Raw genomic sequence first — 70,694 nt, 5'->3', positions numbered from 1 at the left:
TTTTTTGTCCAACGTGATGACTTTTAAAATCTGAATACATAAATGCACAAAATCTGGTCTTTTCTGGTTCTTCATGTCTCTTTTGACAATAACTTTAGACCGTTAGTGGTTGCAGGCATGAAATATAACCATTATCAGTTGTACCAATAGACACACGTTGTGCTTTTGTAGGCTTTATTCTTTGTTTGTGCAAAGAAAGTGAGGGAAAAAAACAAAAAACAACAACCTCTTAACGCCCAGAGACCATATTTCTCAAAGCCACCAAGTTTAATGACCAAGTTATAATTCACACCCACTCCTCTGCCTTCTAAAAATTAAACATCCAGATGGAAGAACTATAACAAGCAATTTTCAGCCAGGAACACCTGAACAATGCACTGGGAAAAAAATAATAATAATAATCGTCCTTTCTTATAAGATCCCATGCTTATGTCTTATGCTTAAAGCTTTAAAGCATAAAATGAACGATGAAGAAACAATGCAGAACCAAAGACACAACGGAAGTGTCCATACAGACTGGTCCATACGGTATAATAGGTCCAGGTCAGGAGGTCGGGACCCCCTAGCGGCCTGGCGCTTTTCCGTTGAGTGGACTCTTCCGTTATGTCGACACTTACGTTGTGTTGACTATATATGTAGCAATATGTAGCATTTCTCTATTGCATTTGTTTTGGGGGTTTGTGTCATTTTGGTTCTGCATCGTTTCTTTGTATGCAGCATTTTTCCGTTGCAGCATTTTGTTGTTGCATGTGTTTTGTGTGTCTTTGGTTCTGCATCGTTTATGTGTTTGCAGCATTTTGCCGTTGCTGCGCGTTGACCCTTGTCGGCCACTGTAGGTAAGACAACTAAAACAAGTTGACAGCAGGGATTCACAGCCATAAACAATTCATCCGAGTGCAGTTCAATTTTGGTTTCAAAGTCAGTCGGCATATATCACTTCCATAATATTTTAAACATGCCCTGTGGATTGAGAAGACTACCTCAGCCTGAGACGATAGAGGAGGCAGAACAGAGACATGAAGATTGAGTAAAATATGTTTTTGTTATTCCTTTCATGTCTAATCAGCCAGGCTGTCTGTCTGCACTGACGCACTTTAGACTAGCTGCAGGACTGACAAACACAGGGCGTGTTATTAATAGCTATGTGCTAGTTTGTACGAATGCAACATTAAGCAGCTACCCTCGCGGTTCAGCCAAGTGTCATCAATAAGTGAGTGGTAAGCTGAGGCTTTACACATCAGGTCTGGTGCATGTTTACAGAAGTCACCCTCAGTAGACTTTATAACCCGTCTTTGATTCAGGTTGTTTCACCGGCCTGAAGAAAAAACACACCAGCACGCATTAATGTTGATGCAGTCGAGGCGCATCTGCACAGCTGCCCAATTAGTATTGACAAACCGGCGAAACACACCGCCTCAATTTACACTCAAATTCAAGGTTATGAAGATTTAATCCCACCACAGATTCAGCCGGCCTGGTGAAAGATAGAGTGAGACAGACTTATAACTAACTACGGACTGATTTCCATAATGGCGTGTCAGTCAGATATCAGGCGATTCACCACCTGCCCCTCAGGTTAATATCCAACTGGATCTCATCAATCTGTGTAAAAATATCACAGCTTTACCTTACTTTCAAATTGCATACAGTACATACACCGGAGTCCAATCTCGTGTGCGGGTGATAGGCCAATCCCATCCATTAGCATCTGTTGGGAAGCAGATTCCAGTGTCAGGGAGAAGAAAAGTAAGCATGTGGTTTGTGTTGTAAACGTTTGCTTTGTGAGCTTTAGGCAACATAACTTCTTGGTTTAGGACATGATGCGGTTGTGTACTTGAGTTAAAGATGTGTCATCCATTATTGACCAAAGTAGAAACAAGTCAACACTGACTTTTGGTTTCCCGCAGGACATCCTGGGTGAAAGTCTTGTGTTGTTTGTTAGCTACCTTCGCTCTCTGTTAGCGAAGTGGATGGACACTGTCGCGGAGGAATCAACCCGAGTCCCTCACAAACAATTTCCATGGCCCAGCAGCATTAAACAACTTAAACAAATCGTCCACAGCCTTGTATAGGAAACTGAGATAGAGATTTTTTTCTGTTGCTTCAAAGCTCTTCATATCAGTTCCTTCACTTCCGGATTCCCACGTTACAATTTATATGAGTGCTCCTCCACTCCGTTTCGGGTCTCGTTTGTATTGTTTCAGTGTTAGCAGGGATTGGCTGATATATTTGTTGTTCAGTTGGTTGATTTCAGACTCCACGTCCTACGAGACTAAGTGCGTTTAAGTCTATTTTCTATTTTGATGTGTCCAGCCACAAGCACACTGTTGCGTAAGTGTACCACATTGCTCTCGGTCTCGTCCATCATTGGTGTATTACGTTCTTTTTCGTTGACATGGTTTTGTTGACTTTGTGTTTCAACTCAAGCTGACACGCCAGATGGTTTGTTTCAGAAATGTACTTGGGAAGGTGACTGGCAACATTCAACCAATTCAATCAACAGCTGGAGAGCTCTACAAGCTGTGCTACTTGCTAGATCGTGGCCGTAGTTGCTGCCTCTATTTCCTCAAAGGAGGCCGATAGATTTCATACCTTGGGACTCTAACTCCACTTGCCTTGCAAGGTAACATTCAACTCCCCAATTACACTTCAAATTCATCAAGTATATTGATTACGTTATGAGTTATGGGAAGTTGTTTTTAAGCTAGCCATTGGGAAGCAAGTTCACACGGCCATCCTCTTCACGTGTCTAGTCACAGGTTTCATGCGCAAATCGAAGCAACTTGACTATCAGATATATTACTGTATTTAGGCGGTGAATCCAATCCCTTTATTTGATGTAACCACTGTGGTGAAGTTTCATTTTGGTTCAGTATCACTTCTAGGCTGAGTATTAACTAACAAAGCAGGAAGCAGTGTTCAGTTGAATTTATAGACAAACTAAGACGACGGACTGAACATATCTTTGAGTGTTTTTCTTTGAGTGTTTTTCTTTGTGCCTTTCGTGATAATCCTTTGTTCAGCCATTTAATTAGGTGTTTTGTGCACAATCCAGCCCAAAGATCATCAACATTTCAACACACCCTGTTGCATGACAGGTGGTGGTAGCAGGGCACACCGTTGCATTGGCAAAGTGTCTTGTGCCTTATCTCAGTACATGCAAAACCTAGGAGTTCAGTTTCTTCCGCCGTCACTCAGATTATGGCCACACAGATGACGAAAATTTTCCCCGCACTGTTCAGAGTGAGTCAGAGGTTTGGCAGGAGAGTGAGAGGGCTTAGAGACCTCAGCGTTTGTAGAAGGATCGGCAAAGACTCACCAGACGTCACAGTGTGATGTAGATGATGTTCATTCTTTACACTAATGATGCCGACTGCCTAAGCTCTCTCTTGACTATGGCAAGAATCTTACAATAATCTTTCATCCTCTTAAGAGACGGGAAAAAAAACTTTGCCTCAGAGAGTTCCTGAGATAGATCACCATTCACATGATGTGAGATTATCCAGCACAACTGCGAGGCAAGTTTGTTAAAAAAAAAAAAAGAAGGAAAAGAGAAAATGAAGGAGGCACACAGGTCCTCAGTTCACCCTTCATGCGATGTCAGTTGACTCACCGTGGACAAAGAGACGGAAAAAAAGCGTTAAATAAAATGAGGAGTTGATGTAAAACCCATGGGAGTATAATCTCTGTAGCAAAATGCTTTTCTTAAATTTTTTTTATATTTGGTCTTTTGTCATATTTCAAGGTCTTTAACTCCAATTTGTGTCAGTGAAGAGTGTGATCGTTTCTGCGAGGGCTTCAACAGCGAGAGCACATGTTCTCAGCAGTAAGGCCGAGCCAATTGTGCCAATGTAAACTCTCTCATTTCCTACGGCTGACAGGACTGTTGATCACAGATGCCATTCACTTTATCCTCAGCTCTACGTTTGCTGCTCATCAGACGCACTGCAGAGGTGTTCAGGAGCAGTCCGAACTACATCTTAATGACTTAATGACCATCTCAGTTCCATAAATCAGTGGCTCCCAATCTTTGTTTGTCTGATATCTATATATATATATATATATATATATATATATATATATATATATATATACACATTCATCCATTACCTTTAGCTAACTGCTCGTCCATTAATCCTTTAGCTAATTATTCGTCAACTGTTTCCCTTCTTTCTGGCATTTCAACCACTTATCCGCTAGTTTTAGCACATTATTTGTCACTTATCCATTATTTTAAGCTATTTAGCCATTATTGCATCAGCTCAAGCTATTTTTAATCGCTTAAGCACTACTTTAAGCTTCATCACCATTTACCCAACATCTTAGCTATTACAGCTGTTTAGCATTTAATTGTTTTCGCTTGCTTCAATCTGGGAGATTGTTTGTATTTTGGTACAACAGCGACAGTTTAACTGATATTACACCAAGCCTTTTATCGGATCCACAACCAATAAATTATTGACCAGCAACTTTTATCGACTCCCCGAATGCCTTGATTTGAATTTTACCTGGAGGTAATGTTTCTCATCATAGCCTAGCTTTTATTAAGTGGGATTACTGCTAACCAAGCTTGTCACTTGACCGTGCTGGCTGTCTGAGGCTGAAGAGATGCCCCTACATCGTCCTAAATACTTTTCTGTTGTGCATTTTACTCTTTTTTTGCTTTTACCATTGTGGATAAGAGGACTGTGCTGTTCCTCCTATAAGAACATAGCTCTTGCCCCAGGGACTTAATGTTTAGCCCGTCACTTCTGATACTTTGTTAATTCCTTTGTTTATTCCTATCACCAATTCATTTTTACAATCCCTTTTTGTTCATAACCCTTACAGAATACAGTTTTTAGATTTCGAATCACAATCACTAGATCAAAAAAAAAGTGAAGGCAAAAGAAAGCTACTGAAAGATATTTAAATTATCATTATCTTCTATACTTTCTTACTGTCAGTGCTACCCAGCAACTGAGTGGATTTTGAATTGCACGCCAGTGATTCAAATTGAATGGCCTCATACTGACAAAGTAGTATATACCTTCATAGATGAAAAACCGAGCTGAAGCAATATGTTTCAAGGCTGTTTAAGTTGGACCTTCATGCTGTATGGAACTAAGTAAATATAAACTGATGCCTTGTCAATGAGAAAGACACGCTCAATAACCTAAAGCAGCAACTGTATGCTTTGAAAAATGTTTGAAAAGCAGAGCGCTCGATGCAGTGTGTTTCATAAAGGTTGAAGCACGTCAGCTCAAGTGTGGTGTTTATAGAAACGTAAAGTTATTATCAGTGAATATAACTTACGGGATGTTTTTCCTCGTGTGCTTCTACATCAACCTATACTATATCTAACGAAAAATGCAACCCATGCTTGTACAAAGTATATCATTCATGTTTTACAAAATGTAATAAATTCAGGAACCTCCCTTTGACTTTGATGACTCTTGTCCAACCCAATCGCCAGTGTTTCTGCAAACCCCAGTAAACCGAATTTATGTGCATTTATGTTCAGTTTGCAATTTTATGTTGCGATCGTGCTCGTGGTCTGGTTAAGTTTTGGCACAAAAACCACTTGGAAATTGACCCAACGTCTCATTGAAAATATCCAGTGGCTCCGCGCTTTTACAAACTTCAAAACGCTGTCTTGAACAGTGGTCTCCAGCTTGGAGCCACCTTGCCTAGCTGTCACACCACCGCCAATCCTATAGTCCTCCTGACATGATATACAGCTCATGTATCGAAACGTGATATGACGTGTACCGTCAAAATGTTGATATGATCAGATGAAATTCACAAATCTAACGTGTCTTTAGTTTGTAGAAACACACTGTGGTGGGACAGAGATGTCATTCGCCCTATTACAAGAGACTGTACTGTCTGTACTGTATGTACTGGCTGTACTGTAATAATGATTTTGAAGCTGTTAACTTAAGCTAAAAAAGTCGCATTATGTTGCTTTAAATCACACATAAAACGAGCATTGACCTGATTTTAATGTGACGGATGTCCATCAAGGATATCTTCAACACTAGTCATTTTAAATTCAAATTTGCACTTGGAAGAGTTGAGTCTTATACCCAAATTAACATTGAAGACTTTCAGGCTTGACTCGCCTCGGCTGTAACACCAGGGTGCACGCTGCACAAAAACACACACATGGGGAAACAATATAACTTACTTTGATTCATTCTGCCGCCACTGAAAGTGTAATGAACTCTTAAACAGTGTGTGCTTGGGTTCTGTTTTTCTGTGGTAGGAAGCGGAGCAGTTCATTAGGCTTATCTCTGTTAAATTTGCCCACCATGGAACAGCGTGGGGAAATCAAGCCGGGAATCCGTCTGAGTTGGGCTTGGCAGGAATTGGTTGTTCATTAATTACATTTCGTAATGAGGACTTCTGTTGAACGTGATTATTACACTGGTGGGATAACATCTGCTTATGTGATGGCCAACAGAAACATGTCCAACCAGGTCCTTTCCTAATGTCATCAGCTGGAACATTTAATCAGGCTTTCAGGGCCTGGAAAATAAGTTTTCTTTCTCCTTGAAACATAGCGGCCCGGGGAATATCTATTAGGCCGTTAATAGATTGCAAACTCACGGTCCGAGTCACATCTCAATCTTTCCAGCTCTCCCTTTCACTTCGCTCTCCTCCATCCTGGCTCGTTGGTGTGTACGGCGGGTCATAACATGCATGGCTGTGTGGCTGGTTTCGTGGAGGGTGAAGAGCAATAATTTCATCATCAGACTGAGGAGGTTTGGGGAATAAGACCAGCAGGTTCACAAGGGCGCACTCAAAAGATAGGGAGGTGTGGACGCAAATGTTTCCTGGAGTAAGATAAACTGATGTCATACTAGCATTATCAGAGAGGTATTAAAAAATGAATAAAAGCAGGGAGATAAAGCTGTATAGTCAATTCAGGCTGGAGAAAAAAAAGGGTTGGATATCTGCAGTGTGAAAAACTGTTTTAATCCTGACTGCAATATTTTCTGTTGTGTTGGCAAGCGCAGCCCTGTCGCTAGAATACAATGACGGCACTGTATATTCCTGCAAACTGTCGACATATATGTACATTTTTAACATTTCATACACATCATATCATAGTATCCACAGATGACATACATATGAGTGGACTTTCTAATTGGGATGAGGAGTAGATGGGACGATTGTAGTGATCAGAGATCAGAGTTCAGCCGATCAAACCAGCCCGTCCTCATCAGACAAAAACATTCTACAGGGTGACTGTGGAAGCAGCTAGTTGCAAACCATACTCTGCTCCTTGTTAGACATCGACCTCTACTGGCCGTGGGAATTACTACATCAGCAAAGGAGGAAGTCAGGTAAAGTGGCATTAAGAGTTACAAAGACCACAAAAGGGCTTTCAACCTTGCACTTGGCAAATCCAAGTAATTACGGCGATAGGAAGGAATAGCAAAGTAAGTTTAAGTATTTAAGTGTGCAGAAAAAAAGCCATTTCAAAACTTATTCCAGCGAATGAGTTGGCGCAGTGAGCGTTTTAGTGACGAGCTACTGAAAAGTGAGTCAGGAGGCATCATGGGAGGGGGTGATCGAGGGAAGGGTAGAAGGGAAAGGGGACAGTGTGAATGTGATGGGGGAGAGAAAGTTGGACTGAGATAGGAGATTCACAAGGAGAGAGAAATAAAGCTGCAAATAATAATTTATTATATTAGTCACCGGTCTCTGCCACATGCATATATTTTCCTCAGAGGGCTCTTTTATAATGTTTGGTTCACTTAATATTCATTGGAGAGTTTAATTGTTTGGCATTGCATTTATAGCAGGTCTCATATTAACTAAAGCATGAAGATGTATTTAAATAATGGGATAAAGAATGCATTAATTGATGTAAATGAGCAGCAATGACCTGATTTGCCTAATTAATGCAAACCTTTGTTTACAGCTAGCGTTCTGATTTGTAGTTTTTCGGTAATATTTTCTTTTTCGAAGTACAGACGACATTACTTTTCACACTTGCATTTTACATTTCATGTAAAAATACGTGTACCCCAGAGCAAATGTTCTTAGACAAAACAGTATCAAACAAACAACCAATGCATCACTATTGTCACTGTGATGTTCTTTCTTCCCTGGTCCAGCCGGGGAAACAAAGACATTTTAAATCATCAATAAACCGAAAAGACATTAAGGAAGTCTCAGGCATGCAGACAGGAAAAAAGTCAGCAATCTATATGCAGTTGCAAAACTCAACACGCTCTGTCATTTTCGGTCTGGGAAGGCAGAGTGCTGATCTTTAAGTGGGTCGGCGACGGAATAAACTCGGACTCAGTGGCGTCAGTGAAGTCTTTATTTCCAGAACGACGGCCCGCTCGTCTGCCGCCTCATTCTTCCATTCATCAAAGCGTGAAAAGACATGATTTTGTGTTTTTCGCTCAGACACACCCCGGTCATGTTGTTGCTGTCAGTGTTTGTCTGGTGTGAGCACGAGCTGACGCGCCGCCACGAATTGTGTGTAAACATCTGGAAATGCGTATGAATCGTAATGAAATATTGATGGAGGATGAATCTCGTTTTGTTTTGTTATGTTTTTGTAGAAACATGTTTTGTTCAGTTGATGTTTTTTTTTTCCTGTTTCCAAGTTGATGTTTTATGGTGTGAGGAGGCTTATTTTTCTGTTACTTTACTTAATCCTTCTCAGGGAGCATCGACTTATTCCAGCGTACAAGACCGGGGAACATTGTGCCTGTCTAGACTGGTACTCAATATAAAGAGACAGTTCACCCCCAAATTTGAGCTATTTATCCATCAAGACTGTTTTGGTGTGAGGAGCTGAGTTTTGGAGACAACTGCCAGCATCCTTCTCGACTGAGCTGCAGCGGTTGCTAGCTTAGGTAGCCTCTCGTCCACGAGTTGATGCACGCCCCTAAAACGAAAACATGTTCGTCCATGACCCTGCTTGCAAACAAGGTCCATGGATCATCTTGTGCATGTCATGTTTTGTCAGAATTGCTTGAGTTTTTAAACTTTTCAAACTTTCTTTGAGTTCCATTTTATTTACAGACAGTTTATTGAGTACTCGCATTACTCTTCTGCTGTAATAAGTAACGCAATGCTCTAGTTGTGCAATTCAAGTAATCTTTTCCTTTCCTTTTGTATTATTTCCATTGAAACAGCTGTGCCTTATACTGTATTCCCCGGTTTGCCGTCAAATTGTTGGAAAATAAAGACCTTTAATTGTGATATTGCTTCTGTCATTCCTGTTTTTGGGCCGCAGAGTTACCGATTGTGGGTCGTTAAGAAGGCTACAAAATGACAGTTGAGTCAATACATTCAAAGGCACGTGTCGCAAAGGGGTTTTTCCATAATTTTTGGTACTCTAACGCGTTACCATTCTCAGTGGATAACGCCGTGATGTAACAAGTTACTTTTTAAGAGAAGTAATCTTGTGGCCGAACACTGTTTACAGAATACAGACGTCCCTTCATCTGGTACTTCCAAATCTTGGCAGGAATAGCACTACGGGTAAGATAATTACTATGTATGTTTGATTAGGGGGTGAATCGTCCGTTTAATACCAATGAACTATTTAGAATCTCCAGCCCTTGTGAGCTCTGTGCATCTGTCTGTAAATAAATCATAGGAACACAGGAGAACATGACAATAACCTCTGTTTACCAACTGCAGTCCAATTTCATTAAAATTTCATCTGCTGTGATCCAATCTAGGTGATTTGGTTAAAGCATTATGGCTCCGTGCGGAGCAAAAAGTCTCTTGCGCTGATAGATTGAGTTCTTTTCCAGAACAGTGCAGTGCTAATGTCAGCCATGACAGAAGTGTGCCTCTTACAGGTCAGCAACCCGGCTCCAGGCGAAGGCAAGCGCAGCCCGTCGGCGGTGCAGGTCAGCATGAGGTCTGCTGCAAAGTGGCAGAGCTGCTTGTGCTCTGCTGATGATGCCGACATGGCTCACCAGGAGACTGATGCATGAGCCAAGCTCCACCCGGACCCTGGTGAGAAAACCCCTGGAGGGCCAGGATGAGAGTCTGGCAGCTCTGTGAATCAACTCAGAGACATTTTTTAACGCTATACTGTCCGGATAAATTACAGTCTTCCTATAGGAGTCATAATTCATTTCAATTGGCGACATGCATCTTATTGTGCTGTTGTCTCCCTGCAGTCTTTAATTAGTTGGCCGGAAAAACTTGATGGGAAGAGTTTTTTCAGCTTTAGCATGTGCGGGGGCTGAAGATGTCTTCATCTGTCGGCCTCTCTGCAGGGAGCAGAGTTATAGATACCTTGCTTTGATGGAGCAGGAACAAGAAGCATCTTGGGGATAACCCTTCACCACAGCAGGCCATTACTGGCTCAGCCACGAGGAGGTGTCATACTGATCCATGCTGTTCCTCAACTGGGAGCCAACCCGGTTGACTAGAATTGAATAATATGAATGGACGGCGGTCCTAAGGCTCAAAACACACCAATATTTTAGCAAACACAGCAACATTTTGGAAAGCAGGTAGAAAAACACTTCAATATATCCTGTAGAACCCTTATTTTCTGGTGTTATGTTGTTGTATTTTGTGGAATGTTGTGTTTTCTGAGGTGTGGTTGTGTTTTTCATGAGGGCGTGTTTTGTGTTTTTGACTCCCGGGGGTAGCTATATGAATGTACTGATTTTTGATTCATTCATTCACTCAATCATTTTCCAGATAAAAAACAAGTGGTGTAAAACCACTGAAAATAAAGGCGATGTTTGTGACCTTTGTGAATAAACACAATAGCTGGGGGAAGTTTTACCTCTGCAATCATGGAACATATTGACAGATCCAACAGCCATAAAATGAGATTGGGTACAAAGCAGCTTCACATATTGTATAAATATACACTCTGTTGCTTGTGCATTTTGCCATTTAATTAAATGCATTTAACTAAACGGATATTTTTTTTCCCAACGAATTTATGAGACTCCCATGCATAGTCCCCAGCTTCTTGCAGTTGGGCCTATTTATTCAGCTAAATGTAAAATTGGTGTGCACAAATCAAATTTCCAGTGTATTACAGCAACCTGAAGCAGACTTTCACTTTTTCAATGAATTACAATTCTGAATAAAATGACATTTGGGATTCTTCAGTTCCCACAGTTCAACAGTTGTCTAGCACTATTTACACCAAGGCCGATGACAGCAATACTCTATGTACCCCGAGCAGAAATCACCTAAGGCATGTCAAATATGCTCTGCTTCTTTGCCGGCTTAACAGAACGAAAAGAGATTGTTCCTCTGCTGACGTTGTTGAGGCAAGGTCAGAAGAACTTAAAATCAAGTTTCCAACGAGGGGGTTACTTTGGTACAGTGGCTTGTGTTTACATCAAAGTCTGAAAGAGAGTCTGGAGAACAAAATGCAGCCGGTGAGCAAGTCAAATAAAAATCATTTGTGGGTATTTACTTTTCACCTTCGCCTGATCAAATAAAATCCATATTATTGAATCGCTAGCACATTTTGCCCTCCGATGACAGCGAGGACGATATTTTCCAAACCCAAACCTCTGTCTTTATGCACGGACAACCTTAAAGGACTTTTTAGATTTATACGATTTGTACAGATTCTCCAGATCCCATAAAAGCCCAGCGCAATCATATTTTCAACATAAGGAATTTTCAAGTTTTGCACTCAGAACTGGCATTTGGTTGGAAATGCAATATTCGCCACAAATGCACAGGCATCACTCGGGGTACAGGCAGACCTTACCCTCTTAGGGACCACACAAATGGCAGCCTGCGGCAGCAGAAGATATGAAGAAGGGAATGACTTCCCCCTCCTCTAATCTGCTGATTAACATTTGTGCTGTGCACGGAGCAAATCACCGCCTACAGCATCCTGACACTATGTGAGGAACTGTAATATAGTTAACCATTGTTGGCTTCGTCAAAGTGTATTGTTGCCTAATGCAAAGGAAGCAAGACGTGATTTAATATGTTGGATCGTCTGAGGCTCATTACTGACAGCCTCTTTGGACCTGACTTTAGGTAGCACAAACTGAAAGTATGGCAATGTGTAGTCATTGCGTGCATGTTTTTTCACAGTCTGATCTATGCGCAATATGCACTCACTCAGGCCTATTTCTCTATGAGAAGAAAACAGACCTCGGATAGGTCCATAATATGCCTCTCAGTGAATATGAGTCTAAGTATTTGAACTTGTTTTTGCTCCTACTGATTTTTGACCGTGTGTGTTGCCCAACAGCTGGTACAAACGATGTCCATCAGTGTATGCAGGGCTCCAGACTCATTTTTTTCACTGGTTGCACTGGTGTGCCTAACGTTAACTTTTAGATGCACAAGCGCATCATTTAGGTGCACCCAGTAATGCACTTTAATTTCTTAACACACTATGTAAATGATTGTGGACAGGGATAAAGGTGCAGATAAGATATGTTTCATCCATTTAAATCATTTCACAAACAACAAGATATTGCAATAACCTCAATTGGTGAAACAAATTATAATAATAATAAAGTCAGAAAGTGCTAATGTTTAAACTGCTTGACAAAGTAAAATAAATAAATCAACCTCAAATATTATTGGGGTATTGTGAAATCATACATTGATGAAAAAGTTAACAATTGAATCTACAGAAAATATGATTATAAGCTAAAATCTCTTCATAGGCAATTGTTGTGATATCGTCTTCAATTTTGGATATCATTACATCGTGTTATGAGGTGTTCTTTCTTTTTCCAGAAATGTGAGTTTCTGGAGTAGAAACCCACATTTTCAAGGCAGAGAGTACATTCCCGAAGGTAAGGTGACAAAATGGAACGTTTTTGGGGATGAATTCGGGATTTTACTCTCACTGACACACCGACTTTTGAGTTTCATTAGTACGAGCAAGAGGTGTAAGGAATTAAACAAAGACAGCTGAGAGGTAATATTGATTTATTTATTGAGTTTTCTTGGCTTCCACTCTGCTCTTACATTAAATGCGCTGAAGTCCACTTTATTCTATTATCTATCTACTGCAAAGTACACAGCACACAACGTGTCATTGCTATGCTGTACAGAAAACGCTCAATACGTCAAGGCCGTGTCCTGAAGTGATTCTGCATTTTTCAGATTTCGTTTAGGAAGGGAATGGTCATTGGTTTCTCAGGTGTGAGAAATAATCAGACTCCCATGCCTGAACTCCAGTTCTTTCATGTTCAGCATTATTCAAAAGTGAGCTCGGTGTAGCGCATGCAAAGTATTTGCATCCTCAAATTCATCATAATTAGCCCGCATTATCATTCTACGCAATGAGAAAGAGCACACCTCAGTCTCCATGCTCTTGCAGCTACTGAGCATCTTCACCTCTGTGTGTTTAGGTGTTACGCACCTGGGAGAAGATCTGTGATTTATGGTGGCTGTTGCACAAATAGAGCCGGCGTCGAAAAGCACATTGCTAGAGCCACAGGGAATGTTAGTGCTCAGTGCTTAGTGTACACTTTCACATTCGCTGCCACTACTCAAACAGAGCAGAGCTTACAGATAGTCATCTAAATAGTCCGACTGCTTGATACATATTCTGAATATGCACATCGGTTTCAGGCATTAATATTGCAAAAGGTTCCAAGGTAGCCAACTCTCTCTTGTAGTCCTTGCAGTATTACCCCAGCTGAAATCTCCAATGATGTACCTTGACTCAGTGGCGGTTCTAGACCAGTTTTAAAAGGGGGGCCAGGTTGGGGCCGGCTTTTTTGTTAGGGGGCACATACAACCCGGAAAAAAGGATAAATCCCTCATTCAGACAAAGCAGTGTTTACAATTTCAGCAATTTTGATTGGGTAGTAAACTGCTGAGACACTTTATTTCTGCCTTTCCCTTCAGAACAAAATCATTGCAAGAAATCTGTCATTGTATTATTAATGCAGACTCCCTGTCAGGGGGGCCACAGGGGGGTCCAGACTCAGAGGTACGGGAGCACTGGCCCCTGTTGGCCCCCCCCTAGAACCCCCCCTTCCTTGACTATAGGTTTCAGTGCTATTATCAAATACAGCAAAGGCAATATGGACAGAGGATGTTTTTCACTGTACAGATTGTAAAGCCCATTGGGGCAATGTGAGTGTGATTTTGGGCTATATAAATAAAATTGAACTGATCTGATTAGAATACACTTGCACTGAATTAACCTAAGATGGTCATGCAACGTGATGATGTGTGTGATAATGTTGCATTTGAAAGAGTCAACCACAGACACATGTCAAACCAGTAAGGGTGGGCAATCCAGCCCTCCTTCGTCTGTTCGCTTCATCCACCGCAACGGGCAGTCCGGCGCAACAGCACCATCAATTGCTGAGGACCGGAAAAGCTGTGAAGAAATCAACCTCCTTGCAAATAAAAGCTGTGGTAAGTAAAATCAGATAATATATAATGATGGTGTTTTACATAACCTCAGCAGAGAGCTTTGAAAATCGCTACATTTTCGCCCGCACCGCAGCGCACCGCCTTTGTGTCATGTTTCCAGACTCCCCGGGTGACGTAAACGTGCGCACCGCGACAACGTTACGGACATGACGTCAGCGCGCCGCAATTCAAACTTCAGGAAACGAAAGCGTTGGGTTAGAAAAACGGTCTTGTTGTCACAAACAGACAAGTTCAAACGGATATCTGCAGTTCGCCTTATCTGTAAGTGTCAAATGTGTCGTTTTTATCTGCTAGTCATCTTTGTTTTCAATGGTATGTCCAAAATGGTCAATTAAGATGACGTAAAGTTCTTTTTTTTAAGGCTATCAACAAATTCAACGTTGGCTAAAGACAGGTGCAAGAGTGTATGTGACGTTAGTTAAGTGACTCAGTTATACTTCTAGCATCTGTTTAATAGATCATTCTTAAAAGTTAGCTTTGAATAGCCTCGACAAATAAACATATATGACGGCGAAATGCGCGAATAAATACATGTGAAAGAGAAACATTATTTTAAGCTACAAACTAACGTTAACTTAACACTGGTTAAAGACAGGAATAATGTTATGGGTTTGTGTGACGTTCAAGAAACTGTCAGTTTTGTTGCTAATTGCTTTGATTTAGCATTAACGTTAAATAGCCTCGAAAAAGTAGAAAATATGATGGTGAATTGTGCGAATAAATCCATGTAACGTTAATGTATAGGTGAAAGATTACAGTGACTGGAAAGATTGAAATTGGCACGTAGGGACGAATATGTGTATTGTTTCCATTACCTTAACGCTTATGACCTGCTGCATTATTCATGTTAATTTCAACAGCATGTCTGTATGCCAGCATCTTTGTATTTCCTTTGAGATTATCCATAAGTGTGTTAAATTTCCCCCCTTAATTTGATCATGTTTTACCCAAATGAATTTAAATGGTTACATTTACATTGAATAATCAGTCTTTGAAATGTCTTGTTTCCCCATAGAAGTCAAGGTTACTTCCTCGACCACCGACAAAGGAGCCATGACGTCCAAAGGTGCAAAGGAGACCATCGTCACCAGGTTGGGTTTCAAGTCCAGCAGCTCCGGCTCCAAGGCTGAGGCAGAGCTGGACAAAGTCAGGAAGGAGAACGCTCACCTGAGGAAGAAGATTGATGAACTGGCCAAACGGCATGTCAAACCACCCGACTCTGACAAAAGCAAGCTGCTGGAGGTAAAGGACGTGTTTTTATTCCGTCTGTGGTGTTCAGGGATGTCGGGGTTAACCTCTAGAATTTCATGCGTGTCTGCCTGATTTATCACTGTTGTTGTATTTTCATGTGTATACTGTGTCTTATGTTTATTTTAGAGGATTCTGTCCCTTGAGACGCTGCGAGAGAGAAACAATCAGCAGCTGCTTGTTAAAGAGCAGGAACTAGAAACACTGAGACAGCAGCTGACAGCCAGAGGAGGAGAGGTATGTAACCACGACATGTCTCTGCAGAGATATATGGCAAAAAAAATCACATATACAGTCAACCCGTGTGGACATATCCATCTCGAAGTCCTCTGTATACACACAGAACAGATTTGGACAACCTGAGGCTGCTCTTTCCTGTCCAGGATGTGTAGATATACCTACAGCTGTAGGTTTTTCTGAGTGTACTCTTCAAGTTGTGAACATTTGTTGCACTTTTGGCATTGTATTGGTGGCATATATGTATTGCGGGCAGCAGCTGCTGTCAGAAAGGGGAGAAAAAAAATCATACGAGACTTCCTCTGAGCTGCCACAAAAACAGTTGGGGGGAAATAGCTTCTATCCCACTTTGACAGCAGCTCAACTTAGTGACGTTTAGACAACCAGCAAAAGCTGCATACCAACACATGGTGTGTATGCTGTTCGCTTGATATTTATAAACCAACCATCTCCCGCTGCAGTGGGTCTGTGTACGTATTAGCATTCATGCCCTTTGGCTGTGTATCACACTGCAGGAGAAATTGATGCCATCTATTTGAGGTTTGTCTGCTTGGGAAATCTCTATTTCTTTTTCTATTGTTGCAGAAATCGTTTTCTAATTTAGGCTCGTTGGAATGGAATCAGGCTAAAACTTGAAAATGGCAGCTATTTGACATTGTGAGAGCGTAATGTGATTTAATCACACTTGCCTCTTCCTCATTAACTTTCATCAGCAAAAGTGCTAAAACCAGAGCTGCTCAGCAGGCAAAGCCAGCAAACTATGTAGTGTCATTTGTGTGAAGCAGATGATTAGCAATCTGTCTCTGCTTAAACAAAGGTTCAAAAAAATAAGTGACATGGTTGGTCCTCTTCATATGAAGGCCGCACATTATTTTGGTTTTCTACAATATATATACTGTTTATATATTGAGATATGAAAAATACCCGAGCCTGACTGATACTGGATTTTTGAAGCCCATTCCAATAATCAGAAGCAAAAATAATATAATGGCCATTGTTTTTATATTCAGAGGATATATACATAAACACAGATTGTTTTGCTGGGATCCCTCATATGTTGTAATTTCTGTAACACAGGTACATAATGGAGGCAGGATATTTAACTTGATACACTAATCTGTGACAGAATTTTCATCAGATAACTTTAATAGCTTTATTAGGAAATAACTATTCATTCTAAAGTGATTGGGTTGACTTTATAGGGGAGTATATTTTTTTAAAAGTCCACTCCACAATGCTTCCAAGAACATTTGTTACCTTTACGTGTGACATTTCAAGCATAAGCCCTTCTTCAGGCATAAGCCAAGTGCAGAGACACACCATACAAGTACTCATACAAAGGGGAATACAAGGAATACATTACAAATATAATCACTGTGCACAATACAGTCTTTCAGTGTGAATGATCAAGTATGGCATATAGAGTAGGGGAAAATTACTAAGCTAGTTATTTGAACATAATGCATAGTAACAAAAGCATATACAAGGCCCCAGATGAAACATCATATAAATTATTTATTTTCTTCATCAGTTTATTTGACAGTGACAATACACATAGGCATTGTTACATCTTATTAAAATGCCACTGATGCAACGTATATAGGACTTCTAGTTGTCACTAACTTGCAGTCCTTGTCCTGTCGTTGGCTTTTGAGAAATAAAACGCACAATACAACACCGACAAGCAGCCACTAGAGACACAAGCTAACAATTAAACAAGAAGTAGTCACCACCGACAGTGATGGACCAGCAGTTGAGAACGGGAACTGAAAATAACAACTAAGAACCAACGAAAATGTAATTTAATTATCAATACTGAGTGTTTGAAGTGGTTAAATACATATTTTTTCTGTATTGATACTCCAGTCTTAACTGTGTTTCTTTGTACAAATTTTATGCCATGAATGTTGTGGAAGTTTTTCCCACTTTGTATCGCATATTGATAATTTTTCAAGGCATTATATGTATCCAAATTAGAAATTCCAGTATAATCACAACATTGATATATCTACACAGCTCACAGATGTATACATATACATGGAGTGATTGTGTGTACAAAGTTTCATAATCTCAGTATCTACCAATCTGCTATGTCAAAGGCCTTTTACAGTACCAGGTGCCTTTATCCTGCTTTGGTCGATAAATTAATCATCTCCTTTTGTATTAGGAAGCAAAAACTGCCACACAACGCATTTCAGTTGATTATACTAACATGACATTGCATGTCCTGCGAAGCTCAAATTTTGATGGCCTTGTTAAATTTGATATATTGTGCTGCCCTATTTTGTACTGTTGTGTATCTCAGGTGGTAGCATCGCTGCAGGCCCAGCTGGAGCAGAGGAGGAGGGAGGCCGAGCAGAGAGACGTGTTGTTCCAGAACTTGTCACAGGAGACGCAGAACCTGAAAAACCAGCTGGTCACTGTTTCAAGCCGGTGTCAGTCCTTGGAAACACAGGCGGTGGTAGGTTGACGAATTTACAGCTTCCAGCTACACCTCCCCAGATGCTCCTAGTAGTTAACATTTGTCTACTCTTCTGCCGACCAATTATCTAAAATCTGTCTGTTAATAATGCAGTTGGCTGTAAAATGTGCCAGACTACTCTTTCTTGCATGGTTCCTAAAAAATTTTAATAGTGTGATGCTGATAATTAAAGTGCTTTATCAGTAACCCATCTTTAGTTATTGATGACTTGCCCTAGGATGTTGTAAATAATTTTATTCTTGGCAGTTAGTAACAAAATTGTCAAGAAATGGGAAAAAAAGTAGACATTTATTAGAATTCCTGCATAAAAAGTTACCATTTTGTTATCAGAAATTACTGAGCAAAGTTTGTCAAGTTGGTTTATCCTTTTCTCTGACAGCATATTTTTCTCCCTTGGCCTAGGATTAATTCCTGCAACAGCTTTGTGTCGCCTGCCCACTGAAACTGGGTGGACCTTTTTCTTTTTTTCCTTTTTTAATCCTTATCTATAGTGCTGATGTGGCAGAACATATTTTTGTTGGATTATGATATTTATGACGGATCAAATTCAAATTTCAGTGATTATCTGACTCGAGGTCCAGCAACGGACCTATAGATATATACTTTAAAGGAAGAAACAAATGTTTAACTTCCAGAATTGGTGTGACATTTTCCTCTTGACCTGCAGCTGGCACTCCCTGAGGTTTCCATCATGTTTAATTCAAACGGTTTATTGTATGTGTTAACCAGAAGTGTTCTTCAGTGACGAGTGCATGACAGGAGCCCTGCAGTTACTCCTCTGTCCACTGGGTGGCATTATGTGACCTCTGATTGTCATCCTCAGCTGCTGACAATAATCTCTTTGGAGCAGCCTTACTAATTTTGTTGTAATGAGGCACAAGTGATACATATCTCAAGTGAAAGAGCCTTTAGTAAGTCCTTCGCCGCTCGCAGTTCCTTACAATCGTCAGCTCTCACTCCTTTTTAAAAGGCAGCTCTGAATCCTGGTCAGCCCTTTGATGCTTTGAGCACAGCAGGCCCTCGCTACACCCTTAGAGAGCGGTCATCAGAATTCTCCTTGGCTTCTGGCAAAGCTTAGGTGGCAAAAATCGCAATTTGTAGTCAGGACCTTGAGATTTGGGATGGGTGAAGGTCCTGATAATCCACCAAATGTTCCTGATAATCACCCAGGTCTCCCAGGAGCTCTCCTTCAGGATCACATCTCCTGATTTTCTTCTATCTTAATCAAACTTCAAAATCAGTTAGGGTGAAGGAATTTCTTTGCATCAGCCAACGTAAAGCATGTCTTGTTTACAAGTTTGAAAGCTTGTTTTATGTAGAAATGTTAGATGCTGTTCTTGTTAATTGCTCTTATTATAACTCCAGGGAATCGTATCTTTCCATGACCTTCAAAATCATATAATCAGCTGTTTGCAAAAAATGTCAAAAGAAGAGGAAAGTTTCAGAAAAGAAAAGTGGGGATATTTCTTTTTATAAGAAACCTACAGATGCAATATCTTTAAGTTTCTTTATTTCTTTGTTCCTCACAAAGGTCACAGCAAAGCTAGAAATACTGTCTTTGAATCTGAATGTTCTCAAGTTAATTGCATAAACTCTACTTTGGTTTTAAAGTCAGTACTTTGAGACTCAAGGTTGGAAGGTATTAAAATGTATGTGTAAATAAAGTATGTATACCAATAAATAGGAATATTTGTGGACATATGGTCCTCTTTGAAATCAGTGTCTTTCAGCAGCCACTGCAAGTAGATTTTCTTATCTTTATGCCCTAATGGTAATTTCCCAGGAATGCTCTCTTCTTTCCAGGCCCTTGGCTTACCTTCTTTTGCGTTCCTAGAAATAATCTGAACAACAGACCCTTACCCAGCCTTTCCCTCATTCCTGGGCTCACAAATGCTATTAGTAGGCTTAGCCCATTGAAATCCATCGGGAAAAAGCTGACGAGCTCACAGCGCTCATTTGGTAGTTTAAGAGAGCTCACAGCTTTGCGCAAAGATGATCGGTAACATGTCTACTCTTGGCGTTAGATGGGATCAGACGTGTAGACCACAGGGTCAGGGTGTCAGTATTATGAGTTAAGATGAATTACTGTCTGAGGATGGATATTGAGGCATTAGACCCGAGAGATGGTGCCCTCAGTCATAAGGTCAAGTCTCTGAACAAGAAGCGCGTATTTTTCTTGTTTTTTTTTCTTGGATAATTATAAATGAGAAAGATGAATTATTCAAAAACCAGGAAAGCCTTCGAGTTATTTTAAGCCTACTCGTTTTAGTGTCTGAGATTTTTTTTCTCCAACAAACAATAGACACTAACAACAACAACAGGACGCTCATCATTTTCCTTCAAAAGCATCTATATTTTCTTTGGATTAATGTCAAGCAAGTCTTGAATTTGGTTGTGGAATATTGGCCCAAAAGTCTTCAGTTCCTTGAATTTCACTTGGACTTAATTAGACTATAAAATAACAATAGTTTGCAAAAGGTCAAAACAAGTGACAGACGCAATTCACCCTATTACAAGTCACTCTACCATCAAAATGATTTTGAAGCTGGTACAGAAGTTACAAAATGTTTCTTCAATGTAGAAACTAGCATAACTTTCTGCTGTGATGGAAGTGTTGATGCTATACCGTATATTTATCAGACTAAGGTTTATTTAAAATGATTTGTGTTTCTGTCTCTACAGAATGGACAGGTTCCTCCTGCTGACTTGGCTTTAGTACAAGATCAACTGAGAGATGTGAGTCCAGTCAATGATTTACTGTGTGTGTTTCTCTAATTTAAGTACATAGTGTCTAACTACTAAAATACTTTTTGTGTACAGATTTATAGATGAAAACCTTATCCACCAACCATGTATCTGAAGCTTTTCATTCCGTTTAACTCTGTTCTGGGCCAGAGGAATGAAATTCTTAAGTTCCAAAATATCTAGGCCCCGTTTTTTTGTCAATATCAATAAAGAACACACTAGGTAATTTTTTGGTTGGAACAAAAACCTTTTTAAAGTCAAAAAAGCCAAGCTTCTGTTAAAACAAGACACACATTTTTTTCCCTTTTTTTTAATGTTCAAATACCTGAAATACAGTTTGTCAGTGTGAGGCTTATTCCACCACCAGGCTCTTGAGAAGAACCAGCAGTGGCTGTCGTACGACCAGCAGAGAGAGGCCTACGTGCAGTCCGTCGTCGCCCGCTCCGTTGAGCTGGAGCAGCAGCTGGCCCAGGCCAAGCAGCAGCAAACCAAACAAGAAGCCGCTTCAGATGGTGAGCAAACGAAATGTTAAAGTAATTTAAGAATGAGGTCACCAAACAATTCAAATCAATGCCAAAACTTTATTACAACATAGATTTTCTTCTGAATTTGCCTCCTAACATTTCGCATCTCAGCCTCTGCAGTTCCGAATAAGGACGCTCAGCTGAAGAGCCACTATGACCAGCTGCTGATAGGGGTGCAGAAAGACCTGGAGAGCCAGAAAGATCAGGTCACCAGAACCCAACAGGAGCTCAGTGTGCAGAGGCAACAGGTAAAGGCTGTAGGAGTTTCTTTTCCAGGTCCGATTGTGTCTAAAGCTCAACTCTCTAATTAAATGTTATATTCTACATTGTGTAGAGTATCATTGACATTCTCTCTGAATCTGCCTCCAGTTGGAACAACCCCATTGAATAAATGTATTAAATATATTCCTTGGATTTGGGCACCTTTCTAATTAATTTGTCAACATTATCGGATTGACAAAAAATATCATTTTTTCCACGTGGCTCCGCAGACCTTGAACGCTCAGGCAGAGCTGCAGTCTCAGAAGGAGCAGGTCAGCAGGCTCCAGGAGGAGATGTCGGTGCTGCAGAGGAGCTATGACGACAAGTGTGGCGAGCTGTCATCCTTTCTGAGGAAGTACAAAGAGAAGGGCAAAGAGCTGGAGGAGGCCAAGATGCAGCTGCAGGCAGAGCGATTCAGCAACAGGTCTGTTCTTGGAGTAGAAATCGAATCGAGTAGGCTCTGTGTTCGATTGATCTTTATATCTGACTGGTGCAAAGAAACTACATAGGCGTATGGTTGGAAAAGGCCAGACTGCACATTGATTGGGGCACAGCTCGTGCTGAAAAATTGTGAAATGGTTCCCTGAGTTTGGTTAACAAATGATTGATGAATGGAGGTTGTCTGCAGATTTTTAAAAATGTATAAATATAAAAAAAAATAGACCTCAAAGTCATTAAATTGTCTTAAATTTGAATTTGGAGGCCTTAATAGCAACATTTTTCTGATTTTCTGATACTTTATTCTTTTTTTCTTTGTACTTGCACTTACCTGTTGGCAATATGTAGCTTCTCCTAACACACTCCCATAAAACACTTAAAAAACCTACCTCTGCACAAGATTTACTATTACCTTTTTATACTTACCTGCAATGCTTGAATGAGAAAAAGATGATTTGTCTTAACTTTGGTTACAAATTTGTCTTGAAAAGGTCTCAAAAAGCATCAAATTAAGTGTCTGAAACCTGTTGGCAACCTGCAACCTGACAATGACAGCAGTTGATTGATTACTGATGATTAATTTCCAAATAAATAAACCGTTTAATTCTTACTATTTTTGTGGATTATACAACATTGCATCCAGGCATGAAGCCTGTGAGGAGAGAAAGGTGTCGTCCGAGCGGGCAGACAGGATGAGAGCCGAACTGGAGAGTGTGGACATCAGGCTGGAGGAGGAGAGGAAGAGATCTGCCGAGCTTCTGCTGCAGGTGACACACATTCACTGTCATTTGACATGAGGTTGCTCTTCACTAGTTTTCTGTATCACTTGAATATAGCATTGTATTTTACTGCCAATTTCCTAGGTAAATATGCTGCAGAAGTCTCTTCTGAGCCAAAACGAAGAACAGAGGAGAATCGCAGCGCTGGAGCAGCAGGTAACACTACAAATACGTTCGACTGAAAGACAACAAGTAACAATTTATTTTACAGAAGGTGGTTATTTACTTCAATTACTGACCTGCAGAAGAGGAAAACTAGTTGGGAATTAAGCTGCAACAACCTCACTTCAATATAGTCATCTGCTGAGGGGGAATTGGACAGAAACTAGTTTGAAATTAAAACAGCATGATCAGCTGAAAGTTTCCTGTGAATGTATTAAAAGAATGACCAGCTACCAACAAGTATTTGAATTAAATCATGCTGGTGTAATTTTCAAAACATTTAGAGGTAAATATTGTGGTAATTGGGTTCATTTCAAATATGGTTCCTGTAAATTAGCACCTACTTACTAGGAAATATGCAGACTTGTAAAACTACATGGTGGCTACAATGGTGAACAGTGGGTACATTAAGAAAAAAAAACATCCTCAAAACCAACTGAGGTTTGTTGATTGTTTATCAGTGCGTCCTTTTTTGTGTGTGAAGCGAGAAAGAAAATCCTCTGGTTCAGCCCTGTGTTATGTAGCATAGAGCAGATAGAGTTGTCACTATTCTGAGTGGAATCCATACAGATCCCACTTGTGCATTGTAAGCACAGTGTATTCTTGGCTGCTTCCCTCTCATATATTTCTCCCCTGCCGAAGATCCAGCTCTCTGCCAAGGACTTTGAGAATGAAAAGATTGATTGCCAGAGCATGCAGCACCAGTTACATAAGGTGCTGAAGGAACTCCGCAAGGCCCGAGATCAGATTGCTAAACTGGAGTCTGCTGTAAGTGTTACTGCACAAGAGAACCGCGCATTCATTGTTGAGTCGGCCATAAACAACAGCTCTGACTGGGTTACATCTCCTGAGCGCCTTGTGATGATTTCAGTAGTGATCTAGTGATTCTGATGCTAAGAGTATTTGTTCTGTGTTCCAGAAGCAGCCAAACACCCGTTTCTCCGAGCCCAGCTCCTACAACAGCCTGGAGTTTGAGCGTCTAACTATCACCGATCCTCACGGTCCCACGTCCCCCTCTAAAGTCACCAGCCTCCTGGATGAGAGTTTCCTGGAGTGCCCAAAGTGCCGGGCACCCTATCCCACCAGCCGCCATAGGGAGCTCCTCTCGCACATCGACTACTGCTTAGCCTAAGCTAAAAGAGAGCCTAGATCAGTGGTTCCCACCCGAAGTGTTTCTCTTTCTTTCTGTACTTTTCCAGGCTTCTTAACTGTTTTTGCATAAAAAGGGAGAGAGAGAAAAAATCTATTTGGTTAACCTGGTCATATTGACATGCACTGTGTGATACTGGGGTATGGGTCACACACACACCACAAAGGTTGGGAACCACTGGATTAGAGCTTATTTTTACAATCTGAAAGCCACGACAAAGCAGTTTTAGACTATTGAGTATGTTCCCATCATTAAACAATACAGATTCTCACAAAACAGGTGAGTAAAAGATATTTTTCAACCCTTCTGGAAAGCTTCCAACCAATTATTTTATTTCGGAGAGCTGATCAAAGCTTCAGCTGGCTGAGATCTCCTGCAAGATGATTAGTTTGAAATACTGCTCCTGCTGCCATAATGATCACACAATGCAAATACTGTTCATTTCATCACGGTAATGGGCTGTGGCGAATCATCGTTTTGTCTTCACTTTGAAAGTTATTGAAATTGTTGTTTTGCTTTGTAGCGTTCTCCAGAACTACTGAAGTAGATGTGGGACTGGGTTTAGGGAAAGAAAGCTGTTTGGCTATGAAGCTCCTGAAATGTTTTGCGGACTACAAAACTTCACCCATCTTTCCACCTGATTAGGTGATGACTGAATTTCATTTTGGGTTGAACTTCTCCTTAAAGATCCAAACCAGCTGGCACAATTTCATTCTCAGAAGATAGGCAAGTAGAATTTTAACTTTTGTATATGAATGCGAATCAAGGGACATTCTTAAAATGCTGCATATTTTTGTCCAAATCTGCATCAAACTATTTTAGTTTAGTTTAAATGTTTCATGCTAAATGGGCATGACAATTTAAAAATTAATCTGCTCTGGTTCTTTTTGCCCAAAGATTGATCTGATCATTTATTCAAAAAGGACCCAGTCGATCTGTCCTCCTGCTTAATTTTTATTTTAGATAAATTGTCTTGTGTCAGTTTTTCTTCTGATGAAGCTCTTTGAGAATTTAAACTTTTGTCTTTGTGTGCATTTGATGAAATTATTTATTCTTGGGTGGCTGTCTTGTTTCTTTTTTGTTTTTAAAATGAGCTACTGTCTTTTGAATGAAAGCTTTTATTTCCACTCACTGTAAGCAATTATAATTATGTATTACTGTAAATGTTGTTATTGTATCATCATGGGAGGTGCCTTTTTTTTATTGTATTTTGTTTAAGTTTACAAACCTGCCTCATATGTTCGACACTGTTCCTCCACTCCAGTCTCTTTAGCAATTGATACCTTTGGTGGTTTTTTAACATTGTCCTCAGCATGTGTAATATTGAAGGCGTCGCTGCATTGCTCTTACCCTTAAGCAGTAATGATTATTTGTTATTTGACAGTATTGAAGTGAATGACAGCACAATAGGGGAATATGTGTATCTTTCAGCTTTTTGTGTTCTTGACTACAGTAATAGTCACCATCATTTTGTACAGAATATCTTACTATCCATCCAGGGTTCACGTATTAAATTCCTAGTGTTTCTGTACCATTACAACATATAACAGTGTTTCTCTGTCTGGTATTTTGCGAACAGCGGGATAAATCATGTGACTGTAACCGTGACCAAGATCCTCCTCTAACCTTAACCACGTAGTTTGAATTTGCTAAACTTAACCAAGCCATACGTCCAGCTGGAGCTCAGTCGGTCACATGGTGCCCGCTTCTCTGTGTATTTTTCCCTGTTCAAGCTCCCTTCCATCCCCACCTTGACTTTTCAAGCCTGCAGGCCTGTGAGGCTGCAATGAGATTGCATCAGCTAATTCCTTGTACTAAACTATTTAAGGCAGGGGATTAGCGAAGGTCCTGTTGGTCGAGGAAAGAGGTTAAGATTCCTTTATTCCTGCAGCCTTGGCAATGTGACTAGATATACTTGAGACAGACAGACACTGCTATACTGTCATCTTTTTTAGATATTTTTTGGTTTTAACATGCAACTTTTATTAAATTCGAGCCGAGAATTATGTCTATTTGACTGACTTTTGTCTAGTTTGCTGGGTTTTTTAAAAAGGGATTTTTTTTTTTTTTTATTCGAATCATGTGCTCCAAAGTTGTTTCTTCGTGCACTGAACTGTACAAAATGTGCAATAAAGATGTAAATCTCCTTCCAACGCAACATTCCTCTGAACTTTTTTCTGTATCTCGAGTCTGATAGTGTACTGCATGAAAATATACTGAATTGATTGGAAATCTTTTTTTATTATTGCCCCCATGATTTAATTTAGCTTAATACAATGTGGACGTATGTATTGTTTAAAAGTATAGTTTTATTAGCAAGTTTGTTACTAATGATCCATTGCGGAAAAGGGACGGCTGAGAGTAATAATGTTAAGCTTGGCTTTGTTCACTGAGATGTGCTTAAACACTTAAAGTACTAGGTATCCATTTAACATCCAGCTGATGTCACAGTCTGATGTTTCACTCTATTATTGATTTTTTTAGTTTGATCTACAAAGTAATAAGGTATTCTTGTAGAAAACATTTAGCCACTCTCTGTAATCCCCTATGCCCCATGCATTCTGCAATGCTATAAAAGATCAGCTATGAAAAGTAAAAGTCTGCAGCTGAGTTACTGACTCTGTGAGGCTTAATTAGGCACAGCGACCCTTTGAGTTAAACGCTAATGTGGGTGTTCTCACATGCTGTTATTCAGCAGGTATAATGCTCACAGTGTTTGTCCTCTTAGGGTGCTAAGTGCAGACCATTTCTGAAGACATTGCAGTGTGAAAAGCTAGCGCTGAACTGCATTGAATCGCTGGCTTCAAATGTTGAATAATACCAATCATGCATGAAAAATGGGAATATTTTTTAAGATCTGTTGAAAAGTAGATGCTTAACTGTATTGCTGTTGCAAGTTAAAGTAGCATCTGATGGAGTATGAATAGTTATAAAAGTGGGGTGACGTTGAAGGATGCAAAATATACATCAGGGTTTGGCGCTAAACTGCATTTCTTGAATTTAAGCTGGGCGCTAAACTGAATCGCTGGCTTTGATTTGTTTGAAGTGTTAGGGTTAGGTGAAAACTCTATTCTCACAGACTAATGTGCACATGTATGTAATGTATATCACGAAGTCGTTGTTGATGTTAGGCACTCCACTACAGTACAGGAAGCTGTTGCTAAAAACTCACTTTATACCCTTATTTTTTGTTTGACGTTGTTTATTTGCACAATGATAGACATACAAGGCAAAAAAAATCTGCACATACTTGCATTTTGATTGACTGAATCCAAAAGCAAACAACATGAATTCATCATTCGCAATCCAGGAATACAGATAAATATTTCATTGCAATCAAAAATTTAGCGGAAGCCGACGCGGTACGAATGTTTATTTTTCCAAAAAAACTGGATCAAGGAGTACACATCATACAAGAGGCAAACCAGACTAACATGCCTGTAGAGCAAATGACTTAATATGAGTGTATGACAGTTTATTAACAAAAATCTGCTTTTGTGCTACAAGATACTGTATACCCTTCAGTGTAAAAAGCAAAGCCAGTGGCTTCTGAACCTGTTTTTTTTTTTTTTCTTTTTTAAGTAAACATGGTGGTTGTTTTCTCCGGAGCTGCAGTTATGCTGAGACTTCAGCTTCAGTGATTTTTTCAACTGATTATTTCTCATGTAGGCCAGACTTTTTTCAAAAAGCCTTGGTGATCTGATATATGTAGTTTTCTCACTGAACCGGAGAGTTCCACTGATGTCCATGAAGAAAGTGGTTTCACACACACAAAAAAACACGTGACGGATGTTAAAAGGCCCAGCATCTTCTTTACTAATGAGCTAATTTTAGGGAAGTGACAACAGGCTGGCATCAACGGTCATCTTTCCTTTCTAATCACAGTGTAGTCATGTGAACGTGACAGTTTATAGTTCGTCATGGTTTTAGTTTATTTTCAATGAAGAGTGAGCTTCTTTCTCTGTTAAAGAAAGGCTGCAGAGGAGAGAGGACTCTGGTGGCGTTCAGTCCGCACCAGCAGAGGGGTGCGTAGTCCCAGAGGAGGGTGCTTCGAAAAGGGGTACCCTGATCACACAACGCATTAGCTGCTGTCGCAGAAGCCTGCAGTGGAGGAAGAAGACCAAACATTTCGCTTACTGAAATATAACACACTAGCATGAAGAAACACAAACATGTCATTATTTTGCACATGCAACATTTTAATGTAACAGCTCCAATAAATCCGGAGATATTAGGTGTTACTACTGATCGAGGGATTTCTGAATAACCTGTATTTTCAGTCAGTCATTCACCTGAATCGATAAATCACCGCCCTAGCAAACGCTCAACTCACCGGTGTGTGCGACGCGTCTGTATTTGTGCAGCAGGCAGAGCTCCGTCTTCTTCTGGACGATGATTTCGACGTCCTCCTGCCTCAGACCAGTGGCATGACGAGAGAACACGAAGGAGTAGCTGTCCAGGCAGGTGCCGTCGCTGTCTACCACCCTGCAGGAGTAGTGGATGGCGTAGTTGTCGTAGTCGGTGGCGATCACCCAGTGGTCGTCATCTGGGAGGGGGGAGAGGGGGAGTTGTTTGATTTTTAACCAAAATGTTAAGTAATCAAAAGGTGTCACAACCAATCTAATGTCTAAAGACTTGCTTCGATATTTTCATACGCCTGGAAAAAAGATGAATAAGAGATTTTCTCATGCAACCATATGGATATCTGGGTTCATCTTTTGAAGAAACGTGTGCGGAAGTACCCAGAAATGAGCTAATCCAGCTAACTCACACACTATCCCACCATCACTGGCTGGTGAGACTCTGTATGCTTGTGAAGGATTCGATTATCTCTCTTTCATATTGATTATTTTCTGCTGTTGACCACCATTTATACAAACAAGGCTCCTGAGTCCCTTGATAGCATGACTGAGTAAACAAGCTGATGCAATCGGGTGGAGAAGTGCTCAAAAACACAGCGGTTTGGTTCAGGGTCACAGAGAACCAATCGCTGATTAATGATGATTAAATCAAATCAGTTGTCTAAGTGCGCTAATTGCCCTCACTCACTTCCAGTCTGCAGGTAGGATGCGGCTCCCCAGTAGCGCATCCTGAACTTGGCGGGGTCAGGCGTTGTCTCGAAGGTGGCCATCATGTCGGCACACATTTCCCAGTTGCTGAGGGACAAAGAGAGAGGGGTGAGACGAAACGGAGGGAAAGTGCACCGATTTAAGCATTTACAGCGAGGGAAGAGAACTCACTTCAGGATGATGACTCTGCCCTTTGCTGTCGCCGTCATTGCGCCATCTTCGTGGATGGTAAACTGGGCCACGATGTTGTCAATTAAGAACAAACCCTCCGGGTCCTTCTTTCCTACAGCATACCATGTGCCTGCATACTAAGAGAAAGAAAAACCCACGTGTGAGTCCACTGCACACCTCAGCACGACATCTTCCAGGGTGAGAGCACGGATACAGAGATTGGTAATACACATACATGATCTCGCCCAAAAACTCTGAGGATAAAACCACTGAGCAGATGTGGATATGATCATAGAACTTAGAACGTCGAGCTACAGTTCCAACTCACCCTTGTCTTGTCAAAGTTCTGCATGACCTGGATGTTGGCCACCTGGCAGTCCTGTGCCCAGGACACAGCCAGGAGGCAGAGGGCCACAACGTACCGCAGCATTCTACTTCAAGAGAAGGGGGGGAAAAAAGACAGAAACAGGGACGGGAGGAAAGTGTTTGGATGAGAGAAGGAGGCACAGCGGGAAACAGCGAGAGCATTTTTGTCAGTCAGATCATTTCCACTCAAGTCCTCAAGTCAAGAGCAGTAAGAATCCACAAAGTATCTCCCTATGTCGTGCAAACTGTCTGTCAAAAAAAACATGAATCCATCGTCAAATGCGTACCTGGTCATCAAAATGTGGACAGCTCACAGAGATCCTGTGGTTTTCTGTCAGGTTGGGCTCTTATATACAGTTGGCTGGTGTTGCATAATGAGTTCTGGAGATCCGACCCTCCCCTGCTCTCCTCACTGCTAGCTTGCCTTCCATTGGACAAACATTTACATAACTGCAAGCCCCCGGTCCTATTGATTTGTGTGTTCTGCACATTTGGTGCACCACCCCTTCATACCCCCCCCCAAAAAAAAGTGCTTTCTTATGAAAGCAACCACCAGCAAACCCAAGAGGAACATCTGGAATAAGCAATGCCATGTATGTGAAGACACAAACACTGGACTTTATTGCCATAAGATATAAGTGAAATGTTTTTGTGCGCTTGAACTGATTTCCCTTTTTACATGGAAAAAAAAAATGTGTTTTCCCGGCAGCATCCATAGTATCTCGTCAGGTTTTGACTTGATAACGCTGCCAAGGGACTCATCTGTAACTCCCACCAGTGTGTTTGCATAAATGGCGGACGGAGTGCTCGAGTCCACTGACAACAGAGGGTAATCAATGTGGAAGAGAGATAATCACGTTCCATCTCAGCACAAAGTCTAGAGTTTCAAGCGGCAGTCGATGATTGAATGTGATCGCGTCAGTGGAATCCAATCCTAGGCCGCTTTGTTTTCCAGTCGCTGCTGTTGTGTAAGAGATCGATCGCAGATCGCTGTGCATTTTTCTGTGGAAATGTTTACGGCGCTAGAGAAACTTAAAGGGGCTATATGTAAGGAGAAAAAGTTTAGACTCAGAATTGTTATATTTTACATTAATGAGGTAGTGATACAAACGCGGGGATATTTATCTTTTACATAACTGAATAAACAAGCCGTTACCAGAGGAAAGTAAGGCCTCCAGAACACTGTTTGAAGCCAGAAAGGTGGCAGGATCCGCCACATATAAACAAAGTAAAACAGTATGAAATTGTGTTGTCCTTTAAGGTCAGTTTGTCTATTGAGTCGTGAAAACAAAGAGGTTTTTTGTTTGTTTGTTTGTTTATGGTTTGTTTCAGCAAGATTAAGATTCTCCTCTGATTCAGATTTATTCCACAGAACTACGTAGTGCACCTTTAAGTAGTTTTATTACATGTACGTACATGTTTCATCTAATTCTGGTACTGATGAACACTAATCTAAAGGACATGGCTCCCATACTGATGTAATCTAACACAAAACAACCTCTTTATTCCCTATTTAGAAAGAAAAATGCTGCTTTCAAAGACTTGCGTGTAAAAAAACCCCCAAAACAAGCAGGTTAAGAGAAATAACCAAACCACTGCCCGACTCCGGTCTGCGTTTCATCGTACTCAAATGTGCTGTGGCGGAATTTTATAAGTGGTTTGCTGTTGTTTTGCACCGAGATCATGTAACCGTCCTCTCCGAGGGACTTGAGGTTGAATGAAAGAGCACAGCGCTGCCAAACATCTGCAGCTTGCATAACTGCAGCTCCAGCCAGTCGGAGAAAAAAGAAAAAAACAGCACGATCACTCATTTTTCAGCGGGAGTAATAGCAGCTGGAATTTGGCCAGAGGCAGGGCAACGTTTTCGTAATCGTGAACATTGGCAAAGAAGCGACATACGTTTCAGTGCCGCGTTTGTGTGTGTGTGTGTGTGTACTTAACATTTTTTTAGGGGGGAGGGGGGTTGCTTTCTTTTATTTGATGGGATGTGAAACTTGTGTAACTCAAAAGGAGGTTGGGGAAAAAAAAAAAAAGAAAAACACCCCGTGACTGAATTCACTTATATTGCAATCCTGTCAGACATCAACGCTCCAGCCCGAAGCACCATAGTATCGACGGTATTGTTGCTGGGCAATGGAGTCGGATTTAAGCAAATAGCACTGGTGTGGTTCATAAAGAGGTAATTACTTGATTAAGATAACACAGTGTGAAGTCTGCACCGAGTTGGTTCCATCACTTGAGGCGAACTCCTTTGGCTAATTAGTTTAGCCTTGAGTAACGGGAGAAGTGTAAACAAGGTTTGGTTGGGGAGCTTTTCATCTGTTGTTTTATTGTCATTTGTTCCTCTTACCATTTCAATTCGCGAGCAATAAAACAAAATGCTCACCTCAGTGCGCCTCGAGTGTTTTGAGTGACACAGCTTTGTGTGGCCTTGGGAGGACCAGTAGCCCTACGGCGGCTAACAATAGCTGGTTCTGTAAATGAGAACCATGACGGCGGCTAGCGGAACAAGCTACTGCTGAGGTGAGTTGTTCAAAAACTCTCTTTTTAGGAAACTCTGTGTACACAAACAATGTTCTCAATGCTTGTGTTCATGTGTAGAGACCCTGGTGATATGACAAGCAAAGTTTCATGTTGCCTTCTTAGTGTTTTAAAAATAGATGTTGATGCTATCGCTAAAGTGCCCGTAGCACTCCCATTTAAAATGAGTTTGACCCGAAAACGAAAATACGGTAAATCTCAAAAGTGCCTCTTTCGTTGTAATTATGCTTTTACACGAAGGTTTGACTCATATAGATTCACAAAAAAAAGCCTAGGTTTCATTTTGGCGAGAGTTTCACTTTAAGACATTCGATCTAATACATACTGGTTATTTTTAGCGTAGTGCACCTTTAATAGGTAACCCAAAACACACAAAAGAAGTAACAAACCCTTTATTTCATGTCATACATTTGTTTAAAAAAAAAAAAAACACAAAAAAAGGAAAACAATACTTAATATATAAATATATATATATTTATAAAAGACGTCTTCTTATCTATATAGCTGGAAAAGAAAATGCTGGAATCATCTGATCATTGCATTTGGGTGCCTCGCCTGTTTTTTCCTCTGTCACACACTCACAACAGCAGTTTTTCTCTCACTGTGAAATGGGCTGCTCTGACACCTCGCGCCCACACACCCACATCTTTTGTAGTTCTCCTTTGATGAGCTTGCCTCAATCCCCAGAGGCAAAAAATAGTGGGAAATTCCTTGTCTTGCCAGCCTGCCAGCAGCTAACCAGATAGCGCGCTCGGTTAATAATAGCCAGCCATCTTTGTTTAGGGCCTTGTTCTCAGACGTTTGAGTCTCAACTAATTGGCCAATTTCCAGTTCCAGGACTGATACCTCCATGATGATGTTGATTCAATTAGGTGTGCACAGGTAGGCCCACACACACACAATTAGAGCACTGGATAGGCTTCCTCCATTACGGCTCTAAATACTCTCATTGCGGTGGCTATTTAGGTACTTCCTCTGCCGCAGCAACACCGAGGATGGACCAGTGGTAATGCGGGGTCAGTTGGCTTGCTTGGTGGTTATTTCAGGAAAGGAGAGCTGATATCATGTGGCCCCCGCTTGCTCAAATAAGATTAATTAATAGGTAAACACAGACAACACAAGGAACAGGAGGCTGCCGGTGTGAGAGCAGCGACTGGCGGACAGAGACTTGGACTTGGAATCAGAGTGTATCGGTTCTCTCGACAAAGAGCTGATGGAGTTTGGGATCATTGCAGAAGATAAGCTCCACTTGGATCCCAATTGTGCGACAAGCCGAACGTGTGATGTTTGTCAATATAAAAGATAAATTCCCAAGTCAAGAAAGTCCCAGTTTGTCAGACTTTATGTAAAAGGGATCAGAAAATGATTCATCTCCCTCCATTCACCACCATAAAAAAAACTGACAATTTTGTCTCTCTGGCCTGAGTTCCGATCCGATGAGTGTGTTAAAATATTGATATTACATTTATCTTTTTAACAGCTGTAATAATCCTGTATAGATTGCATGTAATGGAGGAGCCAAACATTTACAGGAGTCTCTTAGTTTTCGTGGGTGAGCTACAGGTGTCTGGGATGCTGCTGAATGTTAACCTTAATGTTATTTTCAGCAAGGCGGTCAGAGAGTCGACCATTAGAGGGGGGCTTCTGGGGTCAAGAGGGTCAAGACAGGTCGTAGCCTGCTTTAGGCAGAGTTGGCAGGACTTGTCCAGCGAGTTTGGATGTTGCAATGTAGTGCAAGTTGAACAGATGTCTTGGATTGGGAATTATTCCGATGAAGCCTTGACATGCTTACAGCGAGATTGCTGCTTGTGCGCTGGTGTGTACCTGCTCCATCTTGTTTGTGTAGCATCTGAGGTGTTTTTCTACATTGGCACAGCCCCTCATGAGTGTCCGTCTTCTGGCCATTCCACCACTGTCCTCCTGATCAGATCTTTTCCCCCTCACGTGACTCGATGAATCCCACCTGGCCTTTCACCTGACAGGTCACACTCTCTCCCGCTCCCCCTCCCCCTCCCCTCGTCCAGGGGATGACTGCCCGATATAAAATGATCAACTCCGGGATTTGCGGGTTAAGGACGCTTAGAGCTGGGGTTTTAATGTCGTGACGTCACATTAATTAGCGGCCACTTTGATCCTTTCAGCCCCTAAGCCGCACCTTGTCCTGTTCCGTCCCTCGAGCCCGGGTAGAGACTCCCTCGAGGACCGCGGAGGAGGATGCACGTCGTCGGTGCGAGCGGATGCTGCTGATCCACCCGACCCTGTCAAGGCCCAGCGCACGGCTCCCGTCTCCGACACCATCTCCATCACCGCTGCAGGTGATGCTTTTGTGAGGAAAAAAATAAAATTCAGTTAATATAAAAAATAAATTAATAAAACAGAGCGAGAGAGCGCGGGGAATACGAAACCAGCACCAAAATGGCAGACAAGGACAGCGTGGAGAAGTACCTGGAGAACAACCCGCAGTTCGCCAAAGAGTACTTCGACAAGAAGATTCGAGCCGAGGCCCTGTCGGCCGCCTTCAGCGCGCCCGTCGACGCCAAGGACGGCGCCTCCTTCAAGGACATGAACTCGGTCCAGGAGGCCGCCGTCATCTTCGAGATGATCCAGGAGCTGCAGAAGCAGGTGCCCATGGAGCAGGCCCTGCACAAGGTGCTGCAGAGGGTCGCCCAAATCACGCAGGCCGACAGGCTCAGCTACTACGCGTGCCGCGGCAGGAACGGAACACCCGAACTCGCCACCTGCCTCTTCGACGTGACGCCGACCTCCAGCTACCAGAAGAACCTGGTCGACCCGCAGACGGAAATTGTGTTCCCTCTGGACATGGGCATCGTGGGGTTCACCGCGAACACCAAAAAGCCGCAAAACGTCCCCGACGTGGCAGCGGTGAGAAGTAGTGGAGTGGAAAGTCCTTAGAAAGTTGTGTGTCTGTCTGTTCGTGTGATGCAGGTGTGAGAAATAAGGCTGTGTAGAAACTTTCACCCTTTTGTAAGAAAGTATAAGTGAAAACAAACATTTGTTAAATCAATGTTTCTGAAGTTTCCAGATGTGCAAAACATCAAAAATAGGTCCATTGTTAGATTCCCCTTTATTTATCTTCTCTACTCAAAATTAGTTAGGGATGTTGGTGGTATGGGTGCATGTGCCACATTACTTTTGGGGTCTGAAAATATTCCTAAAACACTAAATGAAAACGCTGATATGTCACAGAATAAAAAGTCAAGAGTAACATTAAAATATCCCCAGTGTCCCTGAACAAATCCAGAGTAGTTGTACAGTCCAACATAACATGTTCCTGATATTGTTGCCTTGAAAATGTTTTGTCTTTTAACGGCACAGAACTTGTAATAGCTTTCAATATTGATATTGGAAAAAATGGTTCAGAATCAGTGATAAAACATATCAGCTGATATGCATTCATTTCTAAAGATACACTCAAAATGGCCTAATATGCCTAAAATAGTAACTTAAAGGGGCACTGGGTAGTTTTTGTTGTTTTTTCAAAAGAGTTTCAAACTTGGAATTTATGAAAGAGGTGATAATACAAACTCAGAAATATATATCTTTTCCATAACTGAATAGACAAGCTGTTCTCAGAGGAAAATAAGGTCCCCAGAACACTGTCTAAGGCTAGAAAAGTTCCAAGGTCTGCCACATATGAACAAAAGGAAAACAGGATGAAGCTGTGTCAGTTGTGTCAAGGTCAGTTTGTTTATTCAGTCATGAAAATGAGGTTTGTTTGTTTAGTTCTCCTGATTAAAATTCCTGACCCAAAACTGCATAGTGCACCTTTAAAATACATTTTCAGATGAGTCAGTGTGAAATTAGTTGGATTAAAGCTATTAATGCAGAGTTTTACATCAAACTTGTGTGTTCGTTTGATTATTTTCTACAAAGCCTGGCTACGAGCCTGAGTGTGCAGTATGGAGTATCAAACATCCAAAGATCATATGGAGTATGACTCTTCGCATTGAACCTATGTTAAAGAATTACAGTACATAGTTTATTTATTTAAAAGAACAGGCAGCAGGCACCAGACCCCCTCCCCCCAAAAAAATCAGTGTTAGATACACTGTGAATTCAAAGCTCTTAGTCTGACAAGCAGTTAAATAGGATATATAGAAACATCACTGAAATGTGTAGAGGGAGAGTGAATGTGAATGCATTGCAATGTGAGTGATGTGCCGTGTCTTCTGTTTTCTCTCCGTGCAGAACAAAAAGTTCTCCGACTTCGTGGACAAACAGACCGGGTACAAGACAAAATGCATGATGACGTTCCCCATGATGGCCGAAAAAGAGTGCCTTGGAGTCATCATGGTACTAAACAAAATAGGAGCTGATTCTTTCAGTGCAGAAGATGAGAAGGTGAGAAACACATTTATCCACAGTGATATGGTGAGTGTTCTTTGTCCCGGGCAGCCCTAAATGCACCGTATTCTGCATATCCGTAATTGCTTGTCGTGATACTTTAATGCTCCTGCGTGCCGCCGTTTGAAATTTGCAACTAAATAAAGATTATTGCTGTAATTACATCTCATCAGCAGGGTGCACAACACTCCCATTATGTCGGTGGGAGCCAATCAGACCTGACTCGATGTGTATGCTTCTGAAAAAAAGGCGTAATGATTAAACTGGGAATATGTTGTCCCTCTGTAGTCTTTACAGGAAACATTCACACACACCGTCTTTTATTATTCAGTAAAGTTATAGATCTGTTCACACTGCAGCAGAGCTCCATAAAGATTGAACTGGGTCAGATGGTAATGATGTTTCTTTTTGGCAGACTACTGAGGTTGACTCTGAAAAAAATGTGAGGGTAAAGAGATCTAAGGAGCGGATTGATGGGGCTTGGGGCGAAGTCTTTAACTGCTAACATGCATTTTAATGTCTGAGATTTTTCTGCATTCTTTGTTTTAACTATATAGATAGAGAGATACTGTTTGTTTACTTCTCTCCAAAGGGTAAAAAATCTTGCATATACAAGATATTAACATTTGTATTTAAAGTCAGATACACTCATGTTTACTTGATCTGTCTTCAACAGGTTTGGCAATTTAACCATGTAAAGATCAGCCTTAAAGGTGCAATATGTAAAATTTGGCCTATTCGTATATATATATATATATATATATATATAAAAAGAAAAAGCATGTTTAACATTATAATGTCTATGTCCTGTGCTGCATATGTGTATATATATATATATCTATATATATATATATATATATATATATATATATATATATATATCTATACACACACACACACACATATATATATATATGTATACATATATATATTCTGTTGATAATTTTAGTGCGTTTTTGTATGTTTTCAACTAAGATTTATTACATACTGCCCCTTTAAACGCAACTAATATTCTTACACACTTCCCCTTTAAAATCAACTAAACAGGTAACATTCACATGAAATTCACCAGACTGGCCCTTTAAAGTCAACTGAAATTCTTACATATTTCCACGTTTAATTTATATTTTCTCATTGTCAAATCCATATGTGAGCAATATTCTGACACTACCCTATACGCCAATCATATTATTCCTATACAGTTCACTTCACAAGGTAAATAACATCTCTGCTGGGGGAAATTGTACCATAGATTAAATAGGTACATCTGCTGTATTAACGAAACCTCTTATCTGACTTGGTCCTCAGCTCTTCCACAAGTACATGAACTTTGCCCAAGTCATCGTCCTGCAGCATCACACAGCCTACATGTACAATGTGGAGTCCAGGCGGAGTCAGGTAAGCCTCACCTGTTGGTGTTTTTTAATGCACAGAACAAGGCTTGCGCTTCTTACGCCATCGCTTAACATTTTTATTGTTCACAGGTGCTGCTCTGGTCGGCCAGCAAAGTGTTTGAGGAGTTGACAGACATTGAGAGACAGTTCCACAAAGCACTCTATACTGTAAGGATATATCTGAACTGCGAGCGATACTCAGTGGGCCTGTTGGACATGACCAAAGAGAAGGTTGGTCTAATTTTTTACAGTAAGGATTGAATAGTTTGCATTCTTGGCTACAGGGATAAATAACTTAAAACTGTTGTTCGCTGTGTTTTTCCCCCCTTGCAGGAATTCTATGATGAATGGCCGGTGAAACTGGGAGATGTGGAGCCCTATAAAGGACCAAAAACACCAGACGGCAGGGTAATAAACTCGTTTTCCCTCCTCATTTATTCAGTTTTATAGTAATTTCCACTTTCCACTCTCTTCTTCTCTTCTTTTCTATTGTCTGACACGGTTTTAGGATGATCGATCATTTTCTAACAGGCTTCTGATTTTCATACAGGAAATCGTCTTTTACAAGATCATTGACTACCTCCTGGAAGGCAAAGAAGAAATCAAAGTCATACCGTGAGTAGCATTAGCCACAGATCCCCTCATACTAACATAGTACATTTAAAAAGACAATATAAAAAATCAGGCCCAAGTCCAGGCCAGTGGGAGCTCCTCTCTCCCACACAAAACATTGCCCCTGAATCGTCTCGTCAGTCGTCCCGCCTTTAATTCCTTGGCATTGTGACATCACACTATGTCACCATGTCACACATTTGCATAATGTATGCCTATATTTAGGGTAGAAATGAAGCTAACTGGAAGCTGAAGACATGACAGAGACGCTAAGAGACAAGGAGCTAGTCCCAGGTTTTCTGATGAGTTGCTGTCTGTATATGTTTTCTGCAGAGAGGCAACATAATGCATGCGAGTCAGCACTGTTAAACTTGCTTCTCCAGGAATAATTTGCTCACTCCGGCTCACACAAACTCGATGTTTCTCTCTTTCTTTCAGTGGTCCGCCTGCAGACCACTGGGCTCTGGTCAGCGGACTGCCGACATACGTGGCTGAGAACGGCTTTGTAAGTCTGTCACAGTCACCGCAGGGCAATTCATTATCAGAATCATTATTTATTTATGACAAATCAGTCAACATCAGTGTATGTGAAGACAGTATTAAGTGGCTTGGTTCAGTTATGTGTCTCTTTACTGCCCTGACAAGTTTCAGATAAGGTTTTGACATCATAATCAGTTTCATGTATTAAATCCCAATAAATGTCTTGCAGTAAACTTAATAAAATTCTATTGAGTTAATTAAACAGTCAGAGTTAGTGTTAGATGAAGGCTATGCTGCACAGGTTGTAGAGAGTAAAATGTACAAAATAAAGTGCCACATTTAACATTTTTTTCATGTGACTTCCTGCAGATTTGCAACATGATGAACGTGGCTGCGGATGATTACTTCACTTTCCAGGTGAGGAGATGCTTTCTGTCCATCCGGCAGTCTTGTAAAAAGTACTTGAGTCATACTTGGGTTTCCCTTAGGAATAGAACAGTGTAAAAGTCTTACAGTATGAGATATTGAATTGACTTAAAGGGTTACTCCACCTCTTTCAAGTGAATTAAGCCTTTTGTGGCTCCAGAGGAAGCAGCATAGAGGATGATGCAATGCCTCAAGCGATGGCCCAGTTGCATTGTGGGTAATGTAGGCACCAAGATTTGAAAAGGAAGAAGAATAAAGCTAGTATCGATTTTGATCGCTTGTTTTCAAACTGCCCATTATACAGTATTACAGGAGTGCAATGAGTGACATCACTGACATCACTGGAGGCAATTTATCTGACTGCATGCAACGCTTTATGCCACTTTCTTCAAGTACTGTATGCAGTAGTACTCACCAAGACCTGTTAACACACTTTAATGTATAAAATGGTAATAAATGTAGTATCAAAAGTACAAGTAATTTTTGTACTTAACGTTTATTTGAAAACATAGCAATTACATTGGACAAACCAGATAGTACATTTATGCACATATTTATTGTATGTATGTATATACTGATACTATGAGTCGACCGATTATTCGCCTGGCCGATTATCAGAATCAGTGTGGGTTTTTTTTAAATCAGATTTTACATGCATGCATGTTTTGTATCATAGTCTTCCTATGCCTTTATACAGGTGCTTTAAAACTGATCTCTCTGTTTTCTCCCCTTTCAATGTCTTTCAGAAAGAGGCTGTGGACGAGTCGGGCTTTATCATCAAGAACGTCTTGTCGCTTCCCATCGTCAACAAGAAGGAAGAAATCGTGGGCATTGCCACTTTCTTCAACAGGAAAGATGGCAAGCCGTTCGACGAACACGACGAGCAGATCACTGAGGTTGGCAGCAAGCTGTCTTTTTATCTCCCGCTACCATCGTAAACACACTCTGCACTGCAGGTTTCCCCCATAGAGGAAAAACATTTTGGAGCTTGTTGCAGCATGAATGTGTATGTTAATGAGGAAAAGACCTTAAAACAACAGTGACTTCATAATGCTATGAGTTATAGATGTTGCGGTAGTACCACACAGAGAGAAATATATGCCTCTCATTGCATTCATTAGCTTAATTAATGAGTTAATAACAAGAATGTGACATACATGAGGGTGATTCAGGGGGCGGCTCGGTCACTTCTTGTTTCCATGTGTCTTCTCTTTCTCATTCTGACTCTCATGGTCTGTACCAGGCCCTGACACAGTTCCTGGGTTGGTCGGTGCTGAACTGCGACACCTACGACAGGCTGAACCGCATGGAGTGGAGAAAAGAAATCGCCCAGGAGATGCTCATGTACCAGGCCAAGTGCACAAAAGATGAGCTGCAGTCCATCCTGGTTAGTGAGGATTTCACTTTCCCCCACGTTTTTTCTCTTCCCTTTGATCCCTCTCAGTGTTTGATCACTGACTTATGCAGGAATGTGAAGTACTTAGAGGTTAATAGCGTTCTGAGTAGCAGTCCTCCAATAGCAACTATTAGAGGACTAATAAAAGGTCTAGTGGATCATTTTATGGTTCGGCAGCCACGAACATTTGAGCCGACGACACAAATATTTACAAGGTTACAGCCTGGAGCACCTGTCTCGAGATTTGGGAAAATATTCCGTTTGATCAGGAGATGGATGTAAATGTCGGTCTAAATGATTGATCTCTCCTTTATAACCAGAACACCCAAGAGAAGTTTGACGCTGAGCCTGAGGACTGCGACCAGAAAGAGATGTACAAACTATTGGTAAGTTTTGTCCGAACCCTCCGGAAAAAAAAAAAACAAAGCGACATGAAACAACAAGATTATTACATGACTAACTTATCGAAATAAATGTGTGATCACTTTTATGTTACTGTTAACTACCCTGAGACTGACATTGTCGTCATCTTCCTCACTTCTTGAGTACTGTATGAGTCATAGGCGTTGTGTGTGTTGCTGTGTATTTGTTCAGAAAGCGACATGCCCCGTTGCTGACAATGTCGACGGAGAGAGTCTGTACCTGTTCTCCTTCAGCGACTTCCCCGTCTCAGAGCACGGCCTCATCAAAGCCGGCATTCGCATGTTTTTTGAGCTCGGAGTCGTCGAGAAATTCAAAGTTCCAGCAGAGGTGAGTCACCCGAATGTAACGGATCTGTGTCTTTTGATGCTCGGTATGTTTCCTGAGTATTTTGAGGATTATCCAAAGTCTGTGTCTTCTGATGCTGCCATCGTCCACCTGGAATATAATTATTTTTGTCTTTGATTCTGTGACTGTGTGACATCACACTTCGTCACCACGTCACACATTTGCATAATTTATGCCCATCAGCTAGTTTGGAACGTAAGAATTGATTTAGCACAGTTGCTCTAATGCGGTGCTGGCTCAGGCGTGTGTGAGTTAACCAATCAGAGCAGGATGGGTGTGTAGGAGGCGGGCCTTAAAAAGACAGGAGTGTTTCAGACAGAGGGGACGTACAGTGCTGCAGCTCCAGACAGCATGAGAAAACTGATGTTTACCCAAAATAAGGAGAGGAGTAGATGTGATCTACACGTCATGCTGTGGCTACAAATCTGAACAATACTCAGTGGTGTAGCTGTGAAGGCAGAGATTTATTTTCTTTTGCATTGTTTTTGCTCCTCTTTTCTTTTTTTTAACACTGGTAAATCAGACAAATTGGTACCCATGGCTCACCTTCTTTTCTTTCCTCTGAAACCACCCTCTCAAATCTCTCCATCCCAGGCACTGACCAGATGGATGTACACAGTGAGGAAGGGTTACCGCTCTATCACTTACCACAACTGGAGGCATGGATTCAACGTGGGCCACACCATGTTCTGCCTACTGCAGGTAACACCCACACAGCATCTGCTGCATCCACAGTAAACCCTGAGGCTGAAACTCTAAGTTGTCTCATCTTAATCACTTTGACTCAAATCTCCGCTTCGCTGCAGACTGCTTGGTCTGTTTCTATGACTATATGCACATATATCAGATCGTAACGTGTTATTTCCGCATAAAGCCTATTGAGAAATGCAATGAGAATAACATTATCGTCAATGATCTTCACATAATAACCTATGATTTGTCTTGTCTCTTCCCACAGACAGGGAAGCTGAGGAAATACTACTCTGATCTAGATGCCTTTGCCATGGTGGCTGCTGCTTTCTGCCACGATATCGACCACAGAGGGACCAACAACCTCTACCAGACAAAGCAAGTCAAGATATTTTCATACTTTTTGTGCGTGGTGGAAGTTTTGTATATCCTCCCCCGTCAATTTATTTCTCAATTGTTGCCCTGTAGGAGCATGCATCCCCTGGCTAAACTTCACGGCTCCTCCATCATGGAGAGGCACCATTTGGAGTTCAGCAAGACGCTCATGGGCGAGGAGGTACGACAAATGATTGCACAAAGTTAAAAAAATATTTGTGTATAAGACTTGAATGGCACATTTTGACCCTCTTTGCGCTGTCTCTTGCAGAGCCTGAACATCTTCTGCAACCTCCAGAAGCGCCAGTTTGAGCACGTGCAGCACTTGTTTGACGTCTGCATCATCGCCACTGACCTGGCCCTTTACTTCAAGTGGGTTCTCACAAATACTGCACTCAGACTGTTAGTGTGCTTCAGGAAAATGTAGGCACTGACTATAGACTTTTGTGTGTTGATGTGTATTTCACTTCTGGTCTGATCTGTTTCTCCTCGTGCAGAAAGAGAACCATGTTCCAAAACATTGTGAACGCCACAGAGCCAATGACAGATGAGAAGGAGGCCATCGGCTACATCTCCAACAATCCCACCAGAAAGGAAATCGTCATGTATGTAACCGATTGGAGTAGAGGATACTACAGCTGTTGAAGAAACTCTGTCCTGTTTTCTTTTTAAAATATATATTTGTGAGAAGTCTCTGCAGCAGCAGGGTGTCATCTCCTCTCCCCCCTGACTGTCTGTCTCTCACCTCCAGGGCCATGATGATGACAGGTTGTGACTTGTCTGCTATCACCAAACCCTGGGAGGTACAAAGCAAGGTGGGTGGCCTTCATCGCCTTCACACAGACAGATATATCATAGGAGAAAATACACAGACGCAGGTGTATTTGAAATAATCAGGTCTTCTGTTCCGCTAAGATCAACTTATTGAGTTTTATCCAACCTCTCCTCAGTAGTTAAGGTCACCTGTATAACAACTAGGGCTGCATTAACGATTATTTTGATAGTCGAATGATCTTCTGATAATCTAACGACTATTAAAGTAATGGTTTAGCCCAAAATGACATCTCCAAATTGCTTCTTTTGTCCAACCCACCATCCAAAACCCAAAGACTTCTCACTTGCTGTCATAACTGAGCGAGAAAAGCAGCAAATCCTTGAATTTAAGGAGCTGGAACCAGCAAACGTTTTAAAGTTCTTGCTCGAAATATGAGTGAAATGAAATCGAAAGTTGGCAACACATTTTTTAATCAGTTAATCAAATAATCGTTGAGAGCTTTACGGAAAGTCAAAAAATAAACTTTATATTTATGGCTTGAAGAAGAGAAACTGTCCATCCCTCATGCATGTAAACACTCTTAAGAAAAGGACTGAAAATTATGAATCCATTTAAACAATGCATTTCAATCTTTTTCTCTCTATATTTGTCTGTTCTTTCCCTGTAACATTCTTTGTCTTTGTCTGTCTCTTCTTCTCCAGGTGGCTCTGATGGTCGCTGCTGAATTCTGGGAACAGGGAGATTTGGAGAGAACTGTTTTGGACCAACAACCAATTGTAAGGATCTCGCACATTCTCGGTTTTGTCTTCTCTTCATTTCCCATGGAGTATTTTTTTGGGTCTGTTTTCTCTCCATTGTTTTTGCATCATGACCATCTGAAACTCTCTCCTCTGCCTCCTCTCAGCCCATGATGGACAGAAACTGTGCCGAACAGCTACCCAAGATGCAGTGTGGTTTCATCGACTTTGTGTGCGCCTTTGTATACAAGGTAATAAAGAGCTTTTCTGCACCGCACAGCTGTGCCATTTTTCCAGAGAAAAAAAGGCACGATTGTTATAAACAATGAAGTAGGAGGGAGATGGTTTGAAGAAAAAAAGACAGACATGGATTTTGCAAACAATAAGGGAGTCTGGCGATAATTCTTCTTTAACAGCTGGAATTTAAACACAGCGAGAGTCTAAGAGGGGGTGTAACGATTGAATCCAGCTCTTGTTTGGTTTTGATTATCAGCAAAGCGCCGTGAAAACAGATTTTGTCCACGAGTTGTTTGATTCAGTTCAATTTAAGCAACTCTCAAGGAGTTCCAGCTCCACAGATTCGTACTGTAGAAGTAACTAAGCAGAGTCATTATGCTGCAGATTCAAGTGTGACTTCTGTTTTCAAGGATACAACATTTATTTTCGTGCCTTAGTTACTTATTTGTAAAGCCTGCCGTGTGTGTATGCTCAATTTCGGATGAGAACGTCACAAAGGTGTTGCTTCGACCAGTAGTCAGTTTTGGGGGGAGGTGAGGGGAGGATGCCAGGGACACAGACATAAACAAAACAGTATTTTATGACCAAACACTTAAAAATGATTGATTCACTTGTTTTTAAGGAAAAGAGATCTACAAACTCTGAAAATGTATTACAGAATGTTATCAATGTGACCTTTAAATCATCTGTCAGTCTAATTATAGGCTTTATGGACATGTTTTTGTTGCCTCAACAGTCTTAGATAAGTTGAATCTGTTGAACCTAGCTGGCCCCAGGAGGAATGTCAGATAGCTCTTTGTCACTTTGTCAGGATGGTGTTTGGGCGAAAACCCAACATGTCCGTTAACTGCGAACATATGTCGGTCGTCGCCATGTGCCTCTTGTCTAAGAGGCCTACCATGTATTTGCGATGCTGATGTTCTTCCTCTTCACTTTCCGCTGTTGATGTGAATGACATGTGCTCATACAGTGTGTGCCGTCTTTTATTTCAGGAGTTCTCCCGGTTCCACAAAGAGATCACGCCCATGTTCGATGGCCTAAACAACAACAGGGCACACTGGAATGAGCTGGCCGAGGTCTACAACGCAAAGATGAAGGCCATTGAGGATGAGAAGAAAAAATTGGAAGAAGAAGAAGCTAAGAAAGGTAAAAAATAATGATAATAATAACATCTGTTTCTAAAACTCAATAATCATGAATATATGGTACGTTTATCATCGATTACACATCAGTTGCACCTTACATTAAACAACTGCTTAATAAATTATTTTTAAGCATTTCATTGTTTGTTAAATGTGGAAATTCATGAGAATTTAAGTTGAAAACATTAGAAAAATAAACAAAAATTACCAACAGAACATGAGAATTGACGTTATGACATCTATGTAATGTGTTGACAGAGCTATCTACTGAAGTTAGCATGCTATCAACCAGCTAGCCTCATCCCTTCCTGGTCCGAAGCTACTCTGCTACCAGTGTAAACACCAGCAAGCTCCCAGTTTGCACCGCTAGCTGCACAGCTACCTGAGCTAACTAGCTCTCAGCAGCTACAATTAGCAGCAGTTAACTGTTAATTTGGTGTTGCCCACTACTTCGATTAAACCTAGATTTACTGTTTATTAATAATGGTTATTTAAAAAGGTCCACTATGTAAGACTTGAAGTCAAATTCAGGCTTAAAAAAGAAAAGAAGAAAGGAAGCATGACACCAGACTAACCGCTACCTGCTGCTATCTGTTGCTGCTGTTAGCTAGTAAGCTCAATTAGCTCAGTTAATATTTGATTGTTTCCAACTAAAATTCTTACATATTGCACCTGTAAAGTGCTAGCGATCCGTGTACATTGGACCAACTGAAGTGCAGAAGTGTAGAAGTGCCTGTATCAATGCATCTTTCCCTTATTTTTGTGTGTTTAACTAGCTGGAGGCGGCGACGGAGGGAAGTCAAAGACCTGCACCATCTGTTAAGCTCCTCTGGTGCTTCTGATTCTGGACTGATCTGGTTAAGGCTAATCTCGGCTACGCTAGCCTATGCTGCTCTGAGCACTAGTCTAGTTGGAGCTCGACCAGGCTAGCGTGGTCTGGTCTGATCTACACCAGCGTAGTTCTCTCTGGTTAGGTGCTGTCCGCTCTGGTGCAGTCCAGTCCGGCACTAACTCTTTAGTCTAGCTTAGTCAGGTCTGGTCCGCATTGACGGCCTAACTATCCTCCGAGGAGGGAAGAGTCAGACACATCACCGAGAAGAAAACGTCGGGACACTGACTGGAAGAGAAGCCGGAAGATTGTGATGAAACTTCCTCTGCCATAAACGTTTGAGAACCAACATGGACGACATCTATTTTTCCCTTCAGCACAGCAATAATCCACACATTTCTGACACGTATTGTTTGAAACCAATGTATGCACCCAGAGGCTGACAGCAATAGTTCCAAACAGCTCAGATAGGGTGCTGAGTTAGGGGTGAATTCAAGCCAAAGCAATAATTTTCACACAATGTTTCCAATTGGCAGTCAGTTAACCACACATTTTTAGCAGTACTGTAGATTGCACAATGCACTTAGCTGCTGCTCTTTTAGCAGCAGCAGGCCAAGAATGGAGGGCGGGAGGGTTCAGGCAGGCACAACAAGCATTTATACTTACTGGGTTGTAATTCAGTTAAAGTAGTTGTGGTGGGAATTTTTCCTCGAACGCTGTGTAGCAAACCTACAGTGAGACACAACGCTCGATCACACAAGGGCTGATTGTTCTCTTACCTCGATGAGACGCGTGAGAGTATATTTATTTTAATATGCAATCTTATCTTATATATGTTTTTGGGTTTCTTTGTCAGAGAATTTTGTACTTGAATTTTCTTCACGGATTGGAGAGTTTGAGATTCGAAAAAAAAGAGGGCGTCGTGAAATCTAGAAAAACGTGTTGTTGTTTTTTTTGTGCCAGCTTTGGGAATCACCTGTAAGCTGTTATCTTAATGTCCAGCCACCTGAAATAAATAAAAAAAAAAACGTAAAGAAGGTTAACTGACATAATATTTACGCAAGTGTTAGCGCAAAAAAAAGTCCTTATCGATTCAAATGAGAACGATCTCGCATGTATATAGTTTATTACATAGAAATTGTCAAATGTAAATGGTGTGAACTTAAGAAAAAATCTGAAGTGTGAAGCTGATTTTAAGGATGTCCGGTGAAATGAATTTTTTTGCTCCTTTCCGAAAAAAGATACAAGTTGGGAGTAAGTCGAACAGGGCAAAGTAGATCTACCTCTCCTGTAAGAAGATTTGACGGATTTTGATTTGATTGCCAGCCAAAGTTCGGGACAACGTGCGAGACGGCTTATGTATTTAAAAAAAATAAATACAAAATTTTAAATGTGGGAATGATTGAATGATGATACAGGCTTCTTTCTTTTTCGCTGATGCAACAGTGTGATGAGTCACGCAATAACTGACTGTTTGGTGTCAACTCAGCGTGAAGATGAATTGATCGAGTTAGGCATCTGAGTTGACAGCGCACCTCCTCCTCCTCCTCCTCCTCCCCAGTGAACTTTCTGAAACACTTTTAGCAAATGTCCCTCCCGGGGGGGTCAGAGGCAAGCTCTCAACTTCCTGTTACACAACGGTATCTCCTCTAATCAACGGGGCATCAATCAAAGGCACTTAATCCTATCAGAAAGGCTTTGGGACTACCTGGAAACTCCTTTTCTGCTGCTTAAGGTGAAGCGAGGGAGCTGTTGTGATTACCGGAGTCGTAAAAAAAGAAAAGAAAAAAAATTTGCTGAATGAATCACCGATAAGTTTGAATGATTTTACCATTAACCTCGTTATTACAGTTTAATTTTACGTGGACCGTTGCGCCTCCAGTGATCAAAAATAGCCCCCTTGCTTCTGCCTCCCATTGTGAGATACCAAATAAAAGCAGTGTACTTTCTCCCCACCCAGCCAGCTGTCGTTCAGACAGTAGAGATCTATCATATGACGTGCGAAATGACCTCTGCTGTATGTGTGTCATGAGATGTATTATGTGTTATCAAATAAAGGCATTTGTGGGGGTCTAAGAATAGAAAGAATCCCTTGTTTTTTTTTTTTTAACCTCACGCACAAAAGGTGTTACTCTACCTCTTATCCACACTTAACTAATGCGCATGAAGGTTAGACGGAGACAAGAAAACGAGTTCTTGAAATGAGACCTTGGGCGTAGCCGCGAAAGCGCTCGTTCTTAGTCATATATCGTGCAGGGATCTTAGAGGCCACAAAGCTGGATGAGCCTCTGGGGAAAGAGGATCAATGGATTGCTTCTGATCCCTCCCCGATACAGTGTGTTGTCTGGCCGTGTTGTTCGGCATCCTGTCTTCTGCCTGTATGAGGCATGCAGAAACACCAGAGAGCGACTTGTCTATTGTCATTTTAACTCTTAAGTGTACATTGTGTCATTTGGAAGACGATGAACTACACTCTACAGAGAACAATGCAATGGCAATGCAGCCGCTGAGGCCTCCAACTCGTTTCAAAGCCAAACTTGGTTGATTATGCAGAAGAACTGCAGTGTATTTACATATGTACAAAACCTCAATTTTTTTATGTGATGTAGAGAGCAGAACTTATAAAATCATGGTGGACAAGGGGAACTTTAAAGGGGCACTAGTTTTGGAGATGTAAAGTCATATTTACAATATTAATGAGGTAGTTATAAGTCAGATTTTTGTTTTTACATAACTGAATAAACAAGCTGTTCTTTAAGGACAATAAGGTCGCCGGATCACTGTTTGAAGGTGGAAAGGTGGCAGGGTCTGCCACATATCAACAAAGCAAAACAGTAGGAAATTGTGCTGTCCTTTAAGGTCAGTTTAAGTCATTTAGGTGTAACAAAGTCAAAATGTCTTTCCCCGAAACTTCAAAGTGCACCTTTAAATAAAAAAAATTAAAATGTTATTTGGGATTCATACATTCCTCCCAGGTGATTTGCGATGGCAAGAAAACAACACAATTGATCAACTGTTGGCACGTCCAGGTGTGCAAGTATAGCCAGAGGACAAATCATGTCCCGCCGCCACTCAAAAACAGCAGGCTGTTATTTTCTCAAAGCACCTTTCACTAAACTTAACCACCTGTTAGCCTGCATTGTGCGAGTTGAAGTAAATGACTGCCCCCCGAGAAAGCAGAGGAAAAAAGTCACAACGAGACGGACAGTGGAGCAGTAAGTGGTCGAGTAATTGTCTTTATTTAAGCCAGGCTCTGTAATCTCCAGGCAACCTCATGCAGCTTCCTGCTCTGGAAATTGAAGTGAAGGCAGCGCCTCAATCTACCCTTGGCCAGAGGGACACCTCAAACTAATCCTTGTGGGGGTTTTTTTTCAAAGAGCAGAGTGCTCGACTCTTTTTTATTACACTTCACTGAGTTTCTACCACACAGGAAAGACTAGTAGTCTGGGAAATCTAAAGATAAAGAGAAAATTTAATTCAAACATACTAAAACAAGATTAAGGGAGTCTAAAGCCATGCTAACAGTTTTTGGGGGCTGTACTGTGTGTTGCTACTGAGCTGGCTGTCAACATTAGCATGCTACAATTCTGATGTGAAACAGGTAGCTATAATATTAACCGAGTTCGTATCAGTATGTTAACAAAACATATTAAATATTTTTTCACTAACAAAAGGACACACTTGTTGGAAGTTAGCTATTGGCTAAAATTATCAAGTGTTTATTCATTGGTTTGTTTATGTGACAGGGACAGTGCATAGCTTCTTAGCTGTCGAAAAATTGGCTATAAGCTAATTTACACCGAATAAAGACAGCCTCTCTGGTAAGAAATAACATCTCACCAATGATAGTAGCTAATGAAAATTAGCTAGCAGCTTAATCTGCAACACAGCCTCTTCTCTCGTTCTTGCTTATGTGTTTTGCACATGGTAGCTGAAACCAAATTATTTAAAGGGATATTCCGGTGTAAATTTAATCCATGGTCTAAATCACCGTGAAACTGTTAGACTCCATCTCGAGAGATCAAGTTAGCAGACCGCTAATTTATCAACCTCAGAAACGACCGCACGACAACAATACACTGCAGTAAATGGATCAAAATATAAACCGTCACCAAAAAGCCACAAATAATGCTCAGAATAGCACCAAACCTCAGCAACAGAACAAATAGGGTCTCAGCACATAGTCTGGGGCATCTAACCTCCGCTAGTTTAGCTGGATTTCTATTGTGAAGCTAAAAACAGATTTCAACTCTCCTCCATCAGCTTCCGGGTCGGAGAAGTCCCGACGCGACGATTACCGAGTGCAGTTAGAAATGCTCAATTCCGTTCTTTTCCCTGTCCGCTCTCGATAATAACTGTTATAAACTGGCAGGTAAGACACATATGAACTTTGATTGCTTTTCCATGGAGTCATAATCATCGATTTCATCCATGAGCCGCGGAACTCTACTGCACTCGGTAATCGAGTCGTCGGGACTTCCCGTCAACAGGAAGCTGCTGCAGAAGAGTGGTAAATTTTGTCAGCTTTTCAGAAGAAATCCAGCTAAACTAGTGGAGTTTTAATGCCCCGGACTATGTGCTGAGACCTGTTGCTGAAGTTTGGTGCTGTTCTGAGCATTATTTGTGGCGTTTTGGTGGCGGTTTATATTTGGATCCATTTACTGCAGTGTATTGTTGTCGTGCGGTCGTTTCGGAGGTTGATAAAACTCCGTAAATTAGCGGTCTGCTAACTTGATCTCTCGAGAGGGAGTCTAACACAGTTTCACAGTGTGTTAGACCATGGATTAAACTTACACTGGAATATCCCTTTAATAAACTTAATTTAATGAACTACATTAGATTAACCAAAGTATTGGACAAATCGAAAACTTTGATACTGGCTCAAGATGAATTGCTTAATGGTGCAATATATAATAATTTTGGATTAAGACGTTCAAAAATGTTAGAATTGATTTCTTCTTTTGCAGAGATTTTTCTGGTTTAGTTGGCATGCTAACCAGCTAGCTCCAGCCCCATTACATGTCTCACTGACTGAGACATAGACTAACACACTTTAACATGGAAAATTGGTGAAGTTACCCTTTAAAGTGATTACAATTAATCCCAAAATTGTGGCTTGACCGACAGATGGATTGCTATCCCTCGAGGCAGGCTTCTACCATTTATTCACCTCAGGGATAGTGATGGGACTGAAACAGTGCGATGGCAGAAATCACACAATCAAAGACATCCCTGACAGTTATATTATGTTTATTTCCGCAGCAGCGCTGAAACATACAGTCAAAGAGACCTACATGCGCACAAGGCTCAAACTGAACATGCTTAATGTCACAGTGCGCAGGAGGAAGTGTAGTCACAGCAGGGTTGCCGCCGGCACCAGCCGAGTCAAAGGAACATGTCTTCAAAGTAGTCATCAAACTCCTCCTCCCTAGACAGATGAAACAAACAGAACCACAGAAGTGTTAGTTCCTGTCATGGCCGATGCAAACACTTACTGTGAGATGCTTTGTATGGGTGGCCTCTGACTAACTCCGGCAGTGTCAGTGGTACACCATTTATTTCATCTCACTTTTTTATTCAAGCACAAGAGGATATGATATGAAGTGGAGTACCAGCAGTGGCACAGAACAGAATTAAATGGCGACAGCAAAAAGACTTCAACAAAGGCAAACATACCTCAGAGAGGAACCTGTACCCACTAAATGAGAGGTGTTTCTTTATGTTCTCCATGGTGGTTCTGTCATTACGCTTAAATAAAAAACTGTTCACTTCATACTAAATTACCTTTAAAGGGGCACAATGTAGTCAAAACAATGAAGTGTTTGTTGTGGAGTTCAAAAAAAAAGAATCAGTCGATGAAGATTATTCTCTTTTGATTCTTATTTTTTCTTCAAACCCTCACAGTGCTGAAGCATTATGTACCCAATGCAATAGGTCAGAGGCACCATTACATGTTAATGAAAGTGTTTTGTCTCGAGGTCAGAGTTGTGCTCATGTGTGCTTGAATAAACACTGCCTCTTACTGTTGACCTTTTAAGGAATATGACGTCTTTCTGAGAGTAGAAAAATCCGACGAAGGCAGAAAAAAGTGTCGCACTCTCTGCCTCTACGTGCATTCGATCATCTTGGAGCAGGCCTGAGGGGCCGAAACGTCATCCAATGCATGTGGAGCCAACACGTTTTTTTCTCCCTTGTATAAGTCTATTTCAAGCGATCAGCACCTCACGGCAGCCCTCGGTGTGCATGGCTTTTCTATGGCGCAAAATTGAATGTCAGGAGAAGCGTGACAGGAGCAGGTTAAGGGTTTACTGACTTTCCTGGAGTTGAGAGCAGCTTTGTGTGGGGTATCCACAGTGCTCCTCATGCTGTGCTATGTAGTGATCTGTAACTTATGTAGGCTAAGTGGTAAAGACCGCATCTGATGGCCTTATGGTAGCTTACTTGGTTTGGTTTAACATGACCACGAGCTGTTAACCTCACCTTGACTTTTCCTCCACAGCAGGGGCGGGTCCTCGCCAGTGGTCGGCTTCTGATTGGCCCTCTGGCTCGTCTCCAGCTTCGGAGTCTGGGGAGAGAATTGCAGAGAGTAGTCAGTAACACTTGCAGGAAGTAGGAACTAGGTCAACCAATAATCCTTGTTCATCAGTGTTAATGTCAGCGCAATTTATCTGATCATCCTAATTTTTGCGGGTAATTCTTCGGTAAGTATCAATTTAGGTGCGTCCTGGATTACGACTTAATCATGTGGCTCTGTGCTGGCACCCCTGGTTGTGGCCCTACTATAAAGTTCACCTCAATTTCTGGGAGACAAATTGCTTCTATAACCTTAAAGTCTCAACCTTCACTGAGCGCATCGCTCACAAATGAACATGACGTTCCAGGTCTTACAATTAATCAAATTCAGCCTTCAACCACTGCTCCAAACATGTGCGACTGACGGCTGAAACAAAGTTCAGCATGCAGTGGAATCCACTCGAGAAGAGTTTGTCACTCGAGAAGAGTTTGTCACCCGACCCCCCCCCCCCCCCCCCCCCCCCCCCCCCCCCCCCCCCCCCAAAAAACCATCCACGCTGTCAGAACCTGGAATAAACAGAACACGGACATGGGGGGGGGGGGGGGGGGGGGGCAAAGACATATTTCATTTCACACTGCTTACAGCGAAAGGCAGAAAGAAAGGGAATGGGGAGAGGGGCGCGTTGAGAAAAAGCAGACCTGCCACGGTCTATTACTATTCACTACAGGGCTAATGGATGAGTTTCCAGAAAGGACTGTCAGTGGAGTGAAAAAACACCCTGACAGAGGTCTGGGGGAGTGGACCATAAACTGTCCAATGTGTGTGATTTTTTAAATGGGGGAGGTACTTCTGCGCCCACGGGGAGAGAGAGAGTCATGAACGCTACCTTTGTCTGAGTCCTTCGACTCCTCTGAGCCGCTGGAGGAGGCGGAGCGATCTGCAGAGAAACAGAGAGTTATAAAGTTGAATATGTTTTAATCAAAAGGGGAGTTGTCTGTGTGAAATACAAGAGCAAAAAAAAAAAAAACAGGGATTAGATCACTTCCAAGAACAAACTATAAACAAGTCGGCTCCCCCAGGCGGTTCCCATCTGATGAGATTACTGCCCTAATTAATGGGACAGTTTGTGAGGAGAGAGGAGAGAAGAGGAGAGGAGAGGAGAGGGGAGGGGAGGGGAGGGGAGGGAAGGGGGGCAGCCTCACCTCTGTGCCTCCTTCGTTTGTGCTTCTTGGAGTGTGAAGACGACCTCCTCCTCGTCTTCTTCTTCTTCTTCTCTGGTGGCTCCTGGTTCTCCTCCGATAACCTTTTGGCCTTTTTAATGACTTTCACTTCTTTCCTCCTACAAACAGAATCACACTGTGAACGAGCAGTACTTCACCTTATAAAGCAGCTAATTACAGCCCTATTTGGAAGACATGGCCAAAGGCGCTTCCAGTGGAGCATGAGTGAATCTTGGCTGGAGTTTTAAATGAATGAAAGTCTGCTGGAGCCAAACAGAGGCTTTCAAAATCCTAACCAACTGCGAAAAAAACCTTCGAAAAGCACGCATACAGTATCAGTATAGTATTACTTACTTTCCATCCGTAATCATTTCAAGCTACAATTCACATCACATCCAGTGGTCTCATTCAAATGACTGATATATAATCATGGCTGGTAGGAGGAGGTCGGACAGGAAACATAAACCATGGTTCAAATCTAAAACCTCTGCATGCTGTAAAATATGGTCTGCTGACTGTCCGTGGTGACCTGCCCTACTTACAGCAGACCAGTGCTCACTCTGCGCAATCTTTAAAAAAAAAACAAAAAAAAACAATGGACATGGGCAAAACAATCTCCATTTTTAATGTAAAAAAAAAGTATGTTAGCTTACTTGTGGTGGTAGTTGAGTTTAAAAGAGCATTCAGGGCATATTCCTACAACAGAAAGAAAAATACTTATTACCCACTCAAATATCATAACGGTTGTGGAAGTGTTTCAACCGTTGGAATTATCTAAGTTTAAATGTAATAAGTTTGATATTGTGAAATAGTAAAGCCATATTGGGCTAAGGAATTTAGATGAATATTATGTCCATAACCCCACTGAAAAACAGACTCAAGAGGTATCACACAGAAACCTTGAATTCAATACAGTACAAATATCTACCGATGAAATAAAACCACTGAATGAAAATCACAGCCTGTGAAAATTACGGAAAATAAGGTACTTAAAAAATATATACTTTTTAATGTATATATGCAATGAAAATTGCCCTTGCTGGGGAAATCTGCTGTCAGCACAGAAGCTATATCCAGCAAGATCTGTGCAGATCTATGCATGACCAATGTGATAGAACTCCATTAATACTACACGGAACCTAAATTTGGTTGCAAAAAAGTGAGCATTTTCGTGTAAGTAGTAGTGACAAATGCTCCAAAATGTAAATGCTGCAACTAATGTGTGTGAAAATGGTTCTACCAGATACACACAACAGTATATCGTCTGCATACAGTTGGCAAACTCTTCCATGATGTAATCCCGGTAAATAATTTGTAAATAAACTAAAGAGAAGGAGACCGAGGACAGAGCCCTGCTGAACTCCTGTTTTACTCTGTCAGACAGATGATTTCTCACTGTTTAGAACAACACATCAAGATTCAAATCTATGTACAGTAAAAAATTAATTGCTTCGGTGTTTTGAGAGATGTATTCATTAATTCAGAGCAATATCATCCCTATTATATGTCTCCAATGTGCCTGACTTAGTTCATGCTCCAGGGTCACCTGCCCATGTTTCATTACTGTCAAAACATTTATCACTGTCAAAACATTGGGTTCAAATTTGCTACAAATTGGATTACATTTTTAGCTGATGAGGACAGGAGAATATGCCTGGCTGTGACCTGTTGCACCATCTTGTTAAAAGAGTCTGTCATTTCCTGCTTGACTGAGTTTACTATGACTGGTGGGTCCTCCAATTACGGTAATTATTCTAACAGGATTTTCTGCAGCATGATACCTGAAGGAGGATTATTATGAGCTGGATCTTTGACGGCAACCCCAATCAGGCCACAGCCACACACACACACACACACACATATATATATACAAACAAACAACTTTTACAAAGAATAACCAGAGAAAATAGTGAGTATTTACTGAGTTTGACCAACGCGTTTCTCTTTTCGCCGCGCTCCACGTAGGCAAAATTCACCTCCCAGCTTTTTAGGCCTTCCTGCTTCTCGCAGCGTTTGTTTCCACACTGGAACTGACCTGGAAGACCAGAGAGCACACTTTTGCTGTCTACATATAAAACACATGTTTCAATTATTAAATTCACATGATATTCTAAGCCATCTATCTTTGATCCACAGCAATATTGAATGTACAGGAGAGAAGAGTTGGTTGGAAAGCTACAAAGTAAGGATCAAACAAGCCACAGAACAGTGACTGTATAGATATTCTGTGTGTCAGATTTATTAGGTTTGATATAGACGGAAAGACTGAAACACAACAGGATCAGTGCAGGTAGGAGAGAGAGTTGTAGAAACATTTGAATGTTTATTTTTAGGATTAAGAAATGCAGACTATAAATCCCCGACTGCTTCAGGTTCAGATTCACAGTGGCTTCCAAACACTGCTGCTCTCCCTCCCACTCCTCCTTCTGTCTCTACACCCCGTCCTCCTTATCCCCAGCTCCTTCTCAGCTCCCTTTCTTCACCTTGCCTCATCCCCTCAGGCCTCCCTCCAGCCACTGCACAGCCTGCCCATTATCCCAAGAGGAGCTTAAGGTTGCATTGATCTGGTCTCCGGGGTTCCTCCAGATTGTAGCAGGGGGAGTGAGTGCGTCAGAGACGGCCATTCTTGGCACAGGGGCCAGATATGCTCCTTACTCGGCAAGAGGAGAGTGATGCCCTTCCTCACCTGCCTTAGATTGAGTAAACATAAAGGTGAAGTGACGCCGGCCACCATGGCTTCGGGCCACTTGTGCCAGAGGGGAGACTTCTCTTTCACGTGCCGTATTAGATTAAGGATCTGTGACGTCAGCTCAAAAGGACACTTCTGGCCCCTGTCCTGCATATGGGAATGGGTTGTGATGGCTGGGTTTTTTTTTCTTTTTCGAGAGAGAGACTAATGTTATATTGGATTGAATGTTAGAAATGGGAAAATGAATGAGTTTATAGTTGACCTTATATAGGGGTGGTTAATGTGCCTGTGCAGCTCCACAGCAGACTACTGAGCTATATTTTTCTGCAATTACATACACCAAACATTAAAGAAAAGTTTTAATTGATTTCTGTTTTTAAATACCCAACCAGTGACTTTGCAAGCCATAAGCAATTTCTAATTTTCTGATAACCTTATTATCCTTCAACTTATTGTTTAAATCAAACTTTGCACAATTCTACGTAAGGAGCAATCCAAAGAATTTTGGTTGAAAAAGTTCAAATTAACTAAAATAATCAATAGAATGTGAACAATTCTGTTGATAAGTTTTTAATGTTTTGAATATTCTGCATTTCAATTCTTACATACACAACATTACAGCTTTAATACACTGCATTCTATGTTTTGTTTAATGCATTACAATTTTACTAAATGCTTTACCTTTCTGTGTGCATTAGATGTTCTTGTTTGATCTACTGTGTTGTATCTGTAAGATATTAAAGTCTGCATTAATTGACGATGAAGTTTTTGATAATCAAAATCAATGCCATTCATCCTATGGGGGATATGAACCAAATTTCATGGCAATACCTCCGATGGTGGTCGGGATATTCCAATGTCGACCAAAGAGGTTGACTGATCAGCCAACCAACATTGCCATGCCTAGAGCCATTCCTTACTCTAAAGAAACACTGATGGCCTAAACAAATAACTTTAACATTTCAAACAAAAAGTCTTGGAGGAAAAGAGGCTGTGTGTACATGTTCATCTTCATCCGTTTAAAATGTTTTAGAATTTCTAAGTGAAGAGAAACTTGAAATGCCAACGTATCCCTTTAAATCCTTGACGACTGCTCCTTTCTGGCACTCTATGGGTGTGACTTGGGACGGGGCCATCTTCTCAACTCTACTCAACCACACATGACGCCATGAGCAGTAACCGGTACCCGGAGACCTGAGAGAATCCTGTCTTCACCATCAACAGTGACGTCAGTTTGGCAGTGGAATTTTCCCATGACATGCCAAACATCTCCATCGTACGCAGATGACAAAAATTCTGTCATATTCACCTCCTGTATGGCCACACAGCAGCTTTTCTCTGTAAAGACAGGAGGTAAAAGCCTTTGCCTACACAAAACCGAGCGCCCTTGAACAAGGTACTGAATCCCCTCGCCGCCGCAGAGAAACAGCTCAGTGTCAAATATAAAAGAATGTGATATATTCCAAGGTTAATAAATGGAGAGTGTGAATGTGTGTGGGCCTCCAGCTACAGCTACAACCCTGGCAGAGTGGCGTCAATAGAAAATCTGTTCCTGGGAAACTTTTTTGACAATAAATGTCAAAAGCGAAATATAATAAAGTTCAGGAAGCCATTCTTCACATATTTCTGATGTTCTTCAGCCCCCTGGTGCCACATTTTTCCCACATGAAAGCAAATTTGGTCCCTGGTGTTGTGTTGTGCCACACGGAGGATCCAAAGCAAGGTGAACACATAAACTCCTGGATGGGTCTGTATAAACAAAGGATCTCCACCATGATTTGTTGATAATTGGCAGGTACCCGCCCACCTCACATGAGCCTCAGATGCTGCAGGATAAAAGCTGGCACCAGGTCACCTGAGTAAACCCTTTAAGAGAGGAAACTCCTGTCCTCCTACGTCAATGGTTACTAATGCCACCAGCCAGCAGCCTGAGATCAGGACGGATCCACCACAGGACAGATGGCTACGTGATTAACATTCACTGGATGAAGTCGCAGGGCAGTGTCATGAGTCAGGGATCTTTCACTTTCTAGTCACTCTTGGATGCCTATTAAAAGTTCACAAAGGACAGATCATTATAAAACCAGGCCTGTGTTTTTTTTACAGAAACCATCCTAATTTAACAAGCTAAGGTCACGGGCTTTGCGGACCAAGGGAAAAGGCTGTTGACAGGCCAGTCCTTATGAGAGCAAAGGCTTATTTCAAAAGGACAGTTTGTCATTTCTGGAAAAATAATTACTTGGGTCCTTGCTGAAAGTTAGATGAGACGTTTGATAACAGCTAAGCTGGTAAATATGAGCCAGTTAGCTTAGCTTATCTTAGCAAAGAGACTGGGAACAGAAGGAAACAGCTAGGGTAGCTTTCAACAGATCAAAACAAACTCCGACTCCCAGTTTGGTTGCATGACTATTTTTTGTGTGCTAGTAGATCTATAATAGAACTAGATACCAAACCGCAAGATGGCACCCATTTAGTCCAATGACAATTGCTAGCATTTTGGGAATATTTCCTGATTATGCTGCCCACTAAATATGTGCAAAATGTTTCTTACACTGGCCAAACTCATGGGCCCATAGAAACTGTGATGACACAGCTCTTTCCCCCCCATGTTTGTGCTAGCCTAAGCTAACCGGCTGCTGGCTAACACTCAGCAAGCAAGCGAATAAGTGCCCGGCCTCAAAATGTCAAGCTATTCCACTGGAGTCAGAGCCTTGGAGACCAGCCGATGTTGCAAAACTAGCCGCCCAATACATTCATCAACTTCTTCTGTCCCAAAAGAACATAAAGAGTAGTTAATGTTAAATGGGTTCAGTGCTCACCACATATACTCTGAACAAACCAAGCCTCCATCCAAAAGCATTTTCGTATCCTTAAAGTGCAGAGCTGATTGGAAAGTCTGTCAGAATGCTGCACTCGTGTGCAATAGTTATTAAGTTTGTGAATTCAGAGCTGCTCTCCAGCCGACTCTTGATACTCACCACCCCCAACCTGCGCCCTCTCCTCAGGGTCGACCACCTTTAATAAATTCCCTGCCTGTGGGAAACACTGAACGATCCACACTCACTGCCCGCAGGCAGATTTCTCAAATATTGGGAATGTAACTGGCATCCAAAAGACTGATTCTTTCTCCAACCACACAGTCCCACCTCTGACTCTGGATCAGACTTGGTCTTTTTATGTCTGCCTCTCACATTGACAAGCAGTCCAGACAACTGACCTCAAGTTCAACTCAACAATTTCCAACTGTTATTTACTCCACAGCATCCTGTTAGCTAAGTAGACCAAAGAGCATTGATATACATACCACTAAGATTATGTTTTCGACTTAATATTATATGCCTCTCCCTCTGCAGGCCAGTGTGAAGCACTTGCATGTCTTAATGCTGATGTACAACACCCTATAAACAGTCAGAGATAAACAAATTAAAACAATAAAAACAGACACTCGCTGTTTCTACAGTTCCACTGGGCAACTCTGAAAGCTTTGTGGGCTGTAGGGCTAATAAGCTATCACTTCTAAGACTTAGAATACACCCAGTTACTGCTCAGAGGCTGATTTATTTTGTCTGGCACAACACACAGCAGGATATCCTTACAAAGAACAAATCTCGCCTGCCTTGGGACCCAGGCCAGGCTAAAGCAAAAGGGAGGATTTGACCTTTAAATGGTGACATCTATTTCATTTTTCTTTACAGAAGATTAAGAGATAGTAAGTAGTGCGGGTGTCAGAGGATGTGACAATATTCAAACGCAAGCATTTGTCAGCAAAATAAATGCTCAATATGGACGTGCAATATAGTTCTGAGGACGGACCAGACTTTGGACCGACCAGACAAACAACAGAAAACTCACACAAGAGCAGGGTTAGGTTGAAACTAAAATCTAGGGTTATGAAGTCAATAACTTACAAACAGTGTATTGTCACAGTTTGAGACTTAAAGTACTCTCACAGTCTAGCTAACAGTGGCAAAGGTGGGTCCGACCTGACTTCTGCACTATAAGTCAAAGTGTGGTGGCGAACATGCTCAAACTATTTTTTAAAGACAGGAAAGTTACGCAAGCCGAGACCAAACTCCATTTACTTTGACAGGGGGGCCCACGAAAAATAAGCTTGGCCTCAACTGCCTCTGGCCTTTGGCCTCCTCTTGACAGCAAGACTAAAGCTCAATTTAAACCAGAAGGGAAACCCACAGAAAAGCATGACTTGGACTGAGGCCCCCGCAGGCCCTGCACCCGACTTGTGTATCTGCTGCTCCAGTGTTAAAGACTGTCAGGAGGACACGTTTTGATATCCAGTGTTCTCACTCAATGAGGGATTTATTTTCTTACAAAAAACATTGCCTCATATTTTTATTGGAAAATACCTACATAAGAGTCTTATGTGCTGATGAGCAGTGCACAAAAAAAGAGAAACAGAAAAAAGGAAGGTGAAGCAAATGCGCAAGCGGGGTAAGGCGACACAACAATCTGTCTTCGTCTCCGCTCGGTCTTTGAAGTCGGTTTGGTGCGTCAGGGCCCTTAAAAGGTACAATCTTGAGTTTTTCACCACTGGGAGTGCTATAGAGTAGTGGCTTTATTTTGGATTACACAGCTGAGGATAGACAGGGAACGCAATGAGAGAGAGGGGGGCCAGCAAAGGCCACAGGTCGGATAAACCCTGCAGCAAGGACACAGCTTCTGCACATGAAGCACGCACTCTGCCAACCTTGTTTGTATTGTGTACGGGCACACAATGACGCAAAAACGCACACGTGAGCAGGCGGTGGGGTACTTTTTCCTGCCGTCATATTTCTCTGATCAACAGCTCGTGGAAGTAACACGCAAGGACACATTCAATGACGGTAAGGCAGGGGAACTTTAAGCTAGCAAAACAGATAGGGAAATGATGAGTGACTTGAAATTTCTTGAAAAATCAGCGTTGCAAATATTTTATGAGGAAGAAAAACCTTCACCTTTAAGGTCTGTTTACAGGTTCTTTACAGCTCAAAGACTTTAAGTATTTCTGATTGGCCTTGAGGCATCGTAACGCTCATACACAACCGAAGGAAATCATTTTCATGTCATCTTTTTGAGGTAAAAATGTGAATCATTACATCAAGAATTCATCCAATAAATCAAAGGGAAATTCAAGGCTTCTGGGGGAGGATAACACGCGATCCTGCTACCCTGTACTTGATTCGAGGCCACAATCTTTTCCGTCTCACATCTTCTTTTTTAAAAAAAGCAAAAGTAAATAAACACTTAGAGGAAAAGAGATTTCAGGGCATCGCACTGTGGCCACGAAAAGAAAGGTCAGCGCTCTGCGTAATCAACCTGACTGGCTGAAGAGTAGTCAGCAGCATTACCAAATATTAACATGACCTGAAGTGCACAGATAGCAGGAGGTGATAAGACAACAGTTTTCCAAAAAGGTGTCTGTCGTTGGGCGGAGGTGAACTGCCCTTGTAGGGAAAAGTAGGATTTGGTTTTAATTGGGGGAAAGCTCACTGTTGTCTTACAAGTTTATGAGCAGAAGTCGAGTCTGGTGGTCTGACAATGACGACACCTGAGCCGAACAACATTCAATCCACTCACTGGATGATGAACCAGGTTTTCTTGGATTTTGCATTCAAGCGTCAGTGTTTGAATGACACTCGACCTTTAAATCAAATCAAAGTCATATTGAGCCCATGGTTAACACTTCTTCCACCTTTGACTTCCAAAACAAACACTGTGAAATGTTTTCTTCACCTCTGAATGAGGACGTCGGGTTCACTTTACAGGATGAGATTAGTATTGATTTCACTGACGAGTTTAAGGTCCCATGCTCTAAATAGTGCTTAAGAAGTATTTCTCTGGCAATCTTCATGTACACAAATCACAGACAGTTGAAGCGAAGTGTCTCCGACCTGATCTAATCCCACTTCCTGTCAAGTATCCCTGCAGGGGGTGAACTGTCAGAGACCAAGATCACGCGGTCTTAATCTGGAACAATATATTGGCTTAGTCAGCTTTCTCAGACATACTGTGTGTGTGTGTGTGTGTGTGTGTGTGTGTGTGTGTGTGTGTGTGTGTGTTTGCGAGGCCGCATCAATGTAAACATAAGTGTTTGTGTGATCATGTGTGGCTCAAATCATATCGATGGCTTGTCGAGGCGCTCTCGCCAAGCCACAGATGTGTTCCTTTCAGGTAAACCTATGAATGTGAGTTGCTTGAAGGAGCTGCAGACTGAGCTGAGGTGTTGTACTAATCCAGAACAGTTAATGGACGGTAATCATCAAAGCACTGCCAAACTGTCAGACGTTCGAGAGGTAGAAAGAGGTTATTCTCTGGGTGTGAGACAAATGTTAGGTAATCAACAGATCAATCTTCTGGGTCGATGACTGAACGGTGCAAATTGACTCACAAAGGTTGGGAGCCACAAGTAAACAAGAAAACAAAAAAACACATTTTTGAAGCCACGCTGAGGTGCAAATACATCAAAGCAAAGCTAAAGCTTATTTCAATAATAGCCTTACATGTGGAGTGACTTGTGCCAGGGAGTAGCCACACACACGTTGTCTACTGTCTCTGTCGCCATCTAGTGGAGAAGTTTGCAAACTGTTTTTTTTGGGCACTTCAGCTGGAGACACTCGAGATGTGTCCCAAATCCTCACCAATCTTCACCATGTCATAGTGTACTGTTTTAACAGCTAGTATACAACAATAAAAAGATAAAACAACATGCTTAAATACTTTTTACTAAGTGCAGCTTTGGACCATCACTGTAAAGTTCACCAGGCGAAGCAAAATATCGTTCTTAAAATTGATTATCTAATTTTTTTTCTCAAGTCATTTAACCACATTATTTGAATGTTGTCCCAGCTGTGAGCAACTCTTCCGTCATCTTTGCATTGGGGGAGAATAGTGACCAACGACAGCACAATCGAAAAATGTATGCAGTAAAGCCGCAGCGATTAGTCGATTCATTGATTAGTCCGGTGCTTTTTTTGAACAAAAGAAATCGATCGAAAGAAAATGATCGAAACAAACGATTTTGACCATCAATTAATCGTTTCCATATCATTTTCAAGCAAAAAAAAAAAAAACATTTGCTGGTTCCAGCTTCTTAAATGCAATGATTTCCTGTTTTTCCTTGTCATTTATGACAGTAAGTGGAAAGTCTTCGGGTTTTGGGCTGTTGGTGGTTAAAAAACAAACAATTCGAAGACGTCACTTTCACCCTGGGAAACTGTGATGAGAATATAGACTTTATAAGATAAATAATTCACTGAGCAATCGTTAAACCGTATAAAAAAGAAATATGATCATTAGTTGCAGGCTTATTATGCATTCTGTGTGGTTTTGACAATATTGAGCTTTTTTTCTCTCTTTTCCAGTGTGATCACGCAACAATAACAAACTACAAAACCTTCTCTAAATGAGTGGTGGGGATTTGGGACACGCCGCTCAATTAAGTCAAGGTGACTCTTTAGTTAATAAGAATGTTTCTGTGATTAGGATTCCAATACAACATAAATGTTTTGCTGCATTTTGATAAAGCAGTATAAACAAAATTATCTAAAGCAATTCTTTTTAATGTGTATGTTTTGATCTTAAAATAACAGCTTAAACTTTACTCTGATGGCACAGTGTCTTGTAATAGGGTGAATGGTGTCTCTGTCTCAGCCACGCCGCTCCCCTATCACTTGTGTAACTTCAGTGAGAGGGCAGGATCACAGCGTTACACACATGTTAACTTCAACATACATGTTTTCAACACATAACATTGTTATGACGTAATGAGTTTTGTTTGTAGTGAGCACCTACATTACACCTGACAAACTGCTGCCTGACCTGGACTGCGTATTTACCACACTCGATCCGTAGGGGGGGCACCAAATCGCACAGAATGCCAATTTCTACATAACTCTGCTTTAAAAAAAAACATGCGGAAGTGTATAAACACAAAATCAGCACAGTGTTTGGCCTTGCCCTACCTTTGCCAGAGACAACTTCATCCTCAGTCCGCCAACGAAATCCAAACTGTTGGGCACAAAGTTCATAAAAGATACATGCAAATCATCAAAATCACTGAGAATGAAGCAGCAAGAGCCACAACATAAATCACCTTTAATCAAACTGATCAGTTAAGTCAGATTTATGAGCTTGATGAAGCTACCATAACTCACTATTTGCCCTGTCTTTGATCAGCATTTGTTTCAGTGGAAGTATTCAGTACATCATGGTCTGCCGAAGCCTAACTAATCTAACATTTAACAGGCTAGACGGGCTTCGTGTCAATATCGTCTATAAATATTTACGTCATGTTTTATTTTGAATGGATGTTTCGCTCCCTGTAAATGTGATTTGGGGTGTTGTGTCTGAAGCCTCTGCAGTAGTTAAGAGTAAGAGATGCCGCGGTCATTAGTATTTTTGTCAGCGCCGACATACATAGATCTCGTAGTACGCTGTCCGTCCACGGATTCATCTGCACCCCATCACGCCCCATTTACCCGACGCACAGCTGATCAAAATCCGAGTAAACTTGTGCGAATGATGCAACTCGCGCCTATGTTCGCAATCTCTGACAAATATGACTAATTTGTGAGGAAATCTGGATTTATGAGGCAAGTTTTGCAACCAGACTGACAGTGTCAGAACTTTATTTGAACTTGTGACAATGTTAACTACAGCCAACTGGGGTGTTATATATCATATAAGCATGTCATCTGTCAGGAGATTTTGGAAACTCAATGGTCTGAAATATCACATGAATGATATTGGAGCATCATCAGACCTAACAGCTCAGAAAAGTGAGCCACAAGCACACTGCCCTTGGGTCGAACATATTGTCAGTTTTAAAGCTTGGCCTCAAACCAGAACGGGCACAGTGTCCACTAGAGACAGAGCACAGTGCCAAAACCCATCATACTCCCAACATTTATCTTTAATGGACCGGTGGTGTTGGAGATTAGTGTCTGACTTATGATATATTAACCTTTACTCGTGGCACCACCACTGGGACAATTAGTGGGTTTTTTTTTTTAGGACAGAGCAAATATGGATAACTTTGCCAAGTCCTGGCAGTGGAGTCTCAGATGGCTGAGGTGTATATACATTATTTTCTCCCTGTACATTGATTTATGATAACTTATGTATTCACCTCTTAATGATCTGAATAACAGATGTTTTATAAAAACACAGCACAGATTCACACCATCCTTTAGTTTCTTGTCTTAAACTGGCTTCTGATTTCAGCATTCTGGCGTGTCAACTTCAAACTGGTTTGTTTTTTTTTTCAAAATAGAATCCAATCATGAGGCCACATGAGTCACCTGGAACTGTGTGTGCTGTCATATTGCTTGACATTTACTCAACGCCTACAACGGCTGTATTTCTGTTTGAATCATGTCATCTGTTCAGCCCACCTTGTTTTCCTTGTATCTGCTTAGGTCAGCTATGCAGTACTCTTTAAACAGCTTGTCGTAATAGTTCTTGGCAAGTTCTTTTTCCCTGGAACAGAAGAAAAGTCAAGCAAAAAGAAACAACACAAATTCATCCGACACTGATTTTCATCACCAGGCATGCGATACTTGTGCATTCAGAGCTGCAACATCCTTATAATTCCTTGAGAGCCATCGTTCAGAAGAGGAGAGAGAAATAATCGAGACCACACTGAATATCAAAGCAGCCTGCATGAATAGTTAACTACGACAATCACCATGTCATGTCTTCCTCGTCCTCGTCCCTCCAGAGGAAGCGATGATTCTCGCGCAGCACGTCCTGGTCTGTTTTGTCCTTGGTTCTGAGGGAAAGAAAGCAATAAATACACAGATGAGGACAAGATTACTACATTTGTAATTAAAAATATTGTTGGTTGAATAAAATTTACAACCAGGGCTCCATAATGGTTAACATATTGTCGTTAATTTTAGCCTAGAGTGACAGCAGATGAGGGACTGTTAAGTTCGCCTGTGAGACACACTACTTACGTAGAGCGCTTGAAGTCGGCCATCTGTCCTCCATAATAAAGTATGTAGTCACCGACAAACTTCTTGTGCCGCTCAAACTGGGAACATCTGCTTAAGGTCAGTCTCTCTTTAAATGTTCACTTTTGCACACCGTCAGCTGCCAAAACAACAGAAATCTGAACATGTTATGTGGGATGGTTGGATTATTTTTTAAGGGCTTAATTAATTTTGATTGTTTTAACAATCAGCTTTATCAGTTGACACTGTAACTGTGAGGAAAAAAAACTGTGAAATGAAAATGAATAAAGGATACAGCATTCATTGATATCAGGTGGGCTCTTCTGTTCCTGGCCTCCTCCCTGAAAAAACAAACAGCAGGAGAACATTAAAAGATTAGTGTGAAAAAAAAAAAGAATTACACAGTTTCACACACAAAAAAAAGATGAATAAATACATAAAATGAGACTTTAAATTTTAGAGTATGTTGGTCTTCCTATTTTTCTTTTTAAACACTGATCAAAAGTGAGAAAGATGACAGGAAACTATTACAACTAAATGGAATTATAGACCCATCTGGTTTTATTAGAAGCATAAATTAAAAAAAACACACATCTTCCCTGGACGGTAATGGAAGGACAATGAGGGAAATTCATTCAATTTTGGCAGTAATGATACATTTACGATACATGAAAATTAAAATTTGATTTCTCAAATTGTAATTGCGTCGTACATCAGAGGCACACGACTTGCAAATAAAATTTCAGTTTGATTAAAGGGTTTCATTTTACGGTTGGCGATTAGCATATATTAACAGAACTGACATAAAAGTGAAAAAGGTAGAATGCATTTGTCTGACAAGGCGTGACATTTATTTTGAGATGGGCTGTTAAAATACATGTCAGAAGTAAGCCGGAAGCTCCGCCATGATTGTGGATAATGCTAAGTGTAAAACTAACTGACGTGTATATTTCACTTCAACTGTGCAGCACCTGTCCACTTCATTAGAGTGCGAACTCCGGTGGGCCACCTTCGAGTGCCGACCTTTCTGGAATGGTTTCTGTAAGATCTCCTCCTCACGCTTCCTGGCAAAGGTGCAAATGAACACAGAAAGCTTGCGTTAGTGAGTGAAACTGTATATCTTAATGATTCTCTACTGGAGACAGAAGTGAAGATGATATAAAACTCATGATACGCACAATTATAACAAATAGTTTAATCGAGTTTAAGCATTGGCTGAGCACAGATACACAACTACATGAGTTTATGTAAGCTAAATTTGGATAAACTGGTAAACATATTATTGAGTCTACGTAGTTCTACAGTCTTTAATATCACCTTTTAAGGCCTCTCTCTGAGGACTCTCCCTGCTCATCATCACTGAAGTCGGAGTCATAGCCGCCACTTCCGTGCACCTGAGGAAACGCGGGAGAGAATCACTTCCAATCACACATGACATACACCCTTAAAACACGGCTGCTTGCAGTATGATCTTTACTCAACAAAGCAAAGCTAATTCAGAAGGATTCAGAGTAGCCTGTAGCAGTTTACAAAGCAGTCTCACATTTTTTTATTCATGTTAGTTTATGATTTGCCATATAGTAATCCAATTCAGGTTCAGCTTTATTGGCCAACTATGACAGCGTGCAAAGTGTGTGTATATGAAGATGACAGGCAAAGGATGACTCCAGTCTTAAGGTGCTGTCATTGTACCTTCACACAGTTGCAAGGACAGTTTACAGGGAGGATAAAAATACACAGACAGGTAAAAACATGCAAATAAACATACACATAGAACTATGCTACATACAAAAGTGGGCGAATGAATATAAATGACCTACACAACAACATTCAGTGTCTACAGATGTGTCTGTACAATGTAAACAACAGAAATAAAATACTGAAAGATGCATGAAGTAACATCTTCTGCATGTTTATCTATAGAAAGCTGTGGCAAGTGCGACATCTAGGCTAAAAATCTCACTTACGACATGAAGCTGGAAAACCAGAAAGCCACCCCCCTGTATTATCGACCTTTTTAGAAACAATCAAACAGAACATCTGCACGGAGCCATTTTGTGTTTTGTCCTTGAGCTAAACCCTCGTAACGTTACAGTGTTTCTTTGTTGCTTTAAGTGTTACTGTAACTTCACCATCGTCGAAATGAACTCACAGGCATGCTTTATGCTAGCTAACTAGCTAATAACGAACAGACGAAATGTTAAACATTTTTCCAAACTTCTTCGCACTTAAAAAAAAAAAAAAAAAAAAAAAAAGACGTTTTCGACTCTAACAGACATACCTTTACGAGATTATCCATGAGTTCCCCCCTTTTGGTCTCCAGCAATTGCTGGCGAATGTTTACAAAATGAACAGAACGTCGCCGATCGATGACGTAGTGGAGCACAACTCGGACTCAGTGTGATGACGTATGTCCAACCCCCATGAATAATTCTGAGGGAATCTGCTGAGAGAAGATGAAAATAGCAGGACTTCACATGGTTTAACATAAATATTAATAAGCTGCAGAGGTCGTCGAGGTTGCTTTGTGTTTATGCAATGAAATGTTGTGCTGTTGATGATAAAATGTAATGCTTTAGGTCTCTATGGTTACCGGAGGAAGTGCCTTTGATGCCCAGTTGTGTGGTTTGCATTCAGTGCACCCTATTTGTGCTTTCTTCGTGTTTGATTAAAAGGAATTCATTTTCCAATCAGTAAAAAATCTAAAATTATAATATTTTAAAAGAAAGAAAGTGTCCAGTCAGACACTGACTTCCATTTTGGAGCAAATATCCCAAATTACACTTTAATTAATGAATTTAAATGCCAATTACGTGATAATTACGCTAATTTCCGGTGAAGGGTAATACACAGAGGATGCATGTTTGATCTGTAGATGAAAGATAAAGAGGCCAGTATGCTATTTGAGTGTTTCTGGAGGCTATAATTGAGTCCCTGGGTTATTCTGGGTGGAAGGGGTGAAAGTTCGCCACAGTCTGGGAACAAAAGTTCGGTGTTTCCCGACTTTTCCACGATCCACTGAACTCAACAAAGGACTCAATGTGGGAATGAAGACAGAGAGGAAGTGAGAGTCAGATGCTATAATCAATCCCACCCTCTGCTGTCTTAGCCTAAGCAGAAATATTTATGAAATGTAGTCCCTTATGTTATTCAATAACCAACGGCCTGATAATTAGGTAATTGTCTTGGGAAGAATACTTTGATTAATACTTATTATAATCTATTGGAGGTCTCACTGTCCAACCATGTCTTATGCCACTGTTAATACTGCATGTGTATTTTTAACCAGGCGGCATAAACTCATCTTCTTTCCGCAGTTAATGTCATCATTGTGCCAAAGCGAGCCTCTGAAGGAGTGGGAGAGGCAGGTGCATTTGCACAGAAGCCTCATGAATAGCCGCTTCCCCATTAACCATGCGCAGCTCCGAGGCGCGCATAAATAATAGCTGGCACTGCTGATAAAAAAAAGCGCACCTTAGGGGCCTCTCCCCCCTCCTCCTCCTCCTCTCTTTCTCTTTCTTCCTTTTCTCCTTTCTCTCTCACGGGAATTTACGC

The 70,694-nt window shown here is 41.3% G+C and overlaps 4 protein-coding genes across 8 annotated transcripts; 2 read left to right on the top strand and 2 right to left on the bottom strand.

Moving 5' to 3' along the window:
• Positions 1-14,544: 14,544 nt before the first annotated feature.
• On the top strand, positions 14,545-26,546 carry cep55l (centrosomal protein 55 like). 2 transcript variants are annotated; one of them, XM_030400142.1, is made up of 12 exons: positions 14,545-14,628; positions 15,383-15,609; positions 15,745-15,852; positions 18,158-18,313; positions 21,017-21,070; positions 21,447-21,591; positions 21,715-21,851; positions 22,095-22,288; positions 22,946-23,069; positions 23,166-23,237; positions 23,892-24,011; positions 24,163-26,546. In XM_030400142.1, exons 2-12 carry the CDS (start codon positions 15,421-15,423, stop codon positions 24,373-24,375), a joined length of 1,512 nt encoding a protein of 503 aa, XP_030256002.1. In that variant the 5' UTR covers positions 14,545-14,628; positions 15,383-15,420; the 3' UTR covers positions 24,376-26,546. The 2 variants fall into 2 exon arrangements, with proteins under 2 accessions (XP_030256002.1, XP_030256001.1); XM_030400141.1 differs by having other exon boundaries at positions 23,886-24,011.
• Positions 24,560-47,783, top strand: pde6c (phosphodiesterase 6C, cGMP-specific, cone, alpha prime). 3 transcript variants are annotated; one of them, XM_030400139.1, is made up of 22 exons: positions 34,956-35,423; positions 36,750-36,902; positions 38,214-38,303; positions 38,390-38,530; positions 38,633-38,707; positions 38,850-38,914; positions 39,350-39,416; positions 39,761-39,808; positions 40,564-40,713; positions 41,061-41,204; positions 41,534-41,599; positions 41,808-41,963; positions 42,576-42,683; positions 42,940-43,049; positions 43,140-43,227; positions 43,318-43,418; positions 43,544-43,651; positions 43,798-43,861; positions 44,523-44,597; positions 44,726-44,809; positions 45,788-45,941; positions 46,714-47,783. In XM_030400139.1, the coding sequence occupies exons 1-22, from the start codon at positions 34,956-34,958 to the stop codon at positions 46,758-46,760; spliced, it is 2,562 nt and encodes an 853-aa protein (XP_030255999.1). In that variant the 3' UTR covers positions 46,761-47,783. The 3 variants fall into 3 exon arrangements, with proteins under 3 accessions (XP_030256000.1, XP_030255998.1, XP_030255999.1); XM_030400140.1 differs by lacking the exon at positions 34,956-35,423 and adding an exon at positions 24,560-24,672 and having other exon boundaries at positions 42,940-43,227; XM_030400138.1 differs by having other exon boundaries at positions 34,721-35,423; positions 42,940-43,227.
• rbp4 (retinol binding protein 4, plasma) lies at positions 27,578-30,368 on the bottom strand. 2 transcript variants are annotated; one of them, XM_030400144.1, is made up of 6 exons: positions 30,287-30,368; positions 29,962-30,064; positions 29,634-29,770; positions 29,443-29,549; positions 28,727-28,939; positions 27,578-28,494 (listed from the first exon to the last, which is right to left on the bottom strand). In XM_030400144.1, exons 1-6 carry the CDS (start codon positions 30,292-30,294, stop codon positions 28,475-28,477), a joined length of 588 nt encoding a protein of 195 aa, XP_030256004.1. In that variant the 5' UTR covers positions 30,295-30,368; the 3' UTR covers positions 27,578-28,474. The 2 variants fall into 2 exon arrangements, with proteins under 2 accessions (XP_030256004.1, XP_030256003.1); XM_030400143.1 differs by having other exon boundaries at positions 29,962-30,067; positions 30,287-30,308.
• Positions 47,784-51,999: 4,216 nt separating the features above from the next.
• On the bottom strand, positions 52,000-69,587 carry fra10ac1 (FRA10A associated CGG repeat 1). The gene is made up of 14 exons (XM_030400277.1): positions 69,421-69,587; positions 68,457-68,533; positions 68,111-68,203; positions 67,435-67,480; positions 67,143-67,219; positions 66,872-66,955; positions 66,579-66,663; positions 65,148-65,193; positions 56,422-56,535; positions 55,154-55,196; positions 54,483-54,619; positions 54,167-54,217; positions 53,247-53,331; positions 52,000-52,194 (listed from the first exon to the last, which is right to left on the bottom strand). Exons 1-14 carry the CDS (start codon positions 69,436-69,438, stop codon positions 52,152-52,154), a joined length of 999 nt encoding a protein of 332 aa, XP_030256137.1. The 5' UTR covers positions 69,439-69,587; the 3' UTR covers positions 52,000-52,151.
• Between the last annotated feature and the right edge of the window lie 1,107 nt (positions 69,588-70,694).

The sequence above is a fragment of the Sparus aurata genome, chromosome 20 (assembly GCF_900880675.1).
Source record: "Sparus aurata chromosome 20, fSpaAur1.1, whole genome shotgun sequence".
Lineage (NCBI taxonomy): Eukaryota > Metazoa > Chordata > Actinopteri > Spariformes > Sparidae > Sparus > Sparus aurata.
The sequence above is the reverse complement of the archived record's forward strand: the minus strand, read 5'-3'. Positions and strand labels throughout refer to the sequence as shown.

Bases quoted from the DNA above. Each gene is read 5' to 3' on its own strand.
- rbp4 (XM_030400143.1), bottom strand. The intron at 29,771-29,961 runs GTGAGTTGGAAC...TCTTTCTCTTAG, and splicing joins AGAACTTTGACAAGACAAGG to TATGCAGGCACATGGTATGC. The intron at 28,495-28,726 runs GTGAGTTGAGCG...CCTCCACTGCAG, and splicing joins CAGACGCGTCGCACACACCG to GCTTCTGCGACAGCAGCTAA.
- cep55l (XM_030400141.1), top strand. From the start codon at position 15,421: ATGACGTCCAAAGGTGCAAAGGAGACCATCGTCACCAGGTTGGGTTTC. The intron at 21,852-22,094 runs GTAAAGGCTGTA...GTGGCTCCGCAG, and splicing joins TCAGTGTGCAGAGGCAACAG to ACCTTGAACGCTCAGGCAGA. The intron at 23,070-23,165 runs GTGACACACATT...CCAATTTCCTAG, and splicing joins CTGCCGAGCTTCTGCTGCAG to GTAAATATGCTGCAGAAGTC.
- pde6c (XM_030400138.1), top strand. From the start codon at position 34,956: ATGGCAGACAAGGACAGCGTGGAGAAGTACCTGGAGAACAACCCGCAG. The intron at 41,205-41,533 runs GTTAGTGAGGAT...CTTTATAACCAG, and splicing joins ATGAGCTGCAGTCCATCCTG to AACACCCAAGAGAAGTTTGA. The intron at 42,684-42,939 runs GTAACACCCACA...CTCTTCCCACAG, and splicing joins CCATGTTCTGCCTACTGCAG to ACAGGGAAGCTGAGGAAATA.
- fra10ac1 (XM_030400277.1), bottom strand. The intron at 67,220-67,434 runs GTATCCTTTATT...AGATGTTCCCAG, and splicing joins ACCTGATATCAATGAATGCT to TTTGAGCGGCACAAGAAGTT. The intron at 66,956-67,142 runs GTAAGTAGTGTG...TCTTTCCCTCAG, and splicing joins GCCGACTTCAAGCGCTCTAC to AACCAAGGACAAAACAGACC.